General features: G+C 47.3%; 1 protein-coding gene and 1 long non-coding RNA gene across 3 annotated transcripts; one reads left to right on the forward strand and one right to left on the reverse strand.

The window, feature by feature from the left end:
- The first annotated feature begins 12,651 nt into the window (after positions 1–12,651).
- LOC123116997 (uncharacterized) lies at positions 12,652–43,470 on the forward strand. 2 transcript variants are annotated; one of them, XM_044537863.1, is made up of 7 exons: positions 12,652–12,911; positions 13,040–13,071; positions 41,264–41,361; positions 41,732–41,805; positions 42,555–42,632; positions 42,737–42,832; positions 42,954–43,470. In XM_044537863.1, exons 1-7 carry the CDS (start codon positions 12,816–12,818, stop codon positions 43,212–43,214), a joined length of 735 nt encoding a protein of 244 aa, XP_044393798.1. In that variant the 5' UTR covers positions 12,652–12,815; the 3' UTR covers positions 43,215–43,470. The 2 variants fall into 2 exon arrangements, with proteins under 2 accessions (XP_044393798.1, XP_044393793.1); XM_044537858.1 differs by having other exon boundaries at positions 12,653–12,911; positions 41,732–41,814.
- A 3,110-nt stretch (positions 43,471–46,580) lies between these two features.
- LOC123089702 (uncharacterized) lies at positions 46,581–48,513 on the reverse strand. Its single transcript, XR_006442361.1, has 3 exons — positions 48,458–48,513; positions 47,542–47,654; positions 46,581–46,760 (listed from the first exon to the last, which is right to left on the reverse strand). It is a non-coding gene; the product is annotated as an uncharacterized lncRNA (long non-coding RNA).
- Between the last annotated feature and the right edge of the window lie 23,576 nt (positions 48,514–72,089).

The raw sequence follows: 72,089 nt of genomic DNA on the forward strand, positions 1-72,089 counted from the left end.
GAAGTATTTTCAATGCTGAAGTCAGCAGAGGTTGAAATCAAGAAAGAACATCAAGTGTTGATGGTCAATAAGACCACTAAGTTCAAGAAGGGCAAGGGTAAGAAGAACTTCAAGAAGGACGGCAAAGATGTTGCCGCGCCCGGTAAGCCAGTTGCCGGGAAGAAGTCAAAGAATGGACCCAAGCCTGAGACTGAGTGCTTTTATTGCAAAGGGAAGGGTCACTGGAAGCGGAACTGCCCCAAATACTTAGCGGACAAGAAGGCCGGCAACACTAAAGGTATATTTGATATACATGTAATTGATGTGTACCTTACCAGTACTCGTAGTAACTCCTGGGTATTTGATACCGGTGCCGTTGCTCATATTTGTAACTCACAGCAGGAGCTGCGGAATAAGCGGAGACTGGCGAAGGACGAGGTGACGATGCGCGTCGGGAATGGTTCCAAGGTCGATGTGATCGCCGTCGGCACGCTACCTCTACATTTACCTACGGGATTAGTTTTAAACCTCAATAATTGTTATTTAGTGCCAAGTTTGAGCATGAACATTGTATCTGGATCTCGTTTGATGCGAGATGGCTACTCATTTAAATCCGAGAATAATGGTTGTTCTATTTATATGAGAGATATGTTTTATGGTCATGCCCCGATGGTCAATGGTTTATTCTTAATGAATCTCGAACGTAATGTTACACATATTCATAGTGTGAATACCAAAAGATGTAAAGTTGATAACGATAGTCCCACATACTTGTGGCACTGCCGCCTTGGTCACATAGGTGTCAAGCGCATGAAGAAGCTCCATACTGATGGACTTTTAGAGTCTCTCGATTATGAATCATTTGACACGTGCGAACCATGCCTCATGGGTAAAATGACCAAGACTCCGTTCTCCGGAACAATGGAGCGAGCAACCAACTTATTGGAAATCATACATACTGATGTGTGTGGTCCAATGAGCGTTGAGGCTCGCGGAGGATATCGTTATGTTCTCACTCTCACTGATGACTTGAGTAGATATGGGTATGTCTACTTGATGAAACACAAGTCTGAGACCTTTGAAAAGTTCAAGGAATTTCAGAATGAGGTAGAGAATCAACGTGACCGAAAGATAAAGTTCCTACGATCAGATCGTGGAGGAGAATATTTAAGTCACGAATTTGGTACACACTTAAGGAAATGTGGAATCGTTTCACAACTCACGCCGCCTGGAACACCTCAGCGTAACGGTGTGTCCGAACGTCGTAATCGCACTCTATTGGATATGGTGCGATCTATGATGTCTCTTACCGATTTACCGCTATCATTTTGGGGATACGCTCTAGAGACAGCTACATTCACTTTAAATAGGGCACCGTCTAAATCCGTTGAGACGACACCGTATGAATTATGGTTTGGGAAGAAACCTAAGCTGTCGTTTCTAAAAGTTTGGGGATGCGATGCTTATGTCAAGAAACTTCAACCTGAAAAGCTCGAACCCAAGTCGGAAAAATGCGTCTTCATAGGATACCCTAAGGAAACCATTGGGTATACCTTCTACCTTAAGATCCGAAGGCAAGATCTTTGTTGCCAAGAACGGATCCTTTCTGGAAAAAGAGTTTCTCTCGAAAGGAGTAAGTGGGAGGAAAGTAGAACTCGATGAAGTACTACCTCTTGAACCGGAAAGTAGTGCAGCTCAGGAAAATGTTCCTGTGGTGCCTACACCGACTGGAGAGGAAATTAATGATGATGATCAAGGTACTTCGGATCAAGTTGCTACTGAACTTCGTAGGTCCACAAGGACACGTTCCACACCAGAGTGGTATGGCAACCCTGTCCTGGAAATCATGTTGTTAGACAACGGTGAACCTTCGAACTATGAAGAAGCGATGGCGGGCCCAGATTCCAACAAATGGCTTGAAGCCATGCAATCCGAGATAGAATCCATGTATGAAAACAAAGTATGGACTTTGACTGACTTGCCCGATGATCGGCGAGCGATAGAAAACAAATGGATCTTTAAGAAGAAGACGGACGCGGATGGTAATGTCACCATCTATAAAGCTCGACTTGTCGCTAAGGGTTATCGGCAAGTTCAAGGGATTGACTACGATGAGACTTTCTCTCCCGTAGCGAAGCTTAAGTCCGTCCGAATCATGTTAGCAATTGCCGCATACTATGATTATGAGATATGGCAGATGGACGTCAAAACGGCATTCCTTAACGGTTATCTTAAGGAAGAGCTGTATATGATGCAGCCGGAAGGTTTTGTCGATCCTAAGAATGCTAACAAAGTATGCAAGCTCCAGCGATCCATTTATGGGCTGGTGCAAGCATCTCGGAGTTGGAACATTCGCTTTGATGAGATGATCAAAGCGTTTGGGTTTATGCAGACTTATGGAGAAGCCTGCGTTTACAAGAAAGTGAGTGGGAGCTCTGTAGCATTTCTCATATTATATGTAGATGACATACTTTTGATGGGAAATGATATAGAATTCTTGGACAACATTAAGGCCTACTTGAATAAGTGTTTTTCAATGAAGGACCTTGGAGAAGCTGCTTACATATTAGGCATCAAGATCTATAGGGATAGATCGAGACGCCTCATAGGTCTTTCACAAAGCACATACCTTGATAAGATTTTGAAGAAGTTCAAAATGGATCAGTCCAAGAAAGGGTTCTTGCCTGTACTGCAAGGTGTGAGATTGAGCTCGGCTCAATGCCCGACCACGGCAAAAGATAAAGAAGAGATGAGCGTCATCCCCTATGCCTCAGCCATAGGATCTATTATGTATGCCATGCTGTGTACCAGACCTGATGTAAACCTTGCCGTAAGTTTGGTAGGAAGGTACCAAAGTAATCCCGGCAAGGAACACTGGACAGCGGTCAAGAATATCCTGAAGTACCTGAAAAGGACAAAGGACATGTTTCTCGTTTATGGAGGTGACGAAGAGCTCGTCGTAAAGGGTTACGTCGACGCTAGCTTCGACACAGATCTGGATGACTCTAAGTCACAAACCGGATACGTGTATATGTTGAATGGTGGAGCAGTAAGCTGGTGCAGCTGCAAGCAGAGCGTCGTGGCGGGATCTACATGTGAAGCGGAGTACATGGCAGCCTCGGAGGCAGCGCATGAAGCAATTTGGGTGAAGGAGTTCATCACCGACCTAGGAGTCATACCCAATGCGTCGGGGCCGATCAAACTCTTCTGTGACAACACTGGAGCTATTGCCCTTGCCAAGGAGCCCAGGTTTCACAAGAAGACCAGGCACATCAAGCGTCGTTTCAACTCCATCCGTGAAAATGTTCAAGATGGAGACATAGATATTTGCAAAGTACATACGGATCTGAATGTCGCAGATCCGTTGACTAAACCTCTTTCGCGAGCAAAACATGATCAACACCAGAACTCTATGGGTGTTCGATTCATCACAATGTAACTAGATTATTGACTCTAGTGCAAGTGGGAGACTGTTGGAAATATGCCCTAGAGGCAATAATAAAAGGATTATTATTATATTTCCTTGTTCATGATAATTGTCTTTTATTCATGCTATAATTGTATTATCCGGAAATCGTAATACACGTGTGAATACTTAGACCAAATACGTCCCTAGTAAGCCTCTAGTTGACTAGCTCGTTGGTCAACAGATAGTCATGGTTTCCTGACTATGGACATTAGATGTCGTTGACAACGGGATCACATCATTAGGAGAATGATGTGATGGACAAGACCCAATCCTAAGCATAGCACAAGATCGTGTAGTTCGTTTTGCTAGAGCTTTTCCAATGTCAAGTATCTCTTCCTTAGACCATGAGATCGTGTAACTCCCGGATACCGTAGGAGTGCTTTGGGTGTACCAAACGTCACAACGTAACTGGGTGACTATAAAGGTGCACTACAGGTATCTCCGAAAGTGTCTGTTGGGTTGACACGGATCGAGACTGGGATTTGTCACTCCGTATGACGGAGAGGTATCTCTGGGCCCACTCGGTAATGCATCATCATAATGAGCTCAAAGTGACCAAGTGTTTGGTCACGGGATCATGCATTACGGTACGAGTAAAGTGACTTGCCGGTAACGAGACTGAACGAGGTATTGGGATACCGACGATCGAGTCTCGGGCATGTAACGTACCGATTGACAAAGGGAATTGTATACGGGGTTGATTGAATCCTCGACATCGTGGTTCATCCGATGAGATCATCGAGGAGCATGTGGGAGCCAACATGGGTATCCAGATCCCGCTGTTGGTTATTGACCGGAGAGCCATCTCGGTCATGTCTGCATGTCTCCCGAACCCGTAGGGTCTACACACTTAAGGTTCGGTGACGCTAGGGTTATTAGGAAGACTTGTATGTGATTACCGAATGTTGTTCGGAGTCCCGGATGAGATCCCGGACGTCACGAGGAGTTCGGAATGGTCCGGAGGTGAAGATTTATATATGGGAAGTTGTCATACGGACACCGGAAAGTTTCGGGGGCATATCGGTATTGTACCGGGGCCACCGGAGGGGTTCCGGGGGTCCACCGGGAGGGGCCACCCCTCTCGGAGGGCCTCATGGGCCGCAAGGGGCAGGGAACCAGCCCCTGGAGGGCTGGGCGCGCCCCCCCTTGGGCCCATGCGCCTAGGGTTGGGGGGGAACCCTAGTGGGGGCGCCCCCCTTGCTTGGGGGGCAAGCCCCCCTCCCTGGCCGCCCCCCCCTCTAGATCTCATCTAGAGGGGGCCGGCCCCCTTCCCCCTTCCCCTATAAATAGAGGGGCGAGGGGAGGGCTGAACACCTGATCCAAGGCGCAGCCCCTCCCCTCCCCAACACCTCTCCTCCTCCGTTGAGTGCTTGGCGAAGCCCTGTCGGAGTACTGCCTCTCCACCATCATCACGCCGTCGTGCTGCTGCTGGAGCCTTCTTCCTCAACCTCTCCTTCCCCCTTGCTGGATCAAGAAGGAGGAGACGTCGTCCGCTCCGTACGTGTGTTGAACGCGGAGGTGCTGTCCGTTCAACACTTGGTCATCGGTGATTTGGATCACGGCGAGTACGACTCCATCATCTTCGTTCCCTTGAACGCTTCCGCACGCGATCTACAAGTGGTATGTAGATGCTTCCCTCTCCTATCACTCGTTGCTTAGATGAACTCATAGATGGATCTTGGTGAAACCGTAGGAAAAATTTTAATTTTCTGCAACGTTCCCCAACACGCTTTACACCGATATGACCCAAATGGCAGTGCCACAAATAAGTTGCACTATCATTATTAACTTTGCATCTTTTTGGCATCAACATTATGAAAATATGTGTATCACTATGATCAAGATTCAATAAACCATCACCATTGGGTGTATGACCATAGAAGGTCTTATTCATGTAAACAGAATAACAATTTATTCTCTATCTTAGATGAATAATCATATCGCAATAAACATGATCTTATCATATTTATGCTCAATGCAAACACCAAATAACATTTATTTAGGTTTAACACTAATCTCGAAAATATAGGGAGTGTGTGATGATGATCATATCAATCTTGGAACTACTTCCAACACTCATCGTCACTTCCCCCTCAACTAGTCTCTGTTTATTCTGTAACTCCTGTTTCGAGTTACTAATCTTAGCAACCGAACAAGTATCAAATACTCAGGGGCTACTATAAACACTAGTAAGGCACACATCAATAACCTGTATATCAAATATACCCTTGTTCACTTTGCCATCCTTCTTATCCACCAACTATTCAGGGCATTTCCGCTTCCAGTGACCGTTTCCTTTGCAATGTAAGTAAGCACTCAGTTTCAGGCTTTGGTCCAGCTTTGGGCTTCTTCGCAGGAGTGACAACTTGCTTGTCATTCTACTTGAAGTTCCCTTTCTTTCCCTTTTCCCTTCTCTTGAAACTAGTGGTCTTGTCAATCATCAACACTTGATGCTCTTTCTTGATTTCTACTTTCGTCGATTTCAACATCATGAAGAGCTTGACAATCGTTTTTGTCATCCCTTGCATACTATAGTTCATCACAAAGTTCTAGTAACTTGGTGATGGTGACTAGAGAATTCTGTCAATCACTATCTTATCTGGAAGATTAACTCCCACTTGATTCAAGCGATTGTAGTACCCAGACAATCTGAGCTCATGCTCACTAGTTGAGCGATTCTCCTCCATATTTTAGCTATAGAACTTGTTGGAGACTTCATATCTCTCAACTCGGGTATTTGCTTGAAATATTAACTTCAATTCCTGGAACATCTCATATGGTCCATGACATTCAAAACGTCTTTGAAGTCCCGATTCTAAGCCGTTAAGCATGGTGCACTAAACTATCAAGTAGTCATCATATTGAGCTAGCCAAACATTCATAACGTCTGCATCTGCTCCTGCAATAGGTCTGTCACCTAGCGGTGCATTAAGGACATAATTCTTTTGTGCAGCAATGAGGATAAACCTCAGATCACGGATCCAATCTGCATCATTGCTACTAACATCTTTCAATACAATTTTCTCTAGGAACATATCAAAATAAACATATGAAAGCAACAACGCGAGCTATTGATCTACAACATAATTTGCAAAATACTACCAGGTACTAAGTTCATGATAAATTTAAGTTCAATTAATCATATTACTAAAGAACTCCCACTTAGACAGACATCTCTCTAGTCATCTAAGTGATCACGTGATCCAAATCAACTAAACCATGTCCGATCATCACGTGAGATGGAGTAGTTTCAATGGTGAACATCACTATGTTGATCATATCTACTATATGATTCATGTTCGACCTTTCGGTCTCCGTGTTCCAAGGCCATATCTGTATATGCTAGGCTCGTCAAGTTTAACCGGAGTGTTCCGCGTGTGCAACTGTTTTGCACCCGTTGTATTTCAACGTAGAGCCTATCACACCCGATCATCACGTGGTGTCTCAGCACGAAGAACTTTCGCAACGGTGCATACTCAGGGAGAACACTTCTTGATAATTAGTGAGAGATCATCTTATAATGCTACCGTCAATCAAAGCAAAATAAGATGCATAAAGGATAAACATCACATGCAATCAATATAAGTGATATGATATGGCCATCATCATCTTGTGCTTGTGATCTCCATCTCCGAGCACCGTCGTGATCACCATCGTCACCGGCGCGACACCTTGATCTCCATTGTAGCATCGTTGTCGTCTCGCCACCTATTGCTTCTACGACTATCGCTACCGCTTAGTGATAAAGTAAAGCAATTACAGGATGCTTGCATTTCATACAATAAAGCGACAACCATATGGCTCCTGCCAGTTGCCGATAACTCGGTTACAAAACATGATCATCTCATACAATAAAATATAGCATCACGTCTTGACCATATCACATCACAACATGCCCTGCAAAAACAAGTTAGACGTCCTCTACTTTGTTGTTGCAAGTTTTACGTGGCTACTACGGGCTGAGCAAGAACCGTTCTTACCTACGCATCAAAACCACAACGATAGTTCGTCAAGTTAGTGCTGTTTTAACCTTCGCAAGGACCGGGCGTAGCCACACTCGGTTCAACTAAAGTTGGAGAAACTGACACCCGCCAGCCACCTGTGTGCAAAGCACGTTGGTAGAACCAGTCTCGCGTAAGCGTACGCGTAATGTCGGTCCGGGCCGCTTCATCCAGCAATACCGCCGAACCAAAGTATGACATGCTGGTAAGCAGTATGACTTGTATCGCCCACAACTCACTTGTGTTCTACTCGTGCATATAACATCTACGCATAAAACCGGGCTCGGATGCCACTGTTGGGGAACGTAGTAATTTCAAAAAAATTCCTACGCACACGCAAGATCATGGTGATGCATAGCAACAAGAGGGGAGAGTGTTGTCCACGTACCCTCATAGACCGAAAGCGGAAGCGTTAGAACAACGCGGTTGATGTAGTCGTACATCTTCACGGCCCGACCGATCAAGCACCGAAACTACGGCACCTTCGAGCTCTAGCACACGTTCAGCTCGATGACGATCCCCGGACTCCGATCCAGCAGGGTGTCGGGGAAGAGTTCCGTCAGCACGACGGCGTGGTGTCGATCTTGATGTTCTACCGTCGCAGGGCTTCGCCTAAGCACCGCTACAATATTATCGAGGACTTTGGTGGAGGGGGGCACCGTACATGGCTAAGAGATCTTGGAGATCAATTGTTGTGTCTATGGGGTGCCCCCTGCCCCCATATATAAAGGAGCTAGGAGGGAGGCGGCCGGCCAAGGAGGAGGGTGCGCCAAGGGGGGAGTCCTACTCCCACCGGGAGTAGGACTCCTCCTTTCCTAGTAGGAGTAGAAGAGAAGGAAGGGGAAGGGAGAAGGGAAGGAAGGAGGGGGCGCAGCCCCTCCCCCTAGTCCAATTCGGACTAGGCCTTGGGGGGGCGGCCTGCCCTAGGCAGCCCCTCTCTCTTTCCCGTATGGCCCAATAAGGCCCAAGACTTCTCCCCGACGAATTCCCGTAACTTTCCGGTACTCCGAAAAATACCCGAACCACTCGGAACCTTTCCGATGTCCGAATATAGTCGTCCAATATATCGATTTTTACATCTCGACCATTTCGAGACTCCTCGTCATGCCCCCGATCTCATCCGGGACTCCGAACTCCTTCGGTACATCAAAACTCATAAAACTCATAATAAAACTATCATCGAAACCTTAAGCGTGCGGACCCTACGGGGTCGAGAACTATGTAGACATGACCGAGACACATTTCCGGTCAATAACCAATAGCAGAACCTGGACGCTCATATTGGCTCCTACATATTCTACGAAGATCTTTATCGGTCAAACCGCATAACAACATACGTTGTTCCCTTTGTCATCGGTATGTTACCTGCCCGAGATTCGATCGTTGGTATCTCAATACCTAGTTCAATCTCGTTACCAGCAAGTCTCTTTACTCGTTACGTAATGCATCATCCCGCAACTAACTCATTAGGCACATTGCTTGCAAGGCTTATAGTGATGTGCATTACCGAGAGGGCCCAGAGATACCTCTCCGACAATCGGAGTGACAAATCCTAATCTCGAAATACGCCAACTCAACATGTACCTTCGGAGACACCTGTAGAGCTCCTTTATAATCACCCAGTTACGTTGTGACGTTTGGTAGCACACAAAGTGTTCCTCCGATAAACGGGGGTTGCATAATCTCATAGTCATAGGAACATGTATAAGTCATGAAGAAAGCAATAGCAACATACTAAACAATCAAGTGCTAAGCTAACGGAATGGGTCAAGTCAATCACATCATTCTTCTAATGATGTGATCCTGTTAATCAAATGACAACTCATGTCTATGACTAGGAAACACAACCATCTTTGATCAACAAGCTAGTCAAGTAGAGGCATACTAGTGACACTATGTTTGTCTATGTATTCACATGTATTATGTTTCCGGTTTATACAATTCTAGCATGAATAATAAACATTTATCATGAAATAAGAAAATAAATAATAACTTTATTATTGCTTCTAGGGCATATTTCCTTCAGCCACATCTCTAGTCACACATCCGGGCGGATCATGTTCGCCGGGGGAAGGGGAGGATGTTTTGTGTAGATGCAGTCGCCATCGGCGAGGGCGAAAACCCACTATCGACGTGTCCCGATCAGGGGTCCCCACCATTCTCTCACAAAGCCGGCGCGGTTTGCCTTTGTCCCTTGCTCACTGCCGTGACGTGGGCAGATGCTGCCTCCCACCGCCCTCCTAGCTACATCCCAACATCCCTCAGGTACAACTTCCTTTACAGACGACTTGCACCACTGCCCCAGCTGCCCACATTGCTCCATGTGGATATTTCTCTACTTCTTTACCCCGCACGTACCTTTACTAGCTTCAACTATTATTGTGATGAGTTTATGTCTCATCAACTAGTGCCTTTAGTCTTATTCTAGTCATACTTCTTCAATTTATTTGCCACAGGGATGCTCAGTTCGATTTTAGTGAAACTACACAAAATGATCCGATAGTCAAAGGGTTGCAAACTTCATTCATTTGGAAGGTTCAACCTCATCAGCAAATTAAAGCCTATTAGGATTTAGGGTTCAAGGCCTAGGGACTACATGGATCATTTTTCTTTAGTTGTCTCTGTTCCAAAATAAGTGTCTCAACTTTAGTACAATTTTGTAATAAAGTTAGAAAAGTTGGCATAAAGTTGGGACACTTATTTTGGAATGGAGGAAGTACATATTGACTATGATCTGTGAATCATTGAGATGCAATAGCATGCATGTTAGTCTCCTGCTGAGAAATTACACTACTGTGTACTAAAGAGTTATGTGTCGCACGATGTCCAAAAAATATGATGATAGTGTGAGGTGGGCCATCTAATCACTGAGTTGTCGTGTTTTCGCTGCTTTCGCACTCCTCCGCTGTAAGAGTGGAGAAAATTATAGTTTTATCGCAGAATAGAAGAATGAAAAAGAGTGGAGACGTTCTACCTCCTTTCTCCGGAACGTGGAGCATCCGGTGCACGTGTCATGCACCAAAGTAAAGTGTACAGTGCAACTGAGACTCGGTACGGTCGTACCACCTCAGTAATAATGACCAATGAGCCCTCAAATCACATAGACACGACAGTAAGTTGGACGGACGAAGCAACCATCATTCTTCGTTTGATATGAGGGCTATAGTATGAGTACAAGTATCTACCACGAGATTGTTGTGTAGGATTCTAACGATCTAAGTTGTAATGATATATTGAGTAGCTTGGCCTCAGTTTATATAATGCACCGGAGGCCTAGGATAACAGGAGCCCTCTACGTCAAGTCTTGTGAAACTTTCCATGTATATGTCATGGGCTTCACGAAGAAGCCCAGTAGTCAACCACCATGGGGGTCATTGACCCGACCCACCTGATCAGAAGACGATGTGGTGAGCATCCCTCGTCTAGGACACTATCACCCGGTTTACACGCTTTGCCGGAGGTGGTACTGGATGACATACCGCCACGAAAGCGTCATCTTTCCTTTGTTTGCGGTGGTGGGCTATGCGTATCACTGGGTTACCTTGTAGGCGGCCACCACCGATGAGTCCCCCGACTCTGGCATGACGAGAACTGGCTCGACCAGCTTCATTATAGTGATGGACTATGAGACAGGCGGGAACTTGGGGTGGGGCGATGGCGATCGAGCCGAAGAGGATGGGAAATGGCAGACTTTAGTGTGGATAAGGGCATGTACAATGGTGCTATCTTAGGAGTGCCACGTAGGATAGATAATGAGGTGGAGGAGAGAGAACTCATAAGAAAAGGCTTGTCTTATCTTATTTAAGAGAAGACAAGAGGTGATCTCTTAGCACAATATGTCTCACCATATTTTTAGGAATTGCTAGTTATTGAAGATAAGGCTAAGAGATGACCCATTGTAAACAATTTTTTTGTCATCTCTAAATCACATGCAAGACTTAAGATAAGACTATCTTATCAACTATTGTACATGCCCTAAGTGGCTAAGATGTCCAAATATGTGGGTTCCCTCGGTTTTGGCTTGGTCCGCGGTGGATGTCCGGACCGGTGGACAGATGTTTGATGCACGAAGTTGGATTTACAAGAAGTGTGTACGAGTGTTTTGATGCGCGAGCCACTTGCAAGACACGGCCATCTAGGCCATCTCTACCGCACGACCCTAAATCTATACATATTTTGTCCGGATTCTGCCCGTATACGGTAGAAATAGAGAGAACAAACGCCGGACAGAGGCCGGACAAACTCGTTGCACCGAACGCTGCTACCCCATTTTCACCCCATTTCACCAGCTGTCCGTCCTCGTCATTTCTTCGAACATGTAGTAGGCATAGCAAACTTGACGCCGTGGCGGCCGCTCCTACTCATGCATGCCCTCGCGTCCGCGGCAAGTCCTCGGCGCGCCCTCGACTCCTCCTCCGACAGCCTGCGCTGGAGCCGCTCACGGCTACCGCCCCGCTGTTGACCTCGTCCTTGCCGGGTCCGTGTCGTGTCCGGCTTCGTGTGCGCCTGGCCGCCGGGTCGCCGCGCCCGACTCACCGCCTCCGCGACCCGCGCCGGCCGGGTCACCGCTGCCGCCTCCCGAGCGCAAGGCTCGCCGGCCTCTGCGTCGGGTTCTCCATACGCCGGCCCTGCCGTGCCCGCCTCGCCTCTGCCGGGTCCGCGCGCGCCGACTGCGCCGCTTGGCCTCCAGCAGTCGCCCGCCGGCTCCCACGCCTCCGCTGGCGCCCCATCTGGCCCGGCCTCGCAGCTCCCGCCCACGGCTCTCCATCACCGCGCCGTCCAGATACGCCCTCACCGTCTCTTGCTGCGACGCGCCGTCCCCGCGTCCGACTCGCTCCTGGTCTGGCGGAAGTGGGGCTGCATGCTCGGCGCTGCTGCGCGCAGGGAGTGGGAGGCGGAGCTGGCCGCCAGAGCGCCCGCCGCTCCGTGCTCTCGTGCCGGCAGCGCCATGCGTCGTGGTGGTGGGTGCGCGTGGTGGGCCAGGTACAGAAAAGGAGAGAGTGACAGGTGGGGGCGAGGGCGGACATAGACGGACGACGAGGACACGAAGACGTCCGCTTTCTGTCCGCTTTGGCCCCAAACCGAAAGCAACTTTAGCTTGGAAATGAGGCAAAAGCGGATAGAGACCAAACGAACCGTCCGTATGTTTCCATGCGTTGGGTTGTTCGGTTTGTTTATTTTACTCCAAACGGATACAAACGGACGATTTGGGGGTCTAGAGTTGCCTTATTTCAGATCCGGGTCTTCAGCTATTCGGCAGCTCCCCATTAATCGACGCTCCACAGCAATAACGCGGCAGAAGAAAGATCCAGCAGAAGGCAACAACAGCCAAAGATTGAAGGAGAGGGGATCCGGCTTCCGGCGAAATGGCTGCGCCGACGCCACCTCCGCCGTCGCTGGAGCCGGAGATCGGCCCCGACGGCCTCGCCCGAGACTCCCCCGTCCTGGCCTACACTGAGAAGGTCCGCGGCTTTAAAATCTTCCTTCTCTTCCCTAACGCGTTCTTGTTTTCGTTAGTACGTACTACATTTAATGCCCCGTTTCCACCTGGTTTCGTGACTTTGGGTTGTGCGTTTGAACTTTGATGAAGGTCATTGCGGAGGAGCAGCTGCAACTGAAGAAGTGAGCCACCTCCCTCTTCACCTCTTGCAATATCTTGTTTGTTCTGTATTATTCTTTTGTCTGCATTCGTTTTTTACGTGAATCTACAAATTTTCCAGTATGTAATTTTCGAACATAGAGGTAGGATTTCATATATGTATCGTATGTGTGAGCATGCGGCTGTAGGAACTGAATTGGATTCTGCAAGACAACTATGCACCTTCGCCAATCATGTTGCCCATGTGTGATTTGTCATGCTAGTGAGAGACAGACCGTATCAAATCATTCATTATGAACTGCAGGAAGGTGATACTGGATTGTGCGGGTGTTCATGTTTATGAACAACACTTCACTGTCCGCTGAAGCATGGCAAATAAATTTACTGCTCCTGAGTACGTCCCTTGTGTTTTCGATGTAGGTATAGGTTCAAGTAACCTGGCTAGTACTCCCTCCTTTTTTAAATATAAGCCCTTTTAGAGATTCCAACACGGACTACATATGGAGCAAAATGAATGAATCTACACTCTAAAATATGTCTATATACACTCCAAAAAGCCTTATATTTAGAAACGGAGTGAGTACAAACTACTTTGCCGTTTTCCATATAAGAATGATCTCACTTCATTGACAAACAGTGAGGGTCCTTCATGCTCTTTAACTACTTTATTGTGAAGTCCAGCAATATTTCTACTTTTATCAAGAGTAATGCAAGTTTGAACTGATATTTCTGGTGATGTTTTATCTTTACATTAATCCGGATGAGTGCTGAAATAAATTGTCCAATCTTCTCCATCTGTTCGGTCTTTTTAGATGAACTGGTTGGTGCATGCTATTCAAATGGTACTTTCAAAACCTGGACAGTATGCTTGTCAGGCAGCGGCCGCGCTCTCTCGCTCTCTGAACTCTCTCGCTCTCTGAACTCAAGGAGACGAGTGATTTGCGCAGCGCACAACTAATACTGCTTTTCTGTTTTCTCTTCCTCTTATTCTGCTCTTCCTAACAGACCCGGCCGATGCGCACGCCACTGCCCCGTCCAAGCTGAACGTGCCATCCCAAGTTCGCGGAGTGGGCGTGCTCACCGCGGCCATCATCTACACCTAGTCACGCTCGGTGCGCACAGATCGCGCGCTCGGCGTCTTATGCATGCAAGAAGCAAAAACCGGTCCGGGGAAGCCGGTCCAGCTGCGAGATGGGTCAGGGTTTAACTAACAAATGCCTCCCTAAACCCTGAACCCCTACTAAATTAAAACGACAGAAATTTCTTCTCGAAACTCCTGGAACTTGGCGCGGCCAAGCGCCTTCGTCAGAATGTCAGCGAGCTGCCCGTTGGTGCCGATGAACTCGACCTCGACGCGCCCATCTTGAACGCACTCGCGCGAGAAGTGAAATCTTGTGTCGATGTGTTTGCTGCGGTCGTGAAAGACGGGGTTCTTGCTGAGGGAGATCGCTGCTTTGTTGTCAATCTTCAGCTTGACTTGCTCGACTTCTGCGTTCTTCATGTCGCCAAGCAGCCGAGCGAGCCATACGCCCTGGCATGCCGCCGTTGCGGCAGTGATGTATTCTGCTTCGCTGGTGGACAAGGCCACCACTCTCTGCTTGTGTGATTGCCAACTGATCAGGCTCCGGCCAAGGAAGAAAAGGACGCCGGTCGTGCTCTTGCGAGTGTCGACGTCGCCCGCCATGTCGCTATCGCTGAAGCCAACCAGTGTTGCCCCGGTGGCCCCCCGGCATAGAAACAGCCGTAGTGCTGCGTCCCGGCAAGATACCTGATGATTTGCTTGATGGCGGCGAGATGCTCTGTCGCCGGGGCCTCCATGAAGCGGCTCACATAGCCAACGGAGTAGGCTATGTCGGGGCGCGTGTGCACCAAGTAGCGCAGTGCATCAACGACGCTTCAATACGCCGTCCCGTCTGTAGCCAACGCGGAGCTCACCCTACTAAGCTTGAAACACGGCTCCATGGGGGTGTGGGTTGGATTGCACCCCACCAAGCCGGCCTTCTCGATGATCTTGCCGGCGTACGCCGCCTGGTTGAGGGAGATGCCGTTTGCCGTCTGCTTCACCTCGATGCCAGAAGCTCAGCAAGCCCAAATCGCTCATGCAAAACTGCTTCTGCATCTCCTCCTTGAACTTGCTGATCTTGGCGTCGTCGTTCCCTGTGATGATCAGGTCGTCCACATACACGCTGACGAGCAGACGTGCAGCTCCGTTGCCGCGTTCGTAGACAGCATGCTCTGATGGGCTCCTGGTGAAGCCAAGCCCAAGAAGGCAGCGGTCGAGCTTGGCGTTCCATGCCCGCGGAGCTTGCCGCAACCCGTACAACGCTTTGTCCAGACGGAGCACCTTGTGCTCTTCCCCGTCGACGGCGTAGCCTGGTGGATGCGTCACGTACACCTCCTCCTTGAGATCGCCATTGAGGAAGGCACTCTTCACGTCCATGTGGTGGACGCGCCAGCCCTCGTGTGCGGCAAGAGCGACCAGCAGGCACACGGACTCGAGGCGCACCACGGGAGCGAACACCTCCTCAAAGTCGACGCCCTACTTCTAGACGAACCCTGATGTAGGGCGGAACCCTAGGGTGACGATCTTTCACGTTTGGAGTGGATCCTACGGGGAATCACGAAGAACACGCGGAAGCACAAAGGGGAAACACGGGGAAAATGAGAGAGAATCACTAAACCGACAAGGAATCGATCACACAAGTGCTAGATCACCGAGAACAAAGAGTAACACATGATCCACAATCAACAAAGGTAAGGATACAAAGGAACCGTTCTTCTCCGTGAGGAGGTCTTGATGGTCTTCCCTAGAAAGGGGTCTTGAATCCGCTTGGGGGATCTTCTCCGAAGAGGTCGTGAACTCCGAGGAGAAGTAACCAAGTGGATGAGCAAGGCTCTCACACAAATATGAGCTAAACCAATGCTAACCCTAGCTAGGAGGTGGGAGAGGCCTATTTATAGTCTTAGTGCAAAAGGGGGCGAAGTGAAGGGGTACATGGGCTTCGGCCCGAAACTGTGCGCAGACAGGTAGAGGACGTCCGCTGGGGACCGGTCGTCCGGTGGCTCATGGGGGTCCGGACGTCCGGTGTCGTCGGACGTCCGCTAGATGCGTTCTGTGAAGGAGGCGCCGGTCGTCCGGTATCTTCATACTTCCGTTAATATCCATTCTGTTGGGGGGGGGGTGCCGGACGTCCGGTGACTTCGGTCGTCCGCTCGCTGGAGAGTGTGGCCGGTCGTTCGGTCCGGGCCGGACGTCCGCTCGCTGGGGCCTGCGTTGGCTGGGACTTGGCAGCTGGGCTTCAGGCGTCGGACGTCCGGTCCCGACCGGTCGTCCGGTGGCTGGAGTTTTCTCCGGTAGATCTTCTTCTTGACCTTCGCGGTTGGTAGCCTTGCCTTCTTGTCCGATGGATGTAGATGTACCATGGCTTTCCTCCAGGTACCTGATCACACACAGAGTGTCCATATGAGGTAGTAGCCAAGTCTCGTGAGTAGAGAGAGGAAGTTCGGAGAGGAGCGAGTTCACCTTATCTTCGATAGCCTTTGCTCTAGCTCTTGTCATGGGTCCAAGTGGTGTTGAGGGAGATGTAGACGCATCCATGGGGATGAGCGAGGGATGCTCTGCATCATCTCCCCCCCCCCCTTGGGAAAGATCCGACCTCGGATCAAAATCTTCATCACCATGGAAAGGCGAGAGGTCTTGGACGTTGAAGATGTCGCTCACGTTGTACTTGTCTCGTGGGAGGTCAATCTTGTAGGCGTTGTCGTTGTAGCGTGCTAGCACCTTGAAGGGTCCATCGGCTCGAGGAAGAAGTTTGGACTTGCGTTTGTTGGGGAAGCGGTCCTTGCGAAGGTGTAGCCACACGAGATCACCTATGTTGAAGATCATGGGTTGCTTGTTGACGTTGAGCTTGGTCGCTAGTCGATGTACTTGGCGCTCGATGATGTTCCTTGTATCTTCATGCATCTTCTTGATGTAGCTTGCTCGTGCACTCGCATCCATGTTGGTGCGCTCTTGTAGAGGAAGAGGTAGAATGTCCAATGGGGATAACGGGTTGAAGCCGTAGACGACCTCGAAGGGGGACGTGTCGGTAGTCGAATGTCTTGCACGGTTGTAGGCGTACTCGGCGATGGGTAGACACGCCTCCCACTCCTTGATGTTCTTCTTGATCAACACGCGAAGTAGAGTGGATAGTGTCCGGCTCGTCACCTCCGTTTGGCCGTCGGTTTGAGGATGGTATGCGGATGAGAACAAGAGCTTGATTCCGAGCTTGGTGCATAGGGTCTTCCAAAAGTAACTCAAGAACTTGACGTCGCGGTCGGAGACGATTGTCTTTGGTACTCCATGGAGACGCAAGATTTCCCTACAAAAGAGATTTGCAACATGTGAAGCATCGTCTATCTTGTTGCAAGGGATGAAATGTGCCATCTTAGAAAATCGGTCCACAACAACAAACACGGAATCCTTTCCATTTTGAGTTCTAGGCAAACCAAGTACAAAGTCCATGCTAATGTCTTCCCAAGGTTGATAAGGAATAGGAAGAGGCATGTAAAGACCATGAGATTGAGCTTTAGACTTAGCTTTGCGACATGTAGAGCATCGGGTGGTGAAGCGTGAGACGTCTCGAAACATCTTGGGCCAAAAGTAGTTCTTGGAGAGCGTGACGAATGTCTTATCTCGTCCAAAGTGTCCCATGAGTCCGCCTCCATGAGCCTCTTGCAAAAGTAGCAAACGAAGGGACGACTTGGGAATGCAAAGTTTGTTAGCTTTCATAAGATAAGCATCCTTGATATAATATTGTTCCCAAGAAGTATGCGTCAAACACTTAGCATAAGGAATAGCAAAAGATGGATCATTAGCATACAAGTCTTTGATGTGCTCAAAACCAATAACATTCAACTCAAGTTTAGTGACAAGCGTGCATATGCGTGAAAGCGCATCCGCAACTACATTTTCCTTACCCTTAATGTACTTGATCACATAGGGGAAAGATTCAATAAATTCACTTCATTTGGCATGACGCTTGTTCAACTTAGTTTGACCTTTTAAGTACTTAAGCGTTTCATGATCGCTATGTATGATAAACTCATGAGGTCTAAGATAATGTTCCCAAACATGTAGTACACGCACTAAAGCATACAATTCTTTGTCATATATGGGATAGTTAAGTTGAGCACCGGAGAGTTTTTCACTAAAATATGCAATTGCTCGTTTTTCTTGCATCAAAACTCCGCCAATTCCGGTACCACTTGCATCGCAATGAACCTCAAAAGTTTTGTCAAAGTTAGGCAAAGCAAGAATCGGAGCATGAGTAAGCAAAGACTTGAGCTCATCAAAAGCGGTGGATTGCAAAGATCCCCAAACAAAAGGAGCATTCTTCTTACTCAAAGCATGCAAAGGAGCGGCAATTGTGCTAAAATCTTTCACAAAACGACGATAAAAACCTGCTAGACCAAGAAAACTACGCACTTGTTGCAAATTGATGGGTTGGGGCCAAGTTTTAATTGCTTCAATTTTAGATTCATCAACATGGACACCCTTGGAAGAGACAACAAAACCCAAGAAAACCACTTTGTCAACACCAAATGTGCACTTTTTCATGTTTGCATAAAGACTTTCCTTGCGAAGGGTTTGCAAAACAGCCCTAACATGATTAAGATGCTCTTTCATGGTTTTGCTAAACACAAGAATATCATCGAAGTAAACCACAACAAAGACTCCAATATAAGGGCGAAGCACATAATGCATGAGACGCACGAAAGTACCGGGAGCCTCCGATAAACCCATAGGCATAACTAACCACTCATATAAGCCAAATTTGGTTTTGAAAGCAGTTTTCCATTCATCACCCTCTTGTATGCGGATTTGATAATAGCCACTTTTAAGATCAATTTTCAAGAAAAAGTTGGCTCCACTAAGTTCATCAAGCATATCATCCAAGCGAGGAATGGGATGCCTATAGCGAACAGTGATAGCATTTATAGGTCTACAATCGGAACACAAGCGGAAACTTCCATCGGGCTTAGGCACAAGTATAACGGGAACGGCACAAGGGCTTAAGCTTTCACGTACATGACCGTTGTCGATTAGTTGTTGTACTTGCCGTTGAATCTCCTTGGTTTCTTCGGGATTGACACGATATGGAGCTTTGTTTGGAAGTGGCGCTCCGGGGATGAGGTCGATTCGATGCTCAATGCCTCGTAGAGGAGGTAGACCCAGAGGTAGCTCATCGGGGAAAACATCTTGGAATTCCTGCAAAAGAGATTGAAACACTAAAGATAGCTCGTGAGGGGTGTTAGTTTTAGGTTCCCCATCCTTGCACACAAGGACAAAGTGCATCACACTCGATGGGTTCTCCCACACTTCCCTCATCTCACTTTTTGTGGCAAATAGTATGAGGTTTTTCTCTCTAGGCGAAGAGGCGCTCAAGTTTGGCTTGTGGCTCTCACTCACTTTTTGATGGATCTCTTTTTCACTCTTCTCTCTATGGTGGGTGACTTGCTTGTCGGCTATCACTTGACTAGGAGACATAGGTCGTAGCACATATTCCTTCCCTTTCATCTTGAAGCTATAGTGATTGGTACGCCCGTTGTGGAAGACACCACGGTCAAATTGCCATGGTCGACCAAGAAGGAGGTGGCAAACGGTCATTGGGACCACATCACACTCCAAAGTGTCCTCATATGCACCAATTTTGAAGGAGACTTGGACCGTATGCTCAACTCGTATAGTGCCGGAGTCACTTAGCCATTGAACCTTGTAGGGGTGCGGATGCTTCCTCTTGACCAATTGAAGCTTGGAGCATAGTTCTTCACTTGCCAAGTTGTGGCAACTACCTCCGTCGATGATGACCTTGACGGACCTTCCATTGATGCCGGCCTTTGTGTGGAAGATGTGGCATCATTGGTCTTCTTCTTGTTGATGTTGAAGAGTCAAGACCTTGGAGACAACAAGAGCGAGGCTCGTATCTTCATCACAAAAGACTTGGTCATCTTCATCTTCATTCACTCGCCTATGCATGGCCACTTGCTCAATAGCTTTCATTTCATCTTCACTCATTGAGTCGTAGGTGCCATCATCGTTGAGGATCATGGTGCGCTTGTTTGTGCATTCATAGGACTTGTGGCCTCGGCCGCCGCAAGTGAAACACTTGAAGGAGCTTGTCTTGACGGTCTCATCGGTCGGAGTAGATGGCGAAGCACGCGGCTTGAAGTTGCTTGTAGTAGGAGGAAGACGACTTGAACTTGACGAATGTTTCTTGTAACTTGACTTGTCGTCGTTGCTTGGAGAAGGCTTGGTTGATGTCGAAGTTGGAGTAGTTGTTGAAGCTTGGTGATTGGAGAAGCCGTAGGTCTTGGATGAGTACTTGGCGTACTTGAAGTCATCTTGCACTTGACGTTCCGCCTTTGTAGCTTGATGCACGAGCTCAATGAGGTTGGAGTAGGGTTGGAAGTTGGCGATCTTCTTGATGGGATGATTGAGTCCATTCAAGAATCGTGCCATTGTTTGCTCATCATCTTCCGTGACATTGGCTCGAATCATGGCTATCTCCATTTCCTTGTAGTATTCTTCAACACTCTTTGTTCCTTGCTTGAGGAGTTGTAGCTTATTGAAGAGATCACGGTTGTAGTAGGTTGGTACAAAACGTGCTCGCATGACATCCTTCATTTGAGCCCAAGTGGTGATTGGAGGTTCACCGCTTGCTTGACGGCGCTCAAGGACTTGTTCCCACCATATGAGCACATAGTCTTGGAACTCAAGTGATGCCATAGCGATCTTCTTCTCTTCCTCATAGTTGTGCAAACGAAAGATTTTGTCGACCTTCAATGCCCATGAGAGGTATTCTTCGGGATCATTGCTTCCATTGAACTTGGGCATTGTGAATTTGAGCTTGCCATAGTGTTGCTCTTCATTGTGTTGTTGGCGATGGTGATGATGACGTCCTTGACGTGGAGGGTAATCATCCTCATGTTGCTCTTGGCGTGGAGGAAGTCCATGATCAACTTGCTCTTGTTGACCTTGAGGTTGAGGTGGAGCTTGACGAGCTTGTGGAGGAGCTTGAGGGACTTGACGTTGCACGCGCGGTTGATGATAGTTCCTCTCTTGAATTTCTTCTCGAAGGGCTTCCTCTTGATTGCGCCGTTCGCGATTGCGGTTGGCGATAGCTCGACTTGATTCTTGAAGGGCACGTTGCGCCTCAAGAGCTTGCGCTTCACGTAGTTGTTGTTGAAGACGTTGAGCCTCGGCGTCTTGTTGCTCTTGGTGTAGACGCGCTCGTTCTTCTTCTTGGCGACGAAGACGTTGTCGTTCTTGAGCTTGGGCAAAAGCGACTTGATTTGATTGAGGACGAGGGACTTGCTCATCGGCTTGCTCTTGTGAATGCTTGGCGTGTAGCGGGTTGCGAGATGCATGACGGTCTTGACGCGCGGCTCGTCGAAGAGTGTTTGATGACGGTGTACTTGAGCCGGAGAAGGAGTCGTCGGAGTGTCGACTTGAGTGGCTCCGTCTTGAGTATGACGATGTAGAAGGAGGCCGGTTGACCAACAAGGCGCGGATCTCGTCCATTCTTGCATCGTTCTCTTGCTTGTGCGCGTCGAGCTTGTTGTCGAAGTAGTCTCGTGTACGTTGCTCGGAGAGTCGCAAGTCGGTGGCGAGGTTGTCGATGCGGTCGTTCATTGCTTGTTGCTCTTGATGTAACGCTCGTTGTGCACCAAAGAGGTGGCTCTTGGTGACGTATGATTACATGTCGTCGTCTTGCTCGATGAAGAGTGGGTTGGTAGAAGTACTTGGCCTATCCATCATTCCAAGCAAAATGTGAGTGGTAGAAGAAGAAGAACTTATACCAATGTACCTTTGACCGATGTTGATGATGAATCAAGTTCACTCAAATGCGGACAATGAAATAGCACTATTGGTACCAATTCTTGTCGGTTCTCACACCTACACAAGTAAAAGCTTATGGCGGAGCTTGGTTAGGATGGTGGCATAAAATTTGATGCAATAGTAAGTGAGCTTCAATAATGTTGGAAATGATTTACAAATTTGCAAATGCAACAAGTAGACCAAGCAAATAGTGGAACACGGGAACACACACGCAAATAGATAGATGGGATTGTGCAAACCAAAAGTGAGCCAAAATGTGGAACCCACGAAAATGCTCTTGTTGCACAATACTAGAGAGACGCTAGCACGATTGCACAATAGGCGGATACGGAACTTGTGCACAACCTACTAGGTAAAAATGCAACAATCTCTATCCCAAGTATGCTATATGTATGGTATTTCGGTGCTATGATCCAAGATGATCTTATATGACAATCTTAATGTAATATGATGCTATGGTTCTTGCTCATAAGCTCTTTGCTTATCTTTCCTCTTTGCTTAAAAGTTTGGGTGGCTCTTTCACTTTTGAGCTCTTTTCTCATGCAAAACTTCACGAACCAAGATAGCAATTGTGTATGCGATGACAACTTTGTGACACACAAGTTGATGCCAAGATATGCACCACGATGGTATGGTATGTATGATATGGAGTATGATCACTAATGTGCACAAGTCACGTTGCTGGAAATACTCAATGGCTAGTCTCGATGGGTAAGCTACACAAAAGTAAGGCCATGTGGGGGATCAATGCAATTGCAAGGTATGACAAAGATGTCGTCGAAGTTACCGTCCTTGGCGATGATGAGACCCTTGCGAAGATGAGCCGTGGTGATGATGAAGTCGAACCGTACCTAAATAGCCGAAACACAATAGGACACGGGAGCCACAACTCAAAATCTCAAGGACCAAAATGTGTCAAAATCATCATAAGAGGTATTGGGGAGGATGGTGGTTATGTGGGTTTGGAAGATGTGGTGGAAGGTGGGGGTGTGGTGGTGACCGAACTGAAAAATTCAGTTTCGTCAGAGTTTCACGGACATCCGGTTTTATGGTCGTCCGGTCGTCGGACGTCCGGTAGGGTCCGGTCGTCCGGTGCCTGGGCGAAATTCGGACACGGGATGAACTATGCGTTTTCTGGGTGGATGGAGATGGTGAGGTCGAAATTGAGCGGATTGGTGGATGAAAAAGGGTGGGGAGGGTAGGGAAAGCTAGATCCACACGTAGCAACTCAAATCCATGAACCAAATCCAACAAAATCTCAACTCACCAACAAATCACAAAACAATTTTGGGGCTATTTTTGGTGGGGATTTTCGGAATTAGGACAAAAAAACAAAATCAAGCTAGAAAACGAGGGGTAGGGGCTCCAAAAACGTGATCAACGTGGCTCATGATACCAAGATGATGTAGGGCGGAACCCTAGGGTGACGATCTTTCTCGTTTGGAGTGGATCCTACGGGGAATCACGAAGAACACACGGAAGCACAAAGGGAAAACACGGGGAAAACGAGAGAGAATCACTAGACCGACAAGGAATCGATCACACGAGTGCTAGATCACCGAGAACAAAGAGTAACACATGATCCACAATCAACAAAGGTAAGGATACAAAGGAACCGTCACTAGTGCAGAACCGGGCAATAGCACTGGTTCGTAAGGCCCTTTAGTGCCGGTTCCATAACCGGCACTAAAGTGTGGGCACTAAAGGCACCCCCCTTTAGTACCGGTTCAGCACGAACCGGTGCTAAAGGGAAACCACGTGGCACGAGCCAGCTCCAGGGGCCTGGAGTCCTTTAGTACCGGTTGGTAAGACCAACCGGTACTATAAGATTTGGGGGGTTTTAGTTTTATGATTTCTTTTTCATTTAATTTTGTGTTTCCATTTTAATTCTTTTTCGTTTACTGGTATTTTACGATACTACACATTGTACACGTTATGCATATATATATATATATAATTTCTAGTAGAACCAATCATGCATATATATATCATCAATGTCTCACAAACCATCATATTAATTAATTCACACATACACACATGTATAGCTATATACAATTTCTCCTACATATGCATGTTGCCTTCGGAGCCAGTGGCATTATAGCCTAATTGGTGCCTTCGGAGCACGATGACAATTGGAAGTGGTTTTCATTGGGGCGGTAGCGGGTAATAGTATTCTCCCTTCGGATTTATGACCTAGTCGAGCAAAAATCCCGCTATTTCCTCTTGAAGTGCTTCTACGCGCTCCGTTTCTAGGAGCTTCGCCCGCACCTCTCTGAATTGTTAAGAAGGAGATCAATATGCATGTGTATTAGTTGTGTGACTAGATATCGATAATGGTGTAAAAATTGTGAATAGTGTTTTGACAAGCGTACCTATTCCTGTCTTTGAGATCTGCTCCTTTCGGACGCCATCATGCGAATGTTCTCGCAAACGCAGAATGCACACAGATCAGTCCCCTGCGCCTGCTTCAGGGCCTTTACGAGAATGGAATTTGATCAGATAATAATTAATCAAGCATGATAATTAAAGAGATGGCAGCTAGCTAGCTAGCTAGTACTACTTAATTACTTACCTTGGGTCTTCCCCATTTAAGCTTTTCTTTTCATTCGCCGTCCGTAACCCTGATGAACCTTGCCCAAGCCCTGCCCGCCGAAAAAGAAAATGAATAAAGGGGTTATTAAATGATTCATATCATGAAATGACGAACTAAATAGGCCGAGATATATAGTTAATAATGATTGAAATTACCTGTTGACTATCCCAAACAAGATGTTATAGTCAGTTTTTTCTTTGAGTAGTGAGTCCAGTATTTCAACTGTTCCGGCGTCAACTTTAATGATACACAAGACCCAGTGATATCTGCATGCACACACATTTGCATGTCTTAATTAAGCGGGCATATGTAAGCAAAAACATGTAGCTAGTTAGTAGGCAAAAACAGAGAATTTGTAGTACAAGACAGTGTGACTCACTGGAAGTTGTAAGGAAGTAGTATATCTTCATTGTATTTGAGGCGCTTCAAGAACTCTAGCATGCTGTCCTCTACGGCCTTTTGATGACGTTCATCTATTTTCCATGTGTATTCATTAACGGTGTTTGGGTCAATGAACCTAATGCCATAGTGTCCACCTTTTCTCATTTCATACATCTTCATCCTGCATATAATACCACAGAAAAGAATATAGTGAGGATAATTACAGGTAATGATAAGGATCACTACAGCTAGCTTGAGACTTAAATTACAGAAAGAAATCACTTACAGACAATAGCAACTGACGATAGATTTGTTGAGTGCGTCTTGATTGTATAACTGAAACAGTTCAGAATACTTAACGGACACAGCTTTCTCATGATAGTAATGATCCTCCTTGACATTCACCATGAGGGACAATCGATCGGAAATCTTGGTAATGTTCATGTACCATTGATGCAATTCATACATTCTCGTTGGGAGGTTCTTGACCTTGTCTGGCTCGACCAAAGGTTGGCCCCGGACATATTTCCGTTTTATTTCATCCTCTCTAAGCACAGGCATGGGCTCGATCTCGAGGAGTTGTCCAACAGTGATTTTGAGAACTTCAGCCTGCATTATATGCTCCTCCGTTATTACCACATTGCCCATCTCAGGAATGTAAACTGTTTGCCCACAATAATATTGGGCGCGCGTACTGTCACGTGTTGTTGGCACAACAAGCGAGGGGATCGATTGCGCCGCCTGTTCTCCCAGCTGGGGAATGGTTTTCCCGCATTTTTTGATAGCTGCTTCTTGTTTGCTCGATCCCGAGCTCGCCTCCTTACATACACGTGCTCGATTTAACTTCCTGATGTGGCGCTCATAGTCTGTGTCAACAGGCTCGGGAGCTGGTGGTTGAGCCATACGAATGAAGTGGTCAATCGTTTCCTCAGGCACTTTCTCCCTTGGCGGCGGTGACGGTTTCGGTGCAAAATGGGTTCCACCTTGGACTTTGATATGGCTGCGATTTCCTTCTCGGACCTGTCATAAGCCCTCTGCGGAAGATGCGTGAGGCTTGGACCATATTTATATCGCTTGCCTCCGCCTGTACTTCCTGTACTACCTCGACTCGTACCGTTATGCACTATAGCTGCGGGGTGTCTCTTCTGTGATTGCTGAGGCGGCGGAGACGGCTGACGGGGCTGAGTTGGACGAGGAGGAGTGGCCGCCTAAAGCTGTGCCGGACTTGGAGGAGTGGCCTGAGGTTGTGCCGGACTTGGAGGAGGAGTGGATGTCTGACGCTGTGGCGGACTTGGAGGAGGAGTGGCCTGACACTTTGCCGGACTTGGAGGAGGAGTGGCCTGACACTTTGCCGGACTTGGTGGACTTGCAGGAGCGGGAGACTGCTGACTCGGTGGCGGACTTCGACGAGGAGTCGGCTGACGCGGTGTCGGTGGCCTTCGAATGATGATGCAATCCTTTTTTCATAGGATGATACGATGTTTGGCGTCTCCGAAAAAGCGCTCGTCGTCACCTCCAGGATAGTCAAGCTCTAGCTCCGAATATGGGTCCACCACCTCATCAACCAAGACACGAGCATTTCCCACTGGAATCGGGTTGCAATGGAAGGTTGCCTCGGGGGGATTTGTAAAAGCAACGGCGTCCGCCACCTTCATGGATATGTTCTTCATTTTGACGTGTAGCTCGCAGCTAGTGTTCTCCGTGATGTCATCCACGGGGTATCTACCCAGCATTGCGTCGTCCGGGGCGAAACCCACGCTGCTTCTCGGCATGGATGGGGCGGTGCTATCCAATGCTGGATCATTCGCTAGCTGCTGCAGCTGCTGAGACCCCCTTTGCTGGGTAAGTGAGTCGATCTGCTCCTGCTGCCGCTGGAATTTGACTACCAATTCCGCTTGACTTGCTTCTAGGCCTTGAAGGCGTTCATAGTCCCGCTTCCTCTGCTCCTCCTCCATCTTCCTCTTCTTCTCCTCCGCAATCTTCTTTCTCGCACGGGTTCTGTAGTCGGTGTTCCAGTCTGAGAACCCCTCATACCACGAAATAGCGCCCTTGCCTCGTGTTCTTCCCGGGTGTTCAAGATTTCCCAGGGCACGCGTAAGCTCGTCGTTCTCTCTGTTGGGCTGGAACACCCCCGATCGTGCCTCTTCTATTGCAACAAGTATCGCATCGTCGGCTCCCTTCAGACTTGCCCTCGTCGAAACATTGTCTGTCTTCGGGTCCAATTCCCCCCCATGCGCATAGAACCAAGTCCTGACCCTGGGGGGGGGGGGCAACTCTTAGTAACCGGAGTGGCACCTGCATCCTCCATCTCTTTCTCAGACTTATCCCACTTAGGCATTGCCACCGCATAGCCATCTGGCCCCAGCTTATGGAACTTATCCTTTTTTCGGCATTCTTCTTGTTTATTCTCGACCGTTCCTTAGCTAATTCCGAATCCTTGAATTTCACGAAATCGTCCCAATGAGCACGTTGGTTCTCTAGTGTTCCCTCGAATACTGGAGTCTTCCTTCCTCCCTTGACGTACTTGTCCCATTCACGATTCTTGTGGTTCTTGAATGCAACCGCCATCTTCCTAAGAGCAGCGTCCTTGACTTTCTGCACATCTGCTTCTGTGAAATGATCTGGTAGGGTGAAATGTTCCATGAGAGTATCCCAAAGCAGATCTTTTTGATTCTTGTCGATAAAAGTAACATCTGGACGTGGAGCAGCGTCCTCTTTGTCTTTTTGTCTTTTGTCTTTTGCTGGCTCTCTCCATTCTTGAAGGGAGATCGGGAGTTGGTCCTTCACAAGAACTCCGCACTGACGAACGAACTTGTCCGCAATCTTCTTAGGCGCTAATGGTTCGCCACTAGGTCTGATTGCCTCGATATTGTACTTTACGCCCTCCTTCAACTTTTTGTTCGGGCCTCGTTTCGTCCTTTTGCCTGAAGATTTGCTCGATCCGGATGGCTGAAAGAACAAAGATCGATTCGTTAATATATCTTCAAGTCATTTAAAACATGTGATGATCACCAGATAACTGCTTATATAAATATATATACCTCGCCGGTCTTTGTTGTTTCAGGATCAACATGTTCTTCGTCATCGTCATAATCGTAGTTCATGACTTCATTAATTCGGTCGTCGCGATCGAATATCATATCACCCTCTCCGGTGTTGTTTAGAAATTCGGAGCCGTCATAATCTTCTTCATTCTGATCATCATTTGGCCCGTGTATCATATCGAACATGGTCTGTTCTCCCTCTCTGTCGGTATTGTCTGCCATAGCTTTTATTTAACTAATTCAAAAGAAATATAAAACAATTTAGTATTCAAATTACATCGTCTCGAATAATAGATATAATCTCGAATACTTCGTCTAGAATAATAGATATAATCTCGAATACATCGTCTCAAATAATATATAATATTGAATAGTACATCACTGGCTAGCTAATTAAAGATCGAATACTACAAAAGAATCTAGGACACTCGCGGTTCCTGCGGCGCGGGCGGTGGACACCCAAAGAGAAGGAACCCTCATAGGATCATAGCTGAAGTGAGATCCCCGAAGATACTGCCAGGTATTGGAGAACCTGCCGCCCTCTAACGCAACCATGTAGCGATGGATGTGCTCGTCCTCCTCCCTGACACGGCGACGTACCACCTCCGGCGGGGCCGGGTCCCTCCGCACCGAAACTGGCCCACGCGAACGCCACCAAACGAGATCAGGGTCGACGACGGGACCCGGGGCCGGGTTCCTCATCAAGCGGCGCGCCCCTCCAGGCAGCACCTCCCAGTGCCAGCCCGGCGGAGCCCAGTCCCGGACATGGGTCGGCTGGACGTCGTCGCGGACGGGTCGACGGCGAGGATGCGGGCCGGGCATCGTCGAGAACAAATACTAGCTATATGCCCGCAAAAAGTAACAATTTTTTAATGATTGGATTTTGATAACTAAAATTTCTAACATTTCTATATAACACTAATTATGCTAATCTAAATAATCTAAATAACACTAAAATTTCTAACATTTCTATATAACACTAATTTCTAACATTTCTATATAACACTAATTTCTAACTGATTAAACACTAATTATATCCATCTAACATGCATTCATACATATATAATAGTGAAAAAATAATAATCTAAATAATCTAAACTAATTAAACATACAAAATACGCGTGTGTGTACTAATTAAACACTAATTATCTAAACTAATTAAACATACAAAATAATAATCTAAATAATCTAAATAATCTAAACTAATTAAAGACTAATTATCTAAATTAATTAAACATGCTTGTGTGTGTGTGTACGGGCTCGGGGAGGGCTCACAGCGGGCGACGGCGACGGCGAGGCGAGGCGACGGCGAGGCGACGGCGAGGCGACGGCGGGGACGGCGCGACGGGGACGGGCCCGGGGCGGCGACGGAGACGAGGACGGCGACGGGGACGGGGGCGGCGACGGGGGCGGCGAGGGAGACGATCGAGGGCGGCGGCGACGGCGACGGAGACGGAAACAGAGGAACGAACAGAGAGGGAAACTGAAATTTTCGTAGTCGTTGTATATATAGAAGGCACCTTTAGTACCGGTTGGAACCACCAACCGGTACTAAAGGCCTATTTTGGCCAGACCAAGCGGCGAGAAACGACCCCCTTTAATACCGAGTGGTGGCACAAACCGGTAGTAAAGGCCCCCCCTTTAGTACCGGTTTGTGCCACGACCCGGTACTAAAGGGGGTGCGCTGGCGCAGGTGCGGTGCGGCAAGTTTAGTCCCACCTCGCTAGCCGAGGGGCGACCGCACTGGTTTATAAACCCCCGTGCGGTCACTCTCTCGAGCTCCTCTCCAAAGCAGGCTTACTGGGCCTACGTGTTCTTTGCAGCCCTGTGGGCCCACTTGGCCTTTGCGGGCCTGCATCCTGGCCCAACGACAGGTTGGGTTTCTAGTCGTATGCAGGCCGCTCTGGCCTAGTAGGCGGGCTTATTTTTATTTTATTTTTTTGCTTTATTTATTTTTGTGTTTTTTTTGTGTATTTAGAGTTTCTTTGTGAATATTTTTGTTTTAGGTACAAAAAATTACAAACTTTTTGTTAGTGCCCGTAGTTTTCAAATTTGAATAGTTTAAATTTTGAATTATTTGAAATTAGTGTGAATGTATTACCATTTATCTCGTACCCTTTGAAAGTCATTATATTCGAAGATGGTAACTGGGACAGCAAGTACAGGTCATCTTCAATAGAGGTGTCATGCATGGTACGTGTCTGCAACCAGCTGGCGAAACTCCTGGTTTGTTCACGTGTAATCCAGTCATCAGACCGCTCCGAGTGTTTGGAGCGTAGAAAATTCTTGTGTTCATCCTCGAAGCCACCAAGGCGGAATTCTGTAGAACTGTGTAGTATGCTTCAGTGAGAGAATGTCCGTCCATACATATTATTTGTTCCCCTCCTAGCGTGCCTTTTCCATCCAGTCTGCCCTTATGCCGCGATTCAGGAACACCAATCGGCTTAAGGTCAGGAATAAAGTCAATACAAAACTCAATGACCTCCTCATTTTGATGGCCCTTGGAGATGCTTCCTTCTGGCCTAGCATGGTTATGAACATATTTTTTTAAGACTCCCATGAACCTCTCAAAGGGGAACATATTGTGTAGAAATACAGGACCCAAAACGTTAATCTCTTGGCACAGGTGAACTAGGACGTGTGTCATGATGTTGAAGAAGGATGGTGGGAACACCAACTCGAAACTGACAAGACATTGCACCAAATCATTCTGTAACCTTGGTATGATTTCTGGATCGATTACCTTCTAAGAGATTGCATTGAGAAATGCACATAGCTTCACAATGGCTAATCGAACGTTTTCCGGTAGAAGCCCCCTCAATGCAACCGGAAGCAGTTGCGTTATAATCACGTGGCAGTCATGAGACTTTAGGTTCTGGAACTTTTTCTCTGCCATGTTTATTATTCCCTTTATATTCGACGAGAAGCCAGACGGTACCTTAATACTGAGCAGGCATTCAAAGAAGATTTCCTTCTCTTCTTTGGTAAGAGCGTAGCTTGCATGACCCTGATGTATGCCGTCTTCTCCGTGCATACGTTGCCGGTCCTCCCGTGCCTCAGGTGTATCTTTTGTCTTCCCATACACGCCCAAGAAGCCAAGCAGGGTCACGCAAAGATTCTTCGTCACGTGCATCACGTCGATTGCGGAGCGGACCTCTAGGTCTTTTCAATATGGCAGGTCCCAAAATATAGATTTCTTCTTCCACATGGGTGCGCGTCCGTCAACGTCCTTTGGAACAGATTGTCCGCCAGGACCCTTTCAAAATATCACCTTCAAATCCTTCCCATATCATGCACATCAGCACCAGTACGGTGGCGAGGCTTCGTCCGGTGATCCGCCTCACCTTTGAAATGCTTGCCTTTCTTTCTTACGGGATGCCTGCTCGGAAGAAATCGACGATGTCCTAGGTACACATTCTTCTTACAACTATTCAAATATATACTGTCGGTATCATCCAAACAGTGCGTGCATCCGTGGTATCCCTTGTTTGTCTGTCCTGAAAGGTTACTGAGAGCAGGCCAATCATTGATGGTCACGAACAGCAATGCCTTTAGGTCAAATTCTTCCTGTTTGTGCTCATCCCATGCACGTACACCTGTTCCATTCCACAGTTGTAAGAGTTCTTCAACTAATGGCCTTAGATACACATCAATATCGTTGCCGGGTTGTTTAGGGCCTTGGATGAGCACTGGCATCATAATGAACTTCCGCTTCATGCACAACCAAGAAGGAAGGTTATACAAACATAGAGTCACAGGCCAGGTGCTATGGTTGCTGCTCTGCTCCCCAAAAGGATTAATGTCATCTGCGCTTAGACCAAACCATACGCTCCTTGCGTCATCTGCAAACTCCTTCCCGTACTTTCTTTCAATTTTTCTCCACTGCGACCCGTCAGCGGGTACTCTCAACTTTCCGTCTTTCTTACGGTCTTCTCTGTGCCATCGCATCGCCTTGGCATGCTCTTTGTTTTGGAACAAACGTTTCAACCGTGGTATTATAGGAGAATACCACATCACCTTGGCAGGAATCTTCTTCCTGGGGCGCTCGCCCTCGACATCACCATGCTCATCGCGGCTGATCTTATAGCGCAATGCACCACATACCGGGCAAGCGTTCAAATCCTCGTACTCACCGCGGTAGAGGATGCAATCATTAGGGCATGCATGTATCTTCTGCACCTCTAACCCTAGAGGGCAGACAGCCTTCTTTGCTTCGTACGTACTCTCGGGCAATTCGTTGTCCTTTGGAAGCATATCCTTTATCATTACCAGCAACTTTCCAAATCCCTTGTCAGATACACCATTCTCTGCCTTCCATTGCAGCAATTTCAGTGTGGTGCCCAGCTTTTTCTTGTCACCTACGCAATTCGGGTACAACAATTTTTTGTGATCCTCTAACATGCGATGCAACTTCTTCTTCTCCAAATCACTTGCGCAGTTTCTCTTTGCATCGGCAATGGCCCGACCTAGATCATCAACGGGCTCATCTGATGCCTCTTCTTCAGCTTCTTCCTGCATTGCTGGCTCAGCTTCTTCCCGCATTACCGGCTCAGCTTCTTTCCCCATTGTTGTATCATCGTATTCAGGGAACCCATGGCCAGGATAGCTGTCGTCGTCCTCTTCTTCTTCATTGTCTTCCATCATAACCCCTCTTTCTCCGTGCTTGGTCCAAACATTATAGTGGGGCATGAAACCGGACTCAAACAGGTGGACGTGAATGGTTCTTGACGTAGAGTAATTGCGACCATTCTTACAGCCAGCACATGGACAAGGCATAAAACCATCCGCCCGCTTGTTTGCCTCAGCTGCAAGCAGAAAAGTATGCACACCCTCAACGAACTGGGGAAAGCATCGGTCATCGTACATCCATTGCCGGCTCATCTTCATTACACAACACCGAATAGACCAAATTAATACAAGTTCATACATAAAGTTCATACAACACTTAAATGCAACAAACAAATAACTCTCTAGCTAAAGCATTTAAATGCAACAACAAATGCGATCAAGATCGCAACTAAGGTAACAATTGATCCAACAGCATAATGATACCAAGCCTCACTATCGATGGCATATTTTCTAATCTTTCTAATCTTCAAACGCATTTTCTCCTTGATCTTGTGATCATCGACGACATCGGCAACGTGCAACTCCAATTCCATCTTCTCCCCCTCAATTCTTTTCAATTTTTCTTTCAAGTACTCGTTTTCTCTTTCAACTAAATTTAACCTCTCGACAATAGGGTCGGTTGGAATTTCCGGTTCACATACCTCCTAGATAAAAATATCTATGTCAACTTGATGGGCATAATTTGTCATAAACACGAAATGCAACAAATAGTTTTAAAAGAGAATATAACACATCCGAATCATAACAAGGACGAGGGCCGACGGGGACGGATATCAAAACCATGACACTATGTATAACAAAGAACGTACGGGTAAGATAATTATTATACGAGTAACTATATATCCAAATCACACAAACATCAATTTTTTATATAAAATTTCATGAACAAGAGGCTCACCACAAGGTGGTGCCGGCGACGGGACGATGCGGGCGATCGACGGTGGTTACGACGGAGATTTAGAAGGCACTAAGTAAACCACACCTACATATGCAAACTAAGTGTTATTTTGACCTCAGATTGCATATAAATCAAATACTAGCACATATATATATTTCCTCCCAAATTACTAAACTCACAAATTAATAACTATATAAAGCATTGCAAGAGCTAATCTAGCAATGAGAGATGAAAGGACAAAGTTGCTAACCTTTGTGATCACTTGAATGGATGGGGGCCTTCAAATCTTGACAAATTTTGGGCAAAATGTGTGATGAGCTCGAGGGGAGAAGAGGAAGAACAGAGAGGAGAGGAGAGGGGAAAGGGGGAAGAACAGAGCGAGCTGGACGAAGGGTTTATATGCAGGAGGACCTATAGTACCGGTTCGTGGCACGAACCGGTACTAAAGGTGCCGGGTGGGGCCCAGACTGGCAACATCCTGCCACCACCCTCATTAGTACCAGTTCGTGGCACGAACCGGTGCTAAAGGTTAGCCACGAACCGGTACTAATGGGAGCGGCCCGGCTAGCCGTTGGAACCGGCACTAATGTATACATTTGTGCCGGCTCTAATACAAACCGGCACTAATGTGCTTCACGTTTGACCCTTTTTCTACTAGTGCGTTCTTCTCCGTGAGGAGGTCTTGATGGTCTTCCCTAGAAAGGGGTCTTGAATCCGCTTGGGGGATCTTCTCCGAAGAGGTCGTGAGCTCCGAGGAGAAGTAACCAAGTGGATGAGCAAGGCTCTCACACAAATATGAGCTAAACCAATGCTAACCCTAGCTAGGAGGTGGGAGAGGCCTATTTATAGTTTTAGTGCAATAGGGGGCGAAGTGAAGGGGTACATGGGCTTCGGCCCGAAACTGTGCGCAGACAGGTAGAGGACGTCCGCTGGGGACCGGTCGTCCGGTGGCTCATGGGGGTCCGGACGTCCGGTGTCGTCGGACGTCCGCTAGATGCGTTCTGTGAAGGAGGCGCCGGTCGTCCGGTATCTTCATACTTCCGTTAATATCCATTCTGTTGGGGGGGTGCCGGACGTCCGGTGACTTCGGTCGTCCGCTCGCTGGAGAGTGTGGCCGGTCGTCCGGTCCGGGCCGGACGTCCGCTCGCTGGGGCCTGCGTTGGCTGGGACTTGGCAGCTGGGCTTCAGGCGCCGGACGTCCGGTCCCGACCGGTCGTCCGATGGCTGGAGTTTTCTCCGGTAGATCTTCTTCTTGACCTTCGCGGTTGGTAGCCTTGCCTTCTTGTCCGATGGATGTAGATGTACCATGGCTTTCCTCCAGGTACCTGATCACACACAGAGTGTCCATATGAGGTAGTAGCCAAGTCTCGTGAGTAGAGAGAGGAAGTTCGGAGAGGAGCGAGTTCACCTTATCTTCGATAGCCTTTGCTCTAGCTCTTGTCATGGGTCCAAGTGGTGTTGAGGGAGATGTAGACGCGTCCATGGGGATGAGCGAGGGATGCTCCGCATCAAACCCCTTGGCCACCAAGCGCGCCTTGTGCTTCTGAACATTGCCGCTGATGTCGCGCTTGAGCTTGTACACCCACTTGAGCCCGATGGCCTTGTGGCCTGCCGGCAGCTCAATGAGCCGCCAAGTCTTGTTGGCGACGATCGATGCCATCTCCTCGTCCATGGCGCGGCGCCACGCACCCTCCTCCTCTGCCTCTCGCAAAGGTTTTGGGTTCGTCGATCTCGCCAAGGTAGAGCTCGTCCTTGTGGGCCAGCATGACATAGTCCTCGTACTGCCGGTTCGGCTGCACAATGCCATCGCGAGCGCGCGTCGTCATGCGGTGCTGCTGGTGCTGTGGCTCATCGTGGTGCCCGTCCGTGTCACTGGCGGGCTCGGCCGCGGCGATCGGACCTGTCTAAGAGGCGCGCTGCGGGCTAGATGAGCTCGCGCTGCGTGCGCTTTCCTCCTGTGGCGTTGGAGCTCCTGCCGCAGTGTTCTCCTTCGGCGGTGTTGCAGGTGCGCCCGACTCTGCGCTCGCTGGTCGGCGCGTCGTGGTACGTGTCAGCGTGTAGGAGAAGGTGTCGACGGTGAAATCCACGTCCGCTGGCGCCGCCTCGTTCGCCTCCCAGTCCCACTGTGCACTCTTGTCGCAAACCACGTCGCGAGAGACATGTACACGGCCGCGGGCTGGGTCGTAGACGCGGTACGCCGCCGTTCCTGGCTCGTACGCGAGGAAGATCATGGGAGTGCTCCGGTCGTCCAACTTCGCCGCGTGTGGTTTCACCACCTTGACATGAGCGACACAGCCGAAGACGCGTAAGTGGCTCACATCAGGTTTGTGACCATGCCATACCTCGTAGGGCGTTCTGCCGTCGACGCTCTTCGTCGGTGATCTATTGAGGAGGTAGACGGCTGTGGTGACCGCCTCCCCCCAGAAGCATGCTGGTACCCCCTTGGCCTTCATCAGGCTCCGTGCGGCAACGAAGATCGTCTGATTTCGCCGCTCCACCATTCCGTTCTGCTGCGGTGAGTAGGGCGCCGTCAGCTGGCGCCCCATGCCCTCCTCAGCGAAGAAGGTGGTGAACGTGGCAGACGTGAACTCGCCTCCACGGTCCGTGCGGAGCAGGCGCAGTTTCCACCCTGTTTCCACCTCCACCCCGGCCTTGAAGTGCTTGATCGTCGTCGCGGCTTCGTCCTTCGTGGTGAGCAGCATGAGCCACATATAGCGGCTCAGGTCGTCGACGAGGAGGAGGAAGTAGCGCTTGCCCCCGGCCGTGGCCGACGCTATCGGGCCGCACAGGTCGCCGTGGACGAGATCCAGCAGGCCATCTGCTCGCCCCTTCGCCGCCTGCGGAAACGGCGCCCTCCTTTGCTTCCCTGCCAAGCAGCTGTCGCAGAGCTGCTGGGCGTGCTCGATCACCGGCAGGCCCCGAACCATATCGTGGCGCGCGAGCTTGCGGAGCGCGTCGAAGTTGAGGTGCCCGTAGCGTTCGTGCCACCTCCAGGCTAGCTCCCCGGTGCGCGCAGCGAGGCATACCGGCTGTGTGGCGTCGAGGGTGACCACGTACAGGCGGTTCCACGTGCTCCACCCTGATGAGAAGCCGTTGCTGCTGGTCGCGCAAGCGCAGGACGCCATGCTCGATGAGGACCTGGCAGCCGTTTTCGTCGAGCTGGCCGAGGCTGATGATGTTGCTGCGGAGGCGGGGAATGTAGTACACATCAGTCAGAGCTCGGTGCTCACCATTGCGGCACGCGAAGATGATCGTGCCTCATCCTTGGATCTCCACCACGGATCCATCCCTGAATTTGACCGTGCCCGCGATGCCGGTGTCGAGCTCGGAGAAGACGCCTCTGACGCCGGTCATGTGATTGCTGGATTCGGTGTCGAGGAACCAGACGTCGTTGGCATGGGCCTCCCTCGAGAGGAAAACCTGATCCTCGACCAGCGTCACGTCTGTGGGCGCGCCCGTAGCTCGCACGTTTGTCGGGGCGTTGCCGCGCGCCGCCTGGGGCGCTCCCGGTGGCTGTATCGTGGCCATCAGGAGTGCGGGGCCCCGTTCGTGCAGGGTGCAAGCCCTCGCCAGCAGGAGACCCACGTCGTCGTCGTCGATCCTGGCAAGGTTGGCCTTTGGCTGGAGCTGGGGTTGGGCCGCCGGTGGCTGTGCCGGCACCGGCTGGCCCTGGCCCTTGCGCTCTCATCGCGGTTCCTTGCAATCCCTGGAGAAATGCCCGAGCTTGTTACAGTTGTAGCATTTCACCTTTGACATGTCGCGCCCACGTCGCTGTCCGCCGCCGCCACCCTGCGCCTTGCCCTGACGCTGGCCACCGCCACCAGACGAGCCAGAGCCTTGCCTCAGCTCCTGCTGGCCCTTCCGTGCGTACCACTCCTGTTCAGTGAGCAGGAGCTGCCCGCCGTGGCCTTTCGCGTCGGCGCGGTAGCGCTCCTTGGCGGAGCGGAGACGGCCGACGAACTCCTACACCGTTAGGTTCCTGAGATCAAGGAGGGTCTCGATGGCGCAGGTGATCTGGGTGTACCGAGCCGGCACGACGCGCAGGAACTTCTGCACCACGCGCACCTCCTCCACGTTGTCGCCCAGCGACCGGAGATTGTTGACGAGGGTGGTGATGCGCATGGCGAAGCCGTCCAGGGTCTCGCCATCCCTGAACGCGATCTACTCAAAGTCAGACCGGAGACGCTGCGCCGTGGCCTCTCGGACGCGGGTCACGCCCATCCGCATCGTGCGCACGGCCTCCCAGGCTTCGTACGCGGAATTCTTGACGGCGAGGACGCCGTGCATCTCCGGGGGCACCGCCCGAATCAGTGCGGCGAGCGCCGCCATGTCCTCACGGTCCGTGACCATGCCCTCGCCGAGCATGGCCTCCCAGAGGCCCTGCGCGCGCAGGTTGATCTGCATGACCAACGACCATTCGATGTAGTTGGTGGAGGTCAAGGTGGGGTAGACGATCGTGCCGCCGTGCCCGGCGGATTCCCGGATCACGCGCTCGTGGACGACCACCTCGCCCGTGTTCCTCCTGACGCGGCTGCGCCCGCGGCTTCGGCCGCGCGTCTCCGTAAGCGCCTATGGCGTTGCCTCCCTGCCGGTTCCCTGGGCAGCCGCGGCTGGTGCCTCGTCGGCGCCGGCCTCCCTGCTGCCCGCCATGGTCCCTCGTTGCCGGTGGCTCTGATGCCAATTGTCAGGCAGCGGCCGCGCTCTCTCGCTCTCTGAACTCTCTCTCTCTGAACTCAAGGAGACGAGTGATTTGCGCAGTGCACAACTAATACTGCTTTTTTGTCTTCTCTTCCTCTTATTCTGCTCTTCCTAACAGACACGGCCGATGCGCACGCCACTGCCCCATCCAAGCTGAACGTGCCATCCCACGTTCGCGGAGTAGGCGTGCTCACCGCGGCCATCATCTACACCTAGTCACGCTTGGCGCGCACAGATCGTGTGCTCGGCGTCTTATGCATGCAAGAAGCAAAACCCGGTCCAGCTACGAGATGGGTCAGGGTTTAACTAACAATGCTATTAATTAAGGATAGTTGCTGACTACATTGATCCCACGTTTAAGGCCTCGAGTAGCCTCTACGTAAGGTGAGTGTTGAAATATATTGCCCACCCTTCTCCATGTTAAGGAGTATTAGTATTGGTCTAGGAGTCCTTATTAGTCTATGTTTAGTTTCCTTACACCTCAAGTCATATGTAATATATATATGCCCCTTGGGCCTTCAATAAAGATAAGTTGCTTTCCTAACATGGTATTAGAGCTTAGCTTATTTTTTTTCGGTGCCGCAACTCGCCCTTCCGATCGAGTTCTTCCTCTCGATCTCTCGATCCAATCTTGCTCGAGCCGCTGCCCTTTTCTCATGGCCGACATTGCTGCAAGCACGCCTCAATCTACACCACGATACGCCGGCTCCTGCCCACCCGCCCGCCCGCCCGCTGGAGCCTGTTCCCGTGTTGATTCGCTGGATGTCCCGCGCTGCCTGAAACAGAGCTCCAGCTTGCCTGTGCAACTCGGGAGGCTGCTGGATGGGGTGCTGCTACGTGGTGCTCCTACCTGCTACGTGCTGCTGCTACGTGGTACTACTGCCTGCTACTACGTGTTGCTGCTAGTTCCCCATGGATCTAGTTCCGCCGTCCGGCTGCCTGCTTTGCTTTCGCTGTGTCTTGGTCCGGCTACGTGTTGCTGTGTCTCGGTCTGCTGCTTGATCTCGTAAAAAAAAATCTTTATGTTTCTTCCGCTGCTAGATTTTCCATCTATCTATTGCATCTAATATTGCTTTTAGTTTTCTTTTCTTTCATTGCGTCCACCAAATCCGTTAATATTTTGTGTTTCTCATGCCATACGAGTCCGTCCGTCAGCCATTTTCTGGTCATTGTCCTCTGTATAGGATTTCTGTGGCCTCTCTTTGCATTGTTGATCTAAGCCCATTCTCTTGCCGCCGAGCTTCTTTCGCCGTCGGTTTTCATGGACCATGATTCTTTAAGCAATGCTTCTCTTGATGTGCCATCTTTTTTCGACAACCCATCTTCTCTTGATACTTCTCTTTATCTTCTATCGATGCGGTGTCTTCCTCTGATGTGCCATCTCTTCGTTATCCCCTTTGGCGACTTAACAGGTTTTGAAGACTCTTCATGCTACGACGACACTCTCAAGACGCGGATTTGAATTATCAATTTTTTTAGTATTACACTTCTTCAAATACAATGCTATTGCATACGCTTTGCATTTGAGGGCGGGTGTTAAGGAGTATTAGTACTGGTCTAGGAGTCCTTATTAGTCTATGTTTAGTTTCCTTACACCTCAAGTCATATGTAATATATATATGCCCCTTGGGCCTTCAATAAAGATAAGTTGCTTTCCTAACACTCCAGACTTTTGGATGAACTGGCTGGTGCATGAATTCAGTAGACTGAGGTGTGTTCCGCAGTGCTACCCTATTCACTCGAGATTAAGCTTTATTTACTTTAGGTTATTTTTCTTAATCTGTACAGATATGCTCTCAGTTTCGCTGCATTTGTAGTTCGCAGCTAGTTACGTAAACTGTGAAGTACTAGTCAAGTAGCAGTACTTGTTAGTTTGATAGAGTGCACTACTACTAGAGTAGTCTTCACTGTTCACAATAGTGTTCCACGTTATTGAAATTTTTCGTATGCTTATCTACTTGCAACCATTATGTGTGGTGCTGTTCAATGATCACTGATGTTTATATGAGCGAGAAACATACTAGCTACTTTGGTTATTCTTATACAATTGCCAGGTTAATTTGATATAGTTGCCAGCTTTTCTAATACAGCTGCAAGTTTTTCTAAAGCAAATACCGAGCCCTCTAGTTTAGCTACCACGTTGTTCTTGTACAATTGCCAGGTTGGTCTAATAGAGGTGCCAGGCTGGTCTGATATACTCCCTCCGTCCAAAAATACTTGTCGTTGAAATGGATAAATATAGATGTATCTAGAACTAAAATATGTCTTGATACATCCATTTCTAGGACAAGTATTTCCGGACAGAGGGAGTAGTTGCCAGGTTTTCTATTACAGTTGCAGATATTTCTAATACTGTTGCCAAGTTCTTTTAAAGCAAGTACTGGCTTTTCAATTTATTTACCAGGTTCTTATACAGTTGCCAAGTCGGTCTGATAGAGTTGCTAGTTTTTTCAAAATCAACTACCAGGTTGCTTAGACACCCTTGCTAGGTTTTCTGATATACTGTAGTTGACAGTTTCCTCAAAAGCAATTACCAGGTTATCCGATGCAGCTATCAACTTGTTTAAGAACAGGTACCAGGTTTACTATCAGTTGCCGGGTTCTCCGATTTGTGTAGTACGTATATGCATAGACTCCCGGAGTAGAGGGCCAAAGCACAAAAAGCTGTTGTGTTTATTTGGTTGTTCGTTACCATCTACCTATTTTAGCTACAGTAACTAGGCAATTACAAAGCCATGTGCTGGCCTATCAGATTTCTGGCATTGTTCAAAATTTTATTAGCATCACCTAGCAATCTCTTATACTCATACCACACAAGGCCTGTAGTACTTCTACCACTTTTCCTGTAGTGCACCATAGCAGAAAAAGGCTAGCACACCCAACTCCCGCCCAACAGTTCACGCATGTCAAAGGGAATCAGTTGGTTGGCTGCTCGCGCCGCACACTAAGTTTCCGATCTATATTTAGCTATCTATCATAGATCACACTGATTTGTGCATATCAAGCCAGTTGTGGTGGTGTCTCTGTGATTTTAGTTCTTTCCTCTTCTTTTTTAATATAGATATATTTGAATCATTATACTTTTCTGCAGATATATTCAGGAAAATTATTCCAAAATTCGGGATGTTGAGAAGGAGCTAGAGAATCTTACTCTAGAAGTTAAACTGACAGCTGGACCAAAGAAAGCAGGTAAACTAATACTCCCTCCATTCCATAATATAGTGCGTATATATTTTTCAGAAGTAAAACTTCATAAACATTTACCAAGTTTATAGAGAAAAATATCGAGATATACAATACCAAATACATATCATTATATTCATCATAAGGCATAGTTTCTTATTGTATTTATTTGGTGTTATAGATATCGATAAATTTCTCTATATACTTGGTCAAACTTTATTAAGCTTGATTTTTGAAAAAAAATTCTGTACGCACTACATTGTAGAATGTTTTAAAAGGGAGTAGTTCTTTTGAGGCATACACATGGTTTAGCTTTTGTACATGCACTACTTCCACTTGGCTAAACTGATTATACTCTTATTTTTCCTGGTTCCAGCACTCGAGCATTTGAGGAAAAAGATTGAGATGTCAACTGAGCGAATACGTTTGGCTAAGGTGAAAGAGGACGAGGTAAAAAAGGTTGGACTTCTTCCCTCCTGATTATAATACAGTGACTTGTCATTATCTTATACAATTGTTTTGCTCCCTTCCAAAATATTTCCATCTGTTTGATTTTCAGTTACTAGCTACCTGTGTTGTGGATGAAATGGAAGATGCAACTTGTTTTGCAAGAAAACATAATACTGTTAGAGTATCACTATCACCTGTAGGGCAAACCCTAATACTGTTGGTTGCATCTTTCAGCAAATGTCACATGCGAAATTTGAGTTCATGAGACAATATATAAGATGCATGGAGAATAAATTGCTATTGTAGATAAACTAAATAAACTGAATTTATATTTTCCTCTGAAACTGCAACTATTATGTGTCTATTCGGATTATAACTTAAATTAGAATGCTATTAAACAAATGTAATATTGGAGATCAAGTGCATTCTTGTACATTGAGTTTTAATATATGAGAAGTTAGAAAGAAGTTAAACTTATGCTTGTTGAAGTAATGTGACGGAGGGGAATCTCTTCTGGTCCGGTATCTCAGTGTTAATGCCCAAAGAGAGGGAAACAGGGAGGATCCAGGAAGCGGGTGTTTAGTGAACTCCTATAATGATTTTTTTCTTCTGTTATAGTCTGGAACAAGTGTTTATTTTCTCTACGGAAATGCTTGTAATTAATCATTTTTTCTCCAGTTACATAATACTGTATGATTTAGCTGTTTGCTTTATATTGTTGATCTGTTAAATAACTTTTGCTAGTTTAGGCCTGGGAAGCTGCTGCACAAGTTGTTAAAGAGGAAGAGGAGGCTAAGCAGAGGCTATGTGACGATCTGAACCGGTTGGTATGTGTTTCCTTTTTTCTAGTCCTTATTCGCACACATAATGATCTTTTTCTTATTACATCATCGATTCAGTTGAGAATATCTTGGTTATTTGTTTCAATTAGGTTCAAGAGAGTGCGGCTTCACAATATTCGAGGTTAGAAGAGTTAAAGAAGCGTTTGGAATGTCTAAATCCCATCAGGGCTTCTGTCGATGTTTCTGTAAGTCGAGACATGTTTCTTTCCTGATAGCTATAGTTAGTTATTTCTTGCTGATGTTTGCATGCACATTCTTGTTTTTCGTCTCAGTTGAGTTGTACATTCTCGTGTTTATAATTATCAGGGTATCAACACTGTACAGCAGGCTACCACAAATTCGGTACCTCAGCAACCCACCTCACAAAATCTAGCGAATGCAATTGCCCCTGCAAGCAATGTCCACAAGCCCGCCACCAGCGGATCACAGCAACAAAGACCTGCTGAGGCGGAAAGGAAGCAGAGATCATCAAACTCGGGAGGAAGAGGGAGAGGCGGTGTGATGGTCCTCCCCAAGGGAAGGGGAAGCTCTGGATCAGGATGGACAGGTGCTGGGTTTGAGACATGATGCTGGGATCCGTAGTTATATATACTTGAAATAATTGGCATGGTTGTCTTGGTATAAAACGATGGCTTGGTTGGAACTGGAAGGCTGAAAGTGTAATGGAATGTCGATCCTTTTTGGATGTATATGTTGTGCAACAATAGAACATGTTATTCTTGAGAGCTGTAAGTTGTAAAACACCTGTAGTGTAACTGCCAATGCAGTCACTTCATTATTAGTACTAGCAAAGAGCCCGTGCGTTGCAACGGGAGAAAAAACATAACACACACTCTTAACCCAACAACCATCACTCAATAGGTCCATCTCTTTTATATTTGCGAGGCATCATATTTGTGTTGCCGCTTATCCTCCTTCTCACCCTCGCCGGTGATGGCCTCGGTGTTCGCATAAAACAACAAAAAATATGTTTGAATATGGTTAATCCTAAGGTGTCTCTCTCTCCCTCTCTCCTCCCTTGCCCCCCCTCTCTCTCGCTTTCTCTCATTCTCGCGATGAGAAATCTGTTGTTTTCCCCTGCGACATTTTTCTGAGGTATGCATGTGTAGTTATTGATGTTTTCTTTTGCCTATATGGTTATAGCGGGGTGTTTATTTGCAATCCAGATCGCCGCCGGTATGAAAGAAAAACGGATCTTGCGCTAGAAATTATAATTTTGCTTTCAAAACAATATTTAAAAAATATTTAACAGGTAAAATTAACATCATATTTAGATTTCATACATTTTTCTAATAAAATTTCATATATAATATGTTAAAATCGAAGTTACGGTTTAAAAGATACGGATAATTTAGCAAATCATTTGTTTGATTTAAATATATTCCAAAATAATATTAACAATACTTAATAGGTAAAAATAATCTTATATTCATATTCTACATATTTTTCTAATCAAATTTCATATATAACATGTTTAAAAAAGTATTTGTTTGACTTAAATATGATTCGCGGATGAATTTCCTAAAATGTTAGGGGGGTTTTCGGAAAACGTAAAATAACGGTTCTGGTGTGACTTAAATCCGGACGGCGGGTTGATTTCAAGAAAACACATGGACTTTTGTGTAAAATACGAAAAATGATTCATTTTGACTTAAAACAGGACTGCGGGTTGAATTCTCTGAAATAGAGGGACTTTTCTAAAAAATCCCATGACGGACGAAAGAAACCCAATTTACTTTATTATTAGGTAAAGATTGGAGTAAATATGCTGCTAATACAGTCGTCTTATCTACCCCTGTAATATATAATATATGGTGGGATACGAAACTCCCCTCTCGTCCGCTCCCGCGAGCGGCGAGGCGACCACTAGCTCAGCTCCTCCAGTCCCCTCCCCCACCCCCTCGCCGCCGCTGGTTCGCGCTGCCGGCCGGCATCGGTGGCGACGGGGCATCTTCCCCTTCCTCGCGGTGGACCGGCACGGAGGCGCGCGGCTCTGCAGGGCGGCGCGACGTGGTGGGGGCCAGGGCGGCACAATGGTGGCGATCAAGGTTGGCGGCGCGGGCGGCTGTGCATCAGGGGCGCGTTGGGGCGTGCCTGCGCGGGTGGCGGCGGCGAGCTCCTCGCCAGATCTGGATTAGGCGGTTGCTCCGGCCGGTGCCCAGCAGGTGGCGTGGGCTGAGGCGGCAAGGGCCTGCCGGCGGCGCGCGACGGCTGATGCGCTCGTCGTCGTTGGCATGGTGGCGGTGGTGGTGTTGCGTGCCGGCCAGATTTCGCCTTTTTTCCGGCCAGCGGCGCGGGTTTGGGCCCCCGGACCAGCGTGGTTGCGGTCCCGGCTGTGGGCGGCGGCGGCGAGGTGGCTTCGCCGTGCCGGCTCCACAGCAGCTCGGCGGGTCGACTGGGGTGGCGGCTGGCTTTTCGACGTCGGCTTGTCTGTAGGCGGCCCGTTTCGACCTTTGGCCCTCTCCTCGTCGTCTGGTTGCTACCTTCGTCGAAGGTCGGCCTTCCCCCGACTTCGGTCCATCGCTCGTCTCGCGCTCGGCCGCAGGACCGACCTCGTCTCGCGCCCGGCAGTAGAACCGACCTCGTCTCGCGCCCGGCAGCAGGACCGTGCTCGTCTCGCGCCCGACAGCAGGACATGTCGATGGAGGCCAATTTTGGGCGGCCTCTGGGTTTCGGCATTGGGGGCAGCCAGGGGTGCGAAAGGCGGTTCCTTTCCGCTCGTATCTTTGGTTGGGGTTGCGGTGGGTCTCGAGTGAGGTGGTGTCAAGGTCTTGGATGCCAGGGCGGTGGCCCTGGTGGTGGCTTCGCGATGCTCTTGGGCAGAGCCCGTGGTTAGGTGCGGCCCGGTGGCCATGGCCGTGTGGGCGGCGTGGTCAATGGGTTGTGGCATCCAGTGGTGGTGAGTGTTGGACGGGGTGAAAATCTGATTTATCTTCGGATGGACTGGCGGCGGCGAAGCTCGCTCCCTTCTTGAAGGCGTCGTCGCTGCTCTCATTGCCCGTCATGTTGCTCCAGGGGAAACTCTGATCCTCGGGTCGAGCAGTGACGGCGCTCTGATGTCGTAATCTTCCTGAAGGCGCCGCCTTGGAGCACAAGGTTCGTCATATGCAACTTCTTCTCTTCGCGTTGGCGTGTCCACGGTTGAGGACTCCGGTTGCTGTTGTAGTACTAGGGTTAGTGTTACTGCGCTCAGCGCCTATGTATCCAGCCTTTGTGTGCGTGTGTTGTGGTGGTGTGCGTTCGTATCTGAGTTGTGGTCGGTCATTGCTTTATATATAAAGCGGGGCGAAAGACTTTTTTGATATTATAATATATATATCTTTATCTTTACCTACTAACCAGTAGAACGCCAGTGCGTTGCTACGGGCTATAATGCATATAATAAATTAAACAAATAATTAAGGTCGTCTCGAAGCATCTCTCACTCTCTATCTCTCTCATACATCTGGCTGTGTACAGACACCAAACATGCACCCAGCGGGCTCCTCAAAATCCAACCGCCCGGATAGTCCGGGCTCCCCAAATTCAGCCCATATGTGGGTGAGAAATGTGGTTGTCTGGACTATCCGCCATGTTATCTCCAACACGTGGTCCCAACCGAATTACACATCCCAACACGCACCCTTCCGTTTTAAACCGGATGACGCCCACGTTATCTTCGCCATAGCACCAACGGTACTTCACACAGTTTTTCCCATGAATCGTCAACGTACTTTCCCATGGATCGTGAATGAGGAGCCCCCCGCCAACCACCCGGCTTTCCCCGCTGATCCCCTCCCCACTCGTGACGCCCCTTAGCCAAGACGGCAGATCTGATGCCTCCCGGGCCATTGCCACGTTGTAACATATACAGTTGAATGTCGTGCATTACCACGAAATAAAAATATGATGTCCGTTGTTGGACAAACAACTAATACGCCACTGTGTCCGTTATTAACTCCAACCATGAGAATCCGCATAATACTTATTTTCTCCAACTATGAGAATCCCCATAATACTTATTTACATCAACTATGAGAATCCACACATGAGAATCCACACGTCTTTCTTTGTCCTCTCCACTTTCATTCATGTGTTCTGCTTTCTTCCTCTGACCAACCAGCTGACCTAGATCTGCGAAAAGGAACAAAATTGTAAAGCAATATAGCATAGTAACGCATCACTTATATATTATGTATTGGCGAAAACATGTGATCATTTGCCCAGCAAATACCTTTCATTGAGTTAGTTATTATTACACGTGCATTGTTCCATTCACTCGACAATAAATGGATGATCTTTTCAATTTAAAATGCTATATGTGAACTACAAAGTGACCGAAGATCACAGTAGACGGAGATATTGCTACTAACTCAGCAGTTGGAACTACCGCGAATACTAATATTAGCTTTGACACTTGTCTATAGCTAAGTAATGCGATCAAATTTGTCTTCTTTTAAAAAACATGTAAGATCAGTTTCGTACTATTTTGAATGAATTGGCAATGTTCCTCAATTAAATTCGGCATAAGGCCTTTAATTAAAGTTGGTCCTCAGTTCTTGTTTTATGCTCATTTTATTTGGACCAACACAAAAGCTTTGTGTGAGTTTAATAAAGAACTCTAAGCTAACTCAAGTTTACACATAAACTCAAAATTACAAGGAAAATTGGAAAAATATAATGGTGCCATCTTCAAAAGGTTTCCTTTGCAAACTTAGCCACTGCCAATGGTTATCCAACAACAAACTAAAAAGATAATATAATCATTAAATATTACTCTAGAAGGAAGCTCGTCGCATGACAATTTGTACCATAAATCATGTTTACTACACAAGCAACTTTATATATACCATGTCCCAAATAAACTCTTAGAGAATAATCAAATGACGAGGTGAACAAGATCTCTAGCTCGTACCCAGAATTTAATGTTTTATGGGTATGTGCATCATTTGATGCACAGGCTTTTACGAAAAAACAGACTCGATTTTTCCTTATTCCGCGGGAGGCCTTTGACCAAGAATATTTCACCTAGAAGGATGAAATATATTCATAAAATTGTTAATACTTCAAATGGAATACGGAAAACTGAATGTCATAGCAGGATATATATAGGTCTCGGTTCAAGAGGAAGAAGCAGTATTAAGCACAAAGATGGATCTGCATGACAAGTAATATTTTTCTCGAAGTATATGTAGAAATAGTACACACACATGAAAAAAATAGTTCTGGCATGAGTGCTGAACGCAATTTTAAGAAAGCTATTACAGGTTCATTGCACTGCCGACTACAATATATTTTTCTGTAAAAGGTGCCACATACTTATTGGACTTTTGAATATTTTATATTTGAAAAGTTATAGAAGCCTCTAAAGCGTGATTAGTGAAATATTTGAATCTCATGCCTATAGAAATATACTACTGCCTAAGTTGACCAACTACATCCTTATATAATATTGGAAAAATCAGGGACCAAAGGACCATCTCTTCCTAATGCATAACCTGTAGAACTCCATTACTGCTTAAGTTGATCAACTACATCCTTGTCTAATATATAACGGATAAATCATAAATCAATGGACCATATGTTTCAGACGCTATTCCTCCTTTTGTGTTGTCTGTTTGATCATTAGCATTTATTTTTATCATCATGCTAGCAGTCATGTTCTGAAATTTCCAACTACAGAACTGCTCCGCCTACATCTTAATATATCATGCCTCGGCTATAAAGTTGACATAATCCTAAAATATTTGCTATATTATATTACAAAATTAGAATACCGATTTGTACTTATGAGAGTCTCGTAAGTTTCATGAGCACATCAAACTACGTACCAGTTAAGCATGTACACTGAAAATACTGCAGTAATGTTGTCCGTTTGAAATTCCAGATGATGCAGTTGTCAAAGAATGCCTCTGCATGACTTGCACCAAAATAATACATGTCACATATTACCGCCAACTGATAGTAATTCTAAGAGTTCAACGAAGTGCAAAACTTTGAATATCTAAAAAATATCAACATAACATACGGATATTTATTTTGCATGTCACATCGTTCAACTGCTAATGTTTTATGTTAAATACTCCCTCCGTCCAAAATTACTTGCTGCTCAAACGGCATCCATTTGAGTGACAAGTAATTCCAAACAGAGGAAGTAATAATTAGTTCTCCATCCAGTTGAATTCAACAAAGCCTGACAAAAGTCTTATTTACCTTCAGACTAGTTGAGACTTGAGAGAGCCACAAGCTCCTTACCACGGAAGAGCACGATGCATGAATCTGCGCAGCAATCCCATCAATGAGATTAGTTGCTTGTCTTTGGAGCAAGCCATCTATTCTCTAAATGCATTTACTGCTGAAAAGCACAACCCACTACTTCTTCATATCCACATCGTTCATCTCCCTGTATCATTAATTAGCAGGCTTTTACAGTTCAAAAAAATTAATTAGCAGGCTTTCCGTCTTTGCTAATGACAAGGTGCAGCCTGTGCTGGTAGTGTAGTTTGACACCTGCGCAAGAACACATAAGCCACATACCGTCAGATCACAGGGCTCAGTGTGTGAAAAGAAGGTTTCAAATACCGTGTAATCGCAAACCATTCTTCATAAAACTGAAAACACACGGTATAGCCCGGTATGGAATAACACCTCCGCTCTTCCGGATCGTTTTCTTCACCACGAGGACCAGGCAGCAGTGCCGGCGAACCACCTCCACCATGAATAGAACCGCCAGTGATCCTCCTCCGCCATGAGAAACAGCGTCGTCGTACCAGTTTGCCGCCTCCTTGAGCAGCACCGCCGTCGTATCAGTTCGCCGCCTCCGTTAGAGTAGCAGCGCTGCCGATCTCCCGTCAATGCGGTCGACGTTGTTAAACATGTAATTGTGTGCGTGCGTATTGTATATCTGTTGTAACTAAACCGGTTAGGCTAGAGATATGATCCCATGGTAGTTAGATAGTTAGATTACTGGCTCACCACCCCCCCGCCCCCCGCCCCCCCGCGTCGCCCCCGCCCGGGCGACTCGGGCGGGATCCCAACCCTAGCCGCCGGGGCTCCCCCTCCTTCCATCCCTCCCTCCGCCGCCGTCGAAGGACGCCACCGGCCTTTTGCCCAGGGGCTGACGGTGGTGGCGGGGGCCTTTCCTCTCTCCCGCGCCATGGGGACGGTGCGGAGCTCCGCGGCGTGAGGTGGCACGGCCGATCTGGCCTCCGTGGCGTGGCGGGCCTGCCTTGACCGGCGGCAGCGCGGCGGCGGCCTCGTCCTAGGGCGGTGGTGGTGGCGGTTGCGGCGGCCGGCCCTGCGTCGGGCAGCGGCCTTGGCTGCGTTCGGCGGTGCTGGCCGGATCTGCAGCGGCGGACCATCTGTCCTCGGATCGGCGGTGGCGGTATGGAGGGCCTGGTGGTTGGGTCGGCGCCATGTGTGGTTTGCCCTCCGGAAAGATCCGATCTGCCCGGTGCGGCTTGCTCGATGTGCGGCGGCTCAGATCGGCGGCGACCCGTGCGCACAATACGTGATGGAGGTTCTTCGAGCGGATCCGGGTGAAAACCTTGTGCTCGGCTTGTTGCCAAGACCGGCGTTGGTGGCACCCTGTGGTGTCATTACCTTCTTGAAGGCATCGCCGTGGAGAAGTTCTATACCTCTATCCGCTACCTCCGGGGGAAACCCTAGATCAGTTGACCGGATGACGGCGACGCGTTGGTGTCGTTTCCTCCTTGGGGGCGTCATTCTTGGAGGCGTACACGGGATCGAGGGACCAGCGGGTGCCTTATTGGTGGAGCGGTACTTCATCCTTCACATTGATGACGGCGAATCTCGGCGGCGTGGTGCAGTGGAGACTCGGCGCCCGATGCGCGGGGATGGACTCGCGCAGGTGGAGGTAGTTGTTTGGCGTCAAGGTGGCGTCGATGACGGAGTGGCCTGACAAGGTAGAAGCCTCAATATCTGCTCTGAAGACGGACCTGTGAAAGATGGCGGCGACGACACATGTGAGTGCGTCAGACCAGTTTATGCCCCAGACCCGGTATGTGGCTAGGCTGAAGCTTCTGGCTTTTGATGATAGGTTTAGGTGAGTAGACCGGGTATGTGGCCCAGGTAGCACCCCTTCATCATATGGATAGGAGTAGTGGCATATGTTGCCAAGATGGCGGATTCAGGCATATTGTTGTAATACTTTGTAAGGTCCTCGAGAATAATCAATAAAGTGGCCGTATGCATCTCCCAGATGCAAAGGCCGGGGGTCATCCTCCTTTTCTAAAAAAAGATAGTTAGATTACTTGGAGATCAATCCTAGCCTAACCAACCATGTATATCTCCTGGCCTTAGCGCCCTATATAAACACGCACACGTCCCTGCAGATAGCATACGCTTAAGCCTAGCTATTTTACATGGTATACAGAGCTAGTCTCTTCCATCGCATCTAGCATCGCTATGTCTTCATCCTCCGCCATGGCCACGCCCGCCCTTGCCTCCCTTGGCCACACCATCACCGAGAAGTTGAACCGGGAGAACTTCCTTGTCTGGAGGGCTCAGGTGCTGCCGCACATCAGGGCGGCCGGCATGATGGGCTTCCTGGACGGCTCTGTCAAGGAGCCCGCCACTGAAATCCAAACGGAGACGGAGGTCTCCGGCAAGAAGAAGATCACCACCAACCAGGGTTTTCAATTTCGGCCGTAAAAAATGGATTTCGGCCATCTCGGCCTAGGGCGAAATCTATCTTCCGCCGAAATTGGTCAAATTTGAGAAATTTTGGTCAAATTTTAATCAAATTTCAGTCAAAATTTGGTCAAATTTCGGCCGAAATTTTTAAAAACGACCGAAATTCGGCCATCTCGGCCTAGGGCGAGAAAAATCACAAAACGAAAATCAAAACGCTGCCACCAACCCCAACCCGCAGCATGCCGTGTGGGTGACCCAGGATCAGCAGGTTCTTTCGTTTTTGATCGCAACCCTCTCTCGCGAAGTCCTTCTGCAGGTCAGTAACTGCTCGACGGCCGCCGCCACCTGGACCACGCTCCTCCAAAGCTTCTCCTCGCAGTCCCACGCCCGCATCATCCAGCTTTAGGAGCAGATCGGACACACCAGGAAGGGTGACCTCTCTGCTGCTGCCTACTTTACCAAGATGAAGGGGATAGCTGATGAACTCGCCGCCGCCGGGAGACCCCTGGACGATGATGATATTGTCTCTCACATCATCCAGAGCCTCATGCATGAGCCAGAGTACAGCGGATTCGTCTCCGCCGTCTCCACACGCACCATCACCGATCAGCCGATCGGCCTGAGTGAGCTTTTCTCGTTACTGCTCGCTCAGGAATCACGGATCGCCGCGGAAACCTCCTCCTACTTCGCCAACCTTGCTGCAAGGGTGGAGGCCGCGGCAACAACAACCGTTCGGGGAACGGCAACAGCAGCAGCAACGGTGCCTCCCATGGCTACAACAACAACAACACGGGGGGCCGCTTCTTCGACAACAACCCCGGTGGTGCTCCTCGCCAAGGTGGTGACCGTGGTGACCGCGGTGACCGCGAGAAGTGCCAAATATGCAAGCTTGAAGGGCACGGGGCATGGCGCTGTAGGAAGCGTTTTGATCGCAACTTCAACAACAACGTGCGCAATCCTGCTGGAGGAGGTGGTGGCGGAGGCAATGGCGGCGGTGGTGGCAACCGCTCGGCCAATGCTGCTCACTCCTATGGAGTTGATACCAATTGGTATCTTGACACTGGCGCAACCAATCATGTGACGGGTGAACTTGAGAAACTTGCCATCCATGATCGCTACACCGGCTCCGAGCAAATCCACACTGCAAGTGGTCAAGGTATAGATATTGCTCATGTTGGTCATTCAGTTCTAGCTACTCCTCATGGTTCCTTAAGCTTAAACAATATCCTTCATTCTCCACAAGCTGATAAGAGTCTACTTTCTGCCTATCAACTTATCAAAGATAATCATGTCTTTCTTGAAGTTTACCCTGAAACTTTTTTTGTTAAGGATCGGGCCACTCGGAGGACACTTCTTCAAAACGCGAGTAGGGATGGCTTGTTCCCTGTCTCAGGCCGCCAAGATGCTCCTTCTCATGGTCAAGTCCTTAGCGTCATCAAACCATCCACTTCACGGTGACATAAGCGTCTAGGACATCCTGCTCTATCGGTGGTCCAGAAAATTCTTCGTGATTTTTGTCTTCCCGTATCGAATAAAAAATATCACTTATTGGTCTGTGATGCTTGTTAGATGGCCAAGAGCCATCAACTTCCTTATCCTAAATCTTTTAGTGAATCTCAAGCTCCTTTAGAGCTCATTTTTTCAGATGTGTGGGGTCCTGGACCCGTCTCTGTAGGCAGACAAAAATATTATGTGAGCTTTATTGATGATTTTAGCAAGTTCAGTTGGATTTATTTGCTCAAAAATAAGTCTGATGTGTTTGAGAAATTTCGTCTCTTTCAACAACATGTTGAACTCCTTTTTGATCGTAAGATCCTTGCTATGCAAACAGACTGGGGGGTGAATACCAAAAGCTCAATTCCTTTTTTGAGCACATTGGGATCACTCATCACGTTTCCTGCCCCCACGCTCACCAACAAAACGGCTCTGCCGAGCGCAAACATAGGCATATCGTAGAAGTTGGCCTATCTCTCCTTGCTCATGCCTTTATGCCGTTGAAATTTTGGGATGAGGCGTTTCTTACAGCTGTCTACCTCATCAATCGTATGCCTAGCCGTGTCATCAAAAATCACTCACCTCTAGAGCGTTTGTTTGGCAAGAAACCCGACTACACTTTCCTTCGTATCTTTGGGTGTGCTGTATGGCCAAATCTTCGTCCCTACAATAAACACAAGCTTGAATTCTGGTCAAAACAATGTGCTTTTTTAGGGTACAGTAGCCTCCACAAAGGGTACAAGTGCCTCGATATTTCTACTGGTCGGGTCTATATTTCGTGCGATGTGGTTTCTGATGAACACGTTTTTCCCTTTGCCACACTACATCCCAACGCCGGCGCACAACTCCACAAGGAGCTTGTCCTTTTGCCTTCACATCTTCTCCCCACATCCTGTTTTGATCAAGGGGGAGTACTAGATACTGGTGATCACATGTCAATGTCTAACAGTAATACCTCTGACCAAAATTCTGATGCAAGTATGCAGGAAACCAGTGAAGAAAATGGAGAAAATGCGCATGATTTTATGTACGCAGGCACAGATGATCCAGGTGCTGACACCGAGGCAGATCAGGGCAGATCAACCTCGGGATTCACCGCGTCAGGTGCGGCAGGCGAATCCACCGCAGGATCACCGCTCGCCTCTGATTCAGTGGCCAGACGGGCTGCACCTGCGGCGGGACCAGGCGGGTCGGCAGCGGGACCAGGCGGTGAAGGAAATATGCCCTAGAGGCAATAATAAAGTTATTATTGATTTCTTTATATCATGGTAAATGTTTATTATTCATGCTAGAATTGTATTAACCGGAAACATAATACATGTGTGAATATATAGACAAACAGAGTGTCACTAGTATGCCTCTACTTGACTAGCTTGTTAATCAAAGATGGTTATGTTTCCTAACCATAGACAAAAGAGTTGTTATTTGATTAACGAGATCACATCATTAGTTGAATGATCTGATTGACATGACCCATTCCGTTAGCTTAGCACTTGATCGTTTAGTATGTTGCTATTGCTTTCTTCATGACTTATACATGTTCCTATGACTATGAGATTATGCAACTCCCGTTTACCGGAGGAACACTTTGTGTGCTACCAAACGTCACAACGTAACTGGGTGATTATAAAGGTGCTCTACAGGTGTCTCCGAAGGTACTTGTTGGGTTGGCATATTTCGAGATTAGGATTTGTCACTCCGATTGTCGGAGAGGTATCTCTGGGCCCACTCGGTAATGCACATCACTTAAAGCCTTGCAAGCATTGCAACTAATGAGTTAGTTGCGGGATGATGTATTATGGAACGAGTAAAGAGACTTGCCGGTAACGAGATTGAACTAGGTATTGAGATACCGACGATCGAATCTCGGGCAAGTAACATACCGATGACAAAGGGAACAACGTATGTTGTTATGCGGTTTGACCGATAAAGATCTTCGTAGAATATGTGAGAGCCAATATGGGCATCCAGGTCCCGCTATTGGTTATTGACCGGAAACGTGTCTCGGTCATGTCTACATAGTTCTCGAACCCGTAGGGTCCGCACGCTTAACGTTTCTTTGACGATATAGTATTATATGAGTTATGTATGTTGGTAACCGAATGTTGTTCGGAGTCCCGGATGAGATCATGGACATGACGAGGAACTCTGGAATGGTCCGGAGATAAAGTTTGATATATGGGATAATAGTGTTTGATCCCTGGAAGGGTTCCAGAATTCACCGGAAGGGGTTCCGGATGTTTCCCGAAATGTTTGGGTACGAGAACATGTTATTTGGGCCAAAGGGGAAAGCCCACAAGGTTTTTGGAAAGCGCAAAAGGAAGTTTTGAGGCGTCCAGGGGCCAGACGCCAGGGTCCCTGGCGTCTGGGTCCAGACGCCGGGAACCCTGGCGTCTGGCCGTGGAGTCCGAGAAGGACTCTTGCCTTTCGGGTGAAACCGACTCCGTGGAGGCTTTTACTCCAAGTTTCGACCCCAAGGCTCAACATATAAATAGAGGGGTAGAGCTAGTACCAAAGACACATCAAGAAACACCAAGCCGTGTGCCGGCAACCCCGTCCCCTCTAGTTTATCCTCCGTCATAGTTTCCGTAGTGTTTAGGCGAAGCCCTGCGGAGATTGTTCTTCACCAACACCGTCACCACGCCGTCATGCTGCCGGAACTCATCTACTACTTCGCCCGTCTTGCTGGATCGAGAAGGCAAGGACGTCATCGAGCTGAACGTGTGCAGAAGTCGGAGGTGCCGTGCGTTCGGTACTTGGATCGGTCGGATCGTGAAGACGTACGACTACATCAACCGCGTTGATAAACGCTTCCGCTTAGCGATCTTCAAGAGTATGAAGATACACTCCCCCTCTCGTTGCTATGCCATCACCATGATCTTGCATGTGCGTATGAATTTTTTTGAAATTACTACGTTCCCCAACAGTGGCATCCGAGCCTAGGTTTTATGCGTTGATGTTATATGCACGAGTAGAACACAAGTGAGTTGTGGGCGATATAAGTCATACTGCTTACCAGCATGTCATACTTTGGTTCGGCGGTATTGTTGGATGAAGCGGCCCAGATCGACATTACGCGTACGCTTACGCGAGACTGGTTCTACCACCGTGCTTTGCACACAGGTGGCTAGCGGGTGTCAGTTTCTCCAACTTTAGTTGAACCGAGTGTGGCTATGCCCGGTCCTTGCGAAGGTTAAAACAACACTAACTTGACGAACTATCGTTGTGGTTTTGATGCGTAGGTAAGAACAGTTCTTGCTAAGCCCGTAGCAGCCACGTAAAACTTGCAACAACAAAGTAGAGGACGTCTAACTTGTTTTTGCAGGGCATGTTGTGATGTGATATGGTCAAGGCATGATGTTATATTTTATTGTATGAGATGATCATGTTTTGTAACCAAGTTATCGGCAACTGGTAGGAGCCATATGGTTGTCGCTTTATTGTATGCAATGAAATCGCCCTGTAATTGCTTTACTTTATCACTAAGCGGTAGAGATAGTCGTAGAAGCAATAGTTGGCGAGACGACAACGATGCTACAATGGAGATCAAGGTGTCGCGCCGGTGACGATGGTGATCATGACGGTGCTTCGGAGATGGAGATCACAAGCACAAGATGATGATGACCATATCATATCACTTATATTTATTGCATGTGATGTTTATCTTTTATGCATCTTATCTTGCTTTGATTGACGGTAGCATTATAAGATGATCTCTCACTAAAATTTTAAGATAAAAGTGTTCTCCCTGAGTATGCACCGTTGCCAAAGTTCGTCGTGCCCAGACACCAGGTGATGATCGGGTGTGATAAGCTCTACGTCCATCTACAACGGGTGCAAGCCAGTTTTGCACACGTGGAATACTCAGGTTAAACTTGACGAGCCTAGCATATGCAGATATGGCCTCGGAACACGGAGACCGAAAGGTCGAGCGTGAATCATATAGTAGATATGATCAACATAATGATGTTCACCATTGAAAGCTACTCCATTTCACGTGATGATCGGTTATGGTTTAGTTGATTTGGATCACGTGATCATTTAGAGGATTAGAGTGATGTCTTTCTAAGTGGGAGTTCTTAAGTAATATGATTAATTGAACTTAAATTTATCATGAACTTAGTCCTGGTAGTATTTTGCAAATTATGTTGTAGATCAATAGCTTGCGTTGTTGCTCTCATATGTTTATTTTGATATGTTCCTAGAGAAAATTGTGTTGAAAAATGTTAGTAGCAATGATGCGGATTGGATCCGTGATCCGAGGTTTATCCTCATTGCTGCGCAGAAGAATTATGTCCTTAATGCACCACTAGGTGACAGACCTATTGCAGGAGCAGATGCAAATGTTATGAACATTTGGCTAGCTCAATATGATGACTACTTGATAGTTTAGTGCACCATGCTTAACGGCTTAGAATCGGGACTTCAAAGACGTTTTGAACGTCATGGACCATATGAGATGTTCCAGGAGTTGAAGTTAATATTTCAAGCAAATACCCGAGTTGAGAGATAGGAAGTCTCCAACAAGTTCTATGGCTAAAAGATGGAGGAGAATCGCTCAACTAGTGAGCATGTGCTCAGATTGTCTGGGTACTACAATCGCTTGAAGCAAGTGGGAGTTAATCTTCCAGATAAGATAGTGATTGACAGAGTTCTCTAGTCACCATCACCAAGTTAGTAGAACTTTGTGATGAACTACAGTATGCAAGGGATGACGAAAACGATTCCCGAGCTCTTCGTGATGTTGAAATCGACGAAGGTAGAAATCAAGAAAAAGCATCAAGTGTTGATGGTTGACAAGATCACTAGAAGAAAGGGAAACTTCAAGTAGAAAGACAAGCAAGTTATCACTCCCGCGAAGAAGCCCAAAGCTGGACCAAAGCCTGAAACTGAATGATTATACTGCAAAGGAAACGGTCACTGGAAGTGGAAATGCCCTGAATATTTGGTGGATAAGAAGGATGGCAAAGTGAACAAGGGTATATTTGATATACAGGTTATTGATGTGTACCTTACTAGTGTTTATAGTAGCCCCTGATTATTTGATACTTGTTCGGTTGCTAAATATTAGTAACTCAAAACAGGAGTTACAGAATAAACAGAGACTAGTTGAGGGTGAAGTGATGATGTGTGTTGAAAGTAGTTTCAAGATTGATATGATCATCATCGCACACTCCCTATACTTTCGGGGTTAGTGTTGAACCTAAATAAATGTTATTTGGTGTTTGCGTTGAGCATGAATATGATTTGATCGTGTTTATTGCAATACGGTTATTCATTTAAGTAAGAGAATAAACTGTTGTTCTGTTTACATGAATAAAACCTTATATGGTTACACACCCAATGAAAATGGTTCATTGGACCTCGATCGTAGTGATACACATATTCATAATATTGAAACCAAAAGATGCAAAGTTAATAATGATAGTGCAACTTATTTGTGGCACTGCCGTTTAGGTCATATTGGTGTAAAGCGCATGAAGAAACTCCATGCTGATGGGATTTTGGAATCACTTGATTATGAATCATTTGATGCTTGTGAACCGTGCCTTTTGGGCAAGATGACTAAAACTCCATTCTTCGGAACAATGGAACGAGCAACAAACTTGTTGGAAATAATACATACTGATGTATGCAGACCAATGAGTATTAAGGCTCATGGCGAGTATCGTTATTTTCTGACCTTCACAGATGATTTAAGCAGATATGGGTATATCTACTTGATGAAACATAAGTCTGAAACATTTGAAAAGTTCAAAGAATTTCAGAGTGAAGTGGAAAATCATCGTGACAAGAAAATAAGGTTTCTACGATCTGATCGCGGAGACAAATATTTGAGTTACGAGTTTGGTCTTCAGTTAAAACAATGTGGAATAGTTTCACAAATTCATGCCACCTGGAACACCACATCATAATGGTGTGTCCGAACGTCATAACCGTACTTTATTGGATATAGTACAATCTATGATGTTTCTTACCGATTTACCAATATCGTTTTGGGATCATGCATTAGAGACAGCTGCATTCATGTTAAATAGGGCACCATCTAAATCCGTTGAGACGACACTATATGAACTATGGTTTAGCAAGAAACCAAAGTTGTCGTTTCTTAAAGTTTGGGGTTGTGATGCTTATGTGAAAAAGTTTCATCCAGATAAGCTCAAACCCAAATCGAAGAAATGCGTCCTCATAGGATACCCAAAGGAGACTGTTGGGTACACCTTCTATCACAGATCCGAAGACAAGACATTCGTTGCTGAGAATGGATTCTTTCCAGAGAAGGAGCTTCTCTCGAAAGAAGTGAGTGGGAGGAAAGTAGAACTTGATAAGGTAATTGTACCTTCTCCCTTATTGGAGAGTAGTTCATCATAGAAATCTGTTCCTGTGACTACTACACCAATTAGTAAGGAAGCTAATGATGATGATCATGTAACTTCAGATCAAGTTACTACCGAACCTCGTAGGTCAACCAGAGTGAGATCCGCACCAGAGTGGTACGGTAATCCCATTCTGGAGGTCATGTTACTTGACCATGACGAACCTACGAACTATGAGGAAGCGATGATGAGCCCAGATTCCGCAAAATGGTTTGAGGCCATGAAATCTGAGATATGATCCATGTATGAGAACAAAGTATGGACTTTGATGGATTTGCTTGATGATCGGCAAACCATAGAAAATAAATGGATCTTCAAGAGGAAGACGGACGTTGATAGTAGTGTTACTATCTACAAAGCTAGACTTGTCGAAAAAGGTTCTTGACAAAGTTCAAGGTGTTGACTACGATGAAATTTTCTCACTCGTAGCGATGCTTAAGTCTGTCCAAATCATGTTAGCAATTGCCGCATTTTTATGAAATCTGGCAAATGGATAAACAAAACTACATTGCTTAATGGATTTAAAGAAGAGTTGTATATGATGCAACCATAAGGTTTCGTCAATCCTAAAGGTGCTGACAAAATACGCAAGCTCCAGCGATCCATCTATGGACTGGTGCAAGCATCTCGGAGTTGGAATATACGCTTTGATAAGTTGATCAAAGCATATAGTTTTATACAGACTTGAGGTGAAGCCTGTATTTACTAGAAAGTGAGTGGGAGCACTACAACATTTCTGATAAGTATATGTGAATGACATATTGTAGATCGGAAATAATGTAGAATTATTCTGCAAAGCATAAAGGAGTGTTTGAAAGGAGTTTTTCAAAGAAAGACCTCGGTGAAGCTGCTTACATATTGAGCATCAAGATCTATAGAGATAGATCAAGACGCTTGATAAGTTTTTTCAATGAGTACATACCTTGACAAGATTTTGAAGTAGTTCAAAATGGAACAGTCAAAGAAAGAGTTCTTGCCTGTGTTACAAGGTGTGAAATTGAGTAAGACTCAAAACCCGACCACGACAGAAGATAGAAAGAGAATGAAAGTCATTCCCTATGCCTTGGCCATAGGTTCTATAAAGTATGCCATGCTGTGTACTAGATCTATTGTATACCCTACACTGAGTTTGGCAAGGGAGTACAATAGTGATCTAGGAGTAGATCACTGGACAGTGGTCAAAATTATCCTTAGTGGAATAAGGGTATGTTTCTCGATTATGGAAGTGACAAAAGGTTCGTCGTAAAGGGTTACGTCGATGCAAGTTTTGACATCGATCTGGATGACTCTAAGTCTCGATCTAGATACATATTGAAAGTGGGAGCAATTAGCTAGAGTAGCTCCGTGCAGAGCATTGTAGACATAGAAAATTGCAAAATACATAACGAATCTGAATGTGAAAGACCCGTTGACTAAGATTCTCTCACAAGTAAAACATGATCACACCTTAGTACTCTTTGGGTGTTAATCACATAGCGATGTGAACTAGATTACTGAATCTAGTAAACCCTTTGGGTGTTGGTCACATGGCGATGTGAACTATGGGTGTTAATCACATGATGATGTGAACTATCGATGTTAATCACATGGTGATGTGATCTAGATTATTGAGTCTAGTGCAAGTGGGAGACTGAAGGAAATATGCCCTAGAGGCAATAATAAAGTTATTATTTATTTCCTTATATCATGATAAATGTTTATTATTCATGCTAGAATTGTATTAACCGGAAACATAATACATGTGTGAATATATAGACAAACAGAGTGTCACTAGTATGCCTCTACTTGACTAGCTTGTTAATCAAAGATGGTTATGTTTCCTAACCATAGACAAAAGAGTTGTTATTTGATTAACGGGATCACATCATTAGTTGAATGATCTGATTGACATGACCCATTCCGTTAGCTTAGCACTTGATCGTTTAGTATGTTGCTATTGCTTTCTTCATGACTTATACATGTTCCTATGACTATGAGATTATGCAACTCCCGTTTACCGGAGGAACACTTTGTGTGCTACCAAACGTCACAACGTAACTGGGTGATTATAAAGGTGCTCTACAGGTGTCTCCGAAGGTACTTGTTGGGTTGGCGTATTTCGAGATTAGGATTTGTCACTCCGATTGTCGGAAAGGTATCTCTGGGCCCACTCGGTAATGCACATCACTTAAAGCCTTGCAAGCATTGCAAGTAATGAGTTAGTTGCGGGATGATGTATTATGGAACGAGTAAAGAGACTTGCCGGTAACGAGATTGAACTAGGTATTGAGATACCGACGATCGAATCTCGGGCAAGTAACATACCGATGACAAAGGGAACAACGTATGTTGTTATGCGGTTTGACCGATAAAGATCTTCGTAGAATATGTGGGAGCAAATATGGGCATCCAGGTCCCGCTATTGGTTATTGACCGGAAATGTGTCTCGGTCATGTCTACATAGTTCTCGAACCCGTAGAGTCTGCACGCTTAACGTTTCGTTGACGATATAGTATTATATGAGTTATGTATGTTGGTAACCGAATGTTGTTCGGAGTCCCGGATGAGATCATGGACATGACGAGGAACTCCGGAATGGTCCGGAGATAAAGTTTGATATATGGGATAATAGTGTTTGATCCCCAGAAGGGTTCCGAAATTCACCGAAAGGGGTTCTGGATGTTTCCCGAAATGTTTGGGTACGAGAACACGTTATTTGGGCCAAAGGGGAAAGCCCACAAGGTTTTTGGAAAGCGCAAAAGGAAGTTTTGTGGAGTCCAGGGGCCAGACGCTAGGGTCCCTGGCGTCTGGGTCCAGACGCCGGGAACCCTGGCGTCTGGCCCTGGAGTCCGAGAAGGACTCTTGCCTTTCGGGAGAAACCGACTTTGTGGAGGCTTTTACTCCAAGTTTCGACCCCAAGGCTCAACATATAAATAGAGGGGTAGGGCTAGTACCAAAGACACATCAAGAAACACCAAGCCGTGTGCCGGCAACCCCGTCCCCTCTAGTTTATCCTCCGTCATAGTTTCCATAGTGCTTAGGCGAAGCCCTGCAGAGATTGTTCTTCACCAACACCGTCACCACGCCGTCGTGCTGCCGGAACTCATCTACTACTTCGCCCGTCTTGCTGGATCGAGAAGGCGAGGACGTCATCGAGCTGAACGTGTGCAGAACTCGGAGGTGTCGTGCATTCGGTACTTGGATCGGTCGGATCGTGAAGACGTACGACTACATCAACTGCGTTGATAAACGCTTCCGCTTAGCGATCTTCAAGGGTATGAAGATACACTCCCCCTCTCGTTGCTATGCCATCACCATGAACTTGCATGTGCGTAGGACTTTTTTTGAAATTACTACGTTCCCCAACAGGCGGGTCCCCAACCTGTCGCCTCGGTCGGTCGCTTTCGCATGTGGGGCCTGGCAGATCGGCCTCACGAGTGGGCGGTAGCGAGCAACGTCGACCGTGTGGGGCCGTGGACCCAAGCGTGGGCACGCACGCCTCCGACCAGCGCCTGCGGGGCGTCCCAGCGACGCCAAGTGGCAGTTCCTCACAGGAGGAATTTTCTGCACCAGATTCACCTCGGATCCAGCAGGATCTGCTACAGGAGTCGCCTGGAGGATCTTCTGTGGCAGATTCAGGGTCGCCTGGTTTGCCTAATCGTCTCCAACAGCACCTTGAACGACCAGCGCCGCCTCCTCCTGCACCTGCTCAGACCAGATCAAGGAGTGGTATTACTAAACCCAAAGTGTACAAAGATGGGTGTGTTCGTTGGGGCTCTTTTTGTGCAACAGGTGAACCGCAAAGTTTTGGTGAAGCTCTTGGTGAACCCAGATGGAAAGAAGCAATGGATGAAGAATATGCTGCCTTGATCAAAAACCGAACCTGGCGTTTGGTTCCACCAGTCAAAGGCAAAAACATAATTGACTGTAAGTGGGTGTTTAAGGTAAAAAGGAAATCTGATGGCACTATTGATAGGTACAAGGCACGGCTGGTTGCAAAGGGCTTCAAATAGAGGTATGGGATTGATTACAAGGACACGTTTAGTCCAGTAGTAAAGGTAGCTACCATCAGATTAATCCTCTCAGTTGCAGATCTAGAAATTGGTGCATCAGACAGCTAGGTGTAAAGAATGCGTTTTTGCATGGTGTTCTGGAAGAGGAAGTGTTCATGAGGCAACCTCCTGGGTATGAACATCCTAAAGCACCTCATTATATTTGCAAACTTGATAAGGCTTTGTATGGGTTGAAGCAAGCACCTAGAGCTTGGTATTCTCGGCTCTCTGCTAAGTTGCAGTCACTTGGATTCCTTCCTTCTAGAGGGGATACCTCGTTGTTCTTCTATCACCGAAGGGGAATAACTATTTTCATGCTCATTTATGTTGATGACATTGTTGTCACTATCTCATCCTCTAAAGCAGTTGAAGCTCTTCTCACGGATCTGAGCAAGGAGTTTGCATTGAAGGATCTTGGCAGCCTTCACTTCTTCCTTGGGATTGAGGTAAAAAATGTGAAAAGTGGAATTTTGCTATCACAAGAAAAGTATGTTCAAGAGATACTCCAGAGAATGGGCATGAAAGGGTGTAAGCTGTCCTCTACTCCTTTGTCCACCTCAGAGAAGATATCACTTTATGATGGAGATTTGCTTGGAGCAGAGGACTCCACCAGGTATAGGAGTATAGTAGGAGCATTGCAATACTTGACTTTAGCTAGGCCAGATATTTCATACTCAGTTAATAAAGTATGCCAGTTTTTACATGCTCCTACTAGCACACATTGGACAGCAATCAAGAGGATACTCAGATATCTTCAAGGAACAAAGAGTCATGGACTCAAGCTTGGCAAGTCTGACTCAATGCTTGTAAGTGCTTTTTCAGATGCTGATTGGGCAGGCTGTCCCGATGATAGAAGAACAACTGGAGGTTTCGCAGTATTCCTTGGGAGCAACTTGATTTCTTGGAGTGCACATAAACAGCCAACTGTATCTAGATCAAGTACAAAGGCTGAATATAAAGCTCTAGCCAATGCCACTGCTGAAGTTATTTGGGTACAGAACTTGTTGTCTGAGTTGGGGATTTCTCACCCAAGAGCGGCATCACTTTGGTGTGATAATCTTGGTGCTACATACTTGTCTGCTAACCCTATTTTTCATGCCAGGACTAAGCATATAGAGATTGATTATCACTTTGTTCGAGAAAGAGTAGCTGACAAGTTGCTGAACATCAGGTTTATACCTATTGGCGATCAAGTTGCAGATGGGTTTACTAAACCTCTCTCATTGCGGCAGTTAGAAGTTTTTAGGCACAATCTCAACTTAGATAAGTTGTGATTGAGGGGGAATGTTAAACATGTAATTGTGTGCGTGCGTGTTGTATATCTGTTGTAACTAAACCGGTTAGGCTAGAGATATGATCCCATGGTAGTTAGATAGTTAGATTACTTGGAGATCAATCCTAGCCTAACCAACCATGCATATCTCCTGGCCTTAGTGCCCTATATAAACACGCACGCGTCCCTGCAGATAGCATACGCTTAAGCCTAGCTATTTTACAGACGTGAGCAGTGCCGCCAATCTCCCTTCACCGCCGTGAGCAGTAGCGCCGCTGTGAGAAGTTGCTGGTCTCGTTTCTCATCGCAAGCCGTTGTCCCTCGGCAGGCATCTTCTACATGGCCGGCGCCAGTGACACTGTTTCCTCTTCCCTTGCATGAACCAAACACATCACGTATTCGCTTGCCCCTAATTTAATACACTGTATTCTCATTACAATACTGAATACGTTACCCCTGCTCGAACCAAACGCGTCGCAAGGTGTTTTAGTACCGGTACACTTCTATGGCCGTGGAACACGAATAGGTGCGCCAGGAAGCGGAGCGCCCCAGCCTGTCAACGTCGTAGCACCCTGCGAGCAGGCTCCTCTTTGCATGATGGCCGCCGCCCGCCCGTCCTCGAGATCCATCTTCTTGATCCCACCATACGCCGCATGTTCCGCCGCATCTGGATAAAGCCAAGAAGAAACAAAATAAGGTGCGACAAGGAGAATTACGTCGCAACTATTGTGTAGTATAAGATAAGGTGTCCATGTCAAAGATGGCCTATGAGACGGTGGCCCTGGACTCCGGTGTCAATTCAACCTGCCTCTCACCAGTGTTCACCGATGCCATTGGCGTGTGCAAGAGAGATCCAAGGATTTTTTTCGGGAACATCCCACTTCTCCCAGGTACGGCTCCTCAATGTGACTACCCTCAGTCGCCGCCACTGATTTCTAGGGGCACCAAGCTGAGGAACCTAGGTAGAGGCCTGAAGAGGAGAGGAGTGGAGGAAGAAAATCTGAGGGAGTTGCGGGAGGGAGAAAGGGTGAAGGGACCATGGTCTTGGGAAAGGAAAGCGAGAATCGAGGAAGGATGTTCTGTAGTTATTGAGAGGATCACGACAGAGGATTTTCGTGGCCACGTACATGTATGCGGGAGGGAGTGAAGGGGGAGCGGCGAACGAACGACCTACTGCCCAAGCATCACGCCCGCAGACTCCTCTTGTAGGAGTAGAGAAATACATCGACAGTTGTGTTTTTTTCTATTGGAGCTAAGTATGGAAGGGGATTGGTGGGAGAAATAAATCGGAGAGGGAGGTAATCTGTTTGGAAGGTGATCTTATGTATATGATATTATTTCTGAATTCTTAATTACCAAATATTTACATGATTGAATTGAATCGGCACCTACCAAAGCAAGCACGAATAAATGGAAGGAGTATTAAACGCGATTCGGTTTAAGTGCGAAGAAGAAAAATTAACGTGGGAGGGATGGTGGGAGGTGGGACGAAAAAAAAGCCAGACGAAAAAACCCAGACGAAAGTGGTGGGACGAAAATAAACCATGGATACTATTTAACCAACTCAGACATTACTTCTCATCGTCCGTCATCTGTACTTTTGCAAAAAAGACCTTGAACTTTATACAAATCAACCCATAGTCCACATTAAGTGAAAAAAACGGTTCGTACGCAGCCCTGACTCGCCCGTCAATGAAATTGCTGCCCCGTACGAGAACCCGAGGGTTTCACTCGCCACCACGTCCCCATCCCCTCGCCACCGCCGCGCCCCCGTCCCTCCATCGCCGCCGCGGCCCCGTCCCTCCGTCGCCGCCGTCCCTTCACTCTGCGGTGCCCGTCCTCCATCCGTGGTCGCCAAATCCGGACAAGATCGGCAACATCCACCGCATCTCGCGCGACACCCAGCCACAACTGCTCATCAACCATGCGGGGAGCACGGACGAGCTGCTCGTCGATGGCCATCCCGTAGCTCCATTGACGACGGTGCCTAGCCTCCTACACAGCGGGCGCCTCCTACTTGCCACAAGGTATGTCTCCCCTACTCGCCGCTCCCCTGGATCCCACAAATTTGTTTTTTTGCTACGTAGCCAATCCAGAGTGGAAGATGTTGTCCTGGGTGTGTAGTGTATGCGTTGTGTGGCTTCTTGTGTTTGTGTGTGTGCTAATATTAATTGGTGGATGGTGTGTGTATGTGTGTGCGTGCAGGGTGCGAACAGGAACAGCGAGTAGGCGGCGAGTATGCTACGCCGAGAAGCGATACAAGGGCATGAAGCAAGCGAGCAGGTGTGTGCAGCGACCTCCTACTGCACTAATAGCCTTGACGGAGCACCGGGGCCGGCTCGACAGGGCATGGCGCCCGCCGGTGGATGCCTGGATGTGCGCGATGGAGGTGTACCCCACTCATCGCCTCTGTAGCCTGGACAGAGTTCTGCCAGCGCCGGTGATGAACCCCACATCTGTGTTGGTGATGGCGCTCTCCATCTACTTTCTCCACTGGCTATCAAAGAGTACAGATCACATCATGGATTTGTTTTTTCTTCAGAGATGTGCTTCGGTCATTGTTGACTGTCGAATTTGTGATGCAATCTATCACGCCCAATATGCGACTCTATCCTAAAGGAACTCGAAGGTCCCACCAAGGATAGAAGCACATATTGGAGATGCTTTTGCAAGGTGGATATCATTACATTGTACCATTACATAATAGTTGGGATACATACAAAAGGTATACGATGCCACATGAATACAACAAACTCATACATAAGAGCAACATCCGGCTACGGATGAAACACAAACAGAAACTCAAACGACATCCACCCTGCTAGCCCAGGCTGCCGACCCGGAATCCCCTGAATGAAGATGTTGGAAATATGAGCAAATTACTACGACATTTAATCTGAATTAACAGAAGATAAATCATGACTACAGTAGCAGAGATTGAACTAATCATGCGAACTAGCATAGTAGATGAACAGATCACATCTAGGGCACATACTAGAAACATGAATTCTACCATGATCTCGAACAAGAAAGACAGAATCACATACGGTCCAGCGGGAGCAGCACCGCCGGCGTTGACGTTGTTGCCCATGTCGTCGAGGATGAGGTTGCCGAGGTCGGGGAAGAAGTCGTCGTTCGCGAAGTCGTCGCTGCCAGCAGTCGCGCGAGTGCGCTCCCCAAAAACCTAATCGCCCCTCTCCCGTACAGGATCACGAGAGGCGGGGTTTCGGAGGCCTGTTGTCCCTTCTCCCGGTGCACGCCGAAAAGAGGGATGGAGAGGACTTGCTTGGCGGTGCAATGGTCTGGAACGGTGGTGAGAAACCATACGAAAAACGACGGCGGCTAGGGTAGACGTATGCGTGACTATATAGTGCGGGCCGGGTAGGTCGTGGGAGTAAACCCCACGTCCGAGTCGTCACGATCCAAAAGAACCGGAAACGGTTCAGTAATTAACGCGTCCGTTAATTATTAATTAATGACTCATTAATTTTTCCCGAGCAGTAAAAATATAGACAACGTGCATAGCTCTGTCCTCGGCTCGGCTCAATCCCGCAACCCGCGGCGCGTCGTGACGAGGCGAGGCATGGCGTGGCGTGGCAAGGCGAGTGAGGAGGAGGAGCGCGCGTGTAGGTCTCCTCTTCTCATGCTCATACAAGTGGTAGGAGAGCTCACCTTATAAAGAGGTGCAACTCTCTCTCAACTTATGAGGTGGGACTAAACTTTAGCCTCACTCACTCCACTCACATGTGTGCATGAATGGGCCAAGAGAATTTCATAATTTTAGTTGGGCTTTGGGCCAAAAGCCCACTAGCAAATTCCAACAATCCCCCACAAAGTCTCATTGGCACATTTCACTATTTGGTTCCAAAACATTGTTTATATACCGGTGCTTAGTGGAGACTGTGAAGTTGAACTTCCACTTAGATATTTATGCTACACTAGATCACAACTTGAATAGTGGACTATGCCTTGAACTACAAGTTTTCCGCGAGACTAGTTTCACACAAATTCTTGACCGATACTGGGCTGCCGCAAGGCTTCCCCGCGGGTGGAGCGTATACGTCGTACTCCAGGGCCTTTCATGAATTTATTAGAGAACACCCAATTCTCACAGACTGCGACGTTAACAGTCAAATTCATATAGGTGTGTTCCTCAGGAAATGCTCTGCAGGACAACATCTCTGCTTACTCAAATAAGCCACTTGGAACACATTAAGATAGATATCAACCTGCCATGCAGATCAGGAGAGTATTGCATCTTCACGGAGTGGGATAATTAAAATAAGGATACTCTCCTTTCATCTGACCAACAGCTTGTCTCCCACTTCTACTTCACGGGATCTCCAATCACATAGAGTGGGTTACCACTACGGACAACTCATGCGGTGGGTCTCAAACCCGTCTCCATCGATGCATTATCTATCACATTACGTGATAGACCCTTTGTGAAGGGATCTGCCAAGTTTTTCGACGTTTGGATATAATCCAACATAATAACTCCGGAGTTCCTCAGTTTCCTGACAGATTTTAATCTCCTCTTCACATGCCTTGAGGACTTCATATTGTCCTTAGAACTGTTTATCTTGACGATCACAGTTTGATTATCACTGTTCATCAGGATAGGGGGTATTGGTTTTTCAACCATAGGTAAGTCCATCAATAGCTCATGAAGCCACTCTGCTTCAACAGTGGCAGTGTCTAATGCTGTGAGTTCTGCTTCCATAGTTGACCTTGTTAAGATGGTCTACTTGCAAGACTTCCAGGAAACAACGCCACCACCAAGTGTAAAAACATAACCACTTGTGGCCTTAATCTCATCAGCATCAGATATCCAGTTCGAGTCACTATAACCCTCCAGTACCCTTGGATACCCGGTGTAGTGAATCCCATAGCTCGCAGTGCCTTCAAGTAGCGCATAACTCTCTCAAGCGCACGCCAATGATCATCTCCCGGTTTTGACACAAACCAACTTAGCTTGCTCACAACAAAAGAGATGTCAGGCCTCGTGGCACTCGCAAAATACATAAGCGAGCCAATAATCTGAGAATACCTCAATTGATCTCTAGCAATCCTTCGATTCTTTCGAAGCAACACACTAGCATCATATGGAGTTGGAGAAGGCGTGCAGTCGCTATACCCAAAACGACTCAAGACCTTTTCCACATAGTGAGACTGAAGCAGTGTGATCCCACCATTCTCATCTCTCAACAGCTTGATGTTTAAGATAACATCAGCTACTCCTAGATCCTTCATCTCAAAACAACAAGATAAGAAATCCTTAACCTCCTTGATTAAATCAAGTTTGGTTCCAAAGATCAATATGTCATCGACATACAGACAAAGAATAACTCCTTCGCCCCACCATGGCGATAGTACACACACTTGTCATCATCATTTACTACAAAGCCGACAGCAGTTAATGTTCTTTCGAACTTCTCATGCCACTCCTTAGGAGCTTGTTTAAGGCCATATAAAGACTTTAATAACTTGCACACCTTTCCTTCCTGACCAGGTACTACAAAACCATCTGGCTGATCCATGTAAATTTCCTCCTTCAACTCTCCATTGAGGAAAGCCGTCTTAACGTCCATTTGATGAACGAGAAGACCATGTGAGGCAGCCAGTGATAGTAGCACCCGAATTGTGGTCAGTCTAGCCACGGGTGAGTAAGTATCAAAGAAGTCTTCACCTTCTTTCTGGGTATAACCCTTAGCCACAAGCCATGCCTTGTACTTTTCAATCGTACCATCAGGTCTAAGCTTCTTCTTGAACACCCACTTACATCCTGCAGGTTTGCACCCATAAGGACGGTCAGTGATCTCCCAGGTCCCATTAGCTAAGATGGAATCCATCTCGCTACGAACAGCTTCCTTCCAGTAGTCAGCATCAGGAGATGCATAGGCTTCTGAAATAGTCCTGGGTGTGTCATCCACAAGGTACACAATGAAATCATCACCGAAGGACTTTGCAGTCCTCTGTCTCTTACTCCTTACAGGAGTTTCATTGTCACCCTCAACAGGATTCTCAACGTGTTCCATCACAATGGTGGGTTCAGGAGTTACAGTGAGTTCCTCACTAGATGAAGTAGGTATCTCCTGATTTGATGAACTTGACATATCCTTCGTAGGAAATATGTCCTCAAAGAAAGTTGCATCATTAGACTCCATAATCGTACCAACATGCATGTCGGATACCTCAAATTTTATTATCAAAAATCTATAGCCAATGCTATGAAAAGCATAGCCCAGAAGAACACAATCCACGGTTTTTGGTCCAAGCTTGCGCTTCTTGGGAATTGGTATATTGACTTTCGCCAAACAACCCCAAGAACGTAGGTAAGAGAGTTTCAACCTTTCCTTTCCCACTCCTCAAATGGAGTCATGGTCTTATGCTTTGTGGGAACTCGGTTTAGGACATGACACACGGTCATTAGCGCCTCCCCCCACCATTCCATGGAAAGACCCGATGTGTCTAACATGGCGTTAACCAAATCAGTTAGAGTTCAGTTGTTTCTTACGGCCACCCCATTAGACTAAGGTGAGTAGGGAGGCATCCTCTCATGGATTATACCATGTTCCGTACAAAACAGATCAAATTCATTGGAAAAATACTCTCCACCACGATCGGACCTAAGCCGTTTAATTTTTCGATCAAGTTGGTTCTCTGCCTCAGCTTTATAGTTTTCAAAGAAAGTTAAAGCCTCATCTTTTGATTTCAGAAGATACACATAACAATATCTAGTGGAGTCATCAATCAACGTCATGAAGTATCTATTTCCACCTTTTGTCAACACGCCATTCATCTCACAGAGATCAGAATGTATAAGCTCTAGTGGCGCCAAGTCTCTTGCCTCTGCAATCTTATGGGATTTGCGAGGTTGTTTAGCTTGCACACATACTTGGCACTTAGAGCCTTTGACAGTAGAGATTTTCGGAATTAAATTCATATTGGCTAGCCGCGTCATGCAACCAAAGTTAATATGACAAAGTCGTGAATGCCAAATATCCGACTCATTATTGTGGCAAACATTATTAATAACTTTAGTGCAAATATCTGACAAAGATAGGCGGAACAAGCCTCCGCACTCATAGCCTTTTCCAACAAATTGTCCACACTTGGAAATTACAACTTTATTGGACTCAAAAACCAACTTAAAACCATCTCGACATAAACGGGAACCGCTAACGAGATTTTTATTGATGGACGGCACATGATGAACGTTCTTCAGACGCACGGTCTTGCCCGAAGTAAACTTCAGATCGATCGTACCAACACCTCGAACGATGGCATGTGACCCGTTCCCCATCAGCACGGGAGAAGTTCCCGTGACCTGGTAAGAAGAAAACATTGAGGCGTCAGCACAAACATGTACATTGGCATCGGTGTCAATTAACCAATCAGGAGATTGAAATACCGAAAGGATGGTAGGAAGAATACCATACCCAGATTCCTTCATATCAGTATCACCGATGACAACATTAGCGGACTTGCCGCTCTTCTCATGTTCGCGCTCCTCAAAGCGGTTAGGACATTTCGGAGCCCGGTGATTAGGATCACCGCAAACATGGCAAAGTCCCTTCCCCTTCTTGTGAGAATTCTTCTTGAAGTTGGTAGAATGCGATGGCTTGTTCTT

The sequence above is a fragment of the Triticum aestivum genome, chromosome 1B, assembly GCF_018294505.1.
Source record: "Triticum aestivum cultivar Chinese Spring chromosome 1B, IWGSC CS RefSeq v2.1, whole genome shotgun sequence".
NCBI classification, from domain to species: domain Eukaryota; kingdom Viridiplantae; phylum Streptophyta; class Magnoliopsida; order Poales; family Poaceae; genus Triticum; species Triticum aestivum.

Coding starts and splice junctions, on each gene's coding strand:
- LOC123116997 (XM_044537858.1), top strand. CDS start 12,816: ATGGCTGCGCCGACGCCACCTCCGCCGTCGCTGGAGCCGGAGATCGGC. Junction 12,912..13,039: donor TCCTGGCCTACACTGAGAAG/GTCCGCGGCTTT, acceptor ACTTTGATGAAG/GTCATTGCGGAGGAGCAGCT. Junction 42,633..42,736: donor GTGACGATCTGAACCGGTTG/GTATGTGTTTCC, acceptor TGTTTCAATTAG/GTTCAAGAGAGTGCGGCTTC.